The sequence below is a fragment of the Danio rerio genome, chromosome 23 (genome assembly GCF_052040795.2).
Source record: "Danio rerio strain M-AB ecotype USA chromosome 23, GRCz13ab, whole genome shotgun sequence".
Classification (NCBI taxonomy): domain Eukaryota; kingdom Metazoa; phylum Chordata; class Actinopteri; order Cypriniformes; family Danionidae; genus Danio; species Danio rerio.
The window spans coordinates 2,948,562-3,020,650 of record NC_141043.1 but is presented as its reverse complement, the minus strand read 5'-3'; the positions used below and the strand labels follow the sequence as shown (position 1 = coordinate 3,020,650).

The 72,089-nt window shown below is 38.7% G+C and overlaps 1 long non-coding RNA gene across 5 annotated transcripts; it reads left to right on the top strand.

The window, feature by feature from the left end:
- Nucleotides 1–26,606: 26,606 nt before the first annotated feature.
- Nucleotides 26,607–68,285, top strand: LOC141380616 (uncharacterized). Of its 5 annotated transcripts, none has more exons than XR_015523059.1 (5): nucleotides 26,629–27,097; nucleotides 29,639–29,786; nucleotides 46,394–46,532; nucleotides 58,662–58,902; nucleotides 59,593–59,762. It is a non-coding gene; the product is annotated as an uncharacterized LOC141380616 (long non-coding RNA). The 5 variants fall into 5 exon arrangements; XR_015523057.1 differs by lacking the exon at nucleotides 59,593–59,762 and adding an exon at nucleotides 66,812–68,285 and having other exon boundaries at nucleotides 26,986–27,097; XR_015523056.1 differs by lacking the exon at nucleotides 59,593–59,762 and having other exon boundaries at nucleotides 26,607–27,097; nucleotides 58,662–59,021.
- The last annotated feature ends 3,804 nt before the right edge of the window (nucleotides 68,286–72,089 follow it).

Genomic DNA, 72,089 nt, shown 5'->3' with positions numbered 1-72,089 from the left:
GGAGATTGGCGTCATGGATGTGCAGCCGACAAATCTGCAGCAACTGTGTGATGCTATCATGTCAATATGGAGCAACATCTCTGAGGAATATTTCCAGTACATTCTTGAATCAATGACACGAAGGATTAAGGCAGTTCTGAAGGCAAAAGGGGGTTCAACCCGATACCAGTAAGGTGTACCTAATAAAGTGGCCAGTAAGTGTAGCCTATAATGAATAGTTCTGAGTTGACGCTAATCCAGCATCACTCTTTATCGCAGTGTGGTTATTCATCATAAAGTGACTGTTGTCCATATTAGCGCTAGCGAGCTAAGCTAAGCACAGGTATGAGCTCGCATTAAAAAAAACTGGACAGATTATTTAGCAGATCTTCGCCATATGCCAGAGCAGCTTGGCCTCTTGTTTTCTGCACTCTTCTACAAGTTTGCCTGCTTTTTTTTCTGCATAATGAGGTACAAACAGAGACAAATCGCTGGCGTCCCGGTCGAGCTCAGATGTTTGTGAAGTTCCCACATCAGCGCGATGGTTCTGGTGCTGGTGTCCGGCTGCGGGACCCCTGCGGCTGCCCTGTCAGAGCTGCAGATCTGCCCGTCTGTTGAGCTGCCTGGCACACACACCACTTGTCTTTTGGACTTGTGTTGTTAACAGCATGTGCGTGTGTGTTTGCGCGGGCGTAGGCCATCACACACATCCACTTAATTGTGACTACTGGGCTTTGCTGGAGGCCCTTCTGCCTTTATCATCAGCTAATCTGCTGTGTGCGCTCTCATATGAGCTCTGTGTACTGGCAGGAGGAGCTTCAGCAAACGCATGCAGATATCAACACACACATTTAGATACAAACACACAGTCACGCACAATTCAAGTCATTGGCGTAGCGCTTTTCCCAATAATTATTGTTTCAAAGCTCGGGATGGCCATCCCCATGTGGATATAGAGAACAAAGAAAAATAATTAGCATAGCTGCTGTTTATAATGTTAGAAAGGTCTTTAATATAGTTTTGAGTTGAGAGTGAGAGTGTGTCTGAGCCTCAGACATTATCAGGAAGGCTATTCCAGAGTTTAGGAGCCATATATGAGAACAATCGACCTCCTTTAGTAGACTTTGCTATTCTAGGTACTACCAGAAGCCCTGCGTTTTGACATCTTAAAGAGAGAGTTGGTTTGTGGCGAGACAGAAGGTTGGTTAGATAAACACAGGCTAGATTATTTAAAGCTTTATAGGTAAGAAGCAATATTTTAAATTCAACATGAAACGTAACAGGCAGCCAGTGTAAGGAGGATAAGATTGGGGTGATATGATCATATTTTCTAGACCTGGTAAGAACTCTGGCAGCTGCATTTTGTACTAGCTGAAGCTTATTTATAGAGGATCCTGGGGTTTCCCAGAGATGGGTTGCAGCTGGAAGGGCATCCGCTGCGTAAAAACTTGCTGGATAAGTTGGCGGTTCATTCCGCTGTGGCGACCCCGGATTAATAAAGAGACTAAGCCGACAAGAAAATGAATGAAAGAGGATGCTGGGCAACCAGCGAACAGAGCATTGCAGTATGACAGACGCATTCAGATACAAACATACTCAAACACACACACACACACATTCAGAAACATACACACACAGTTACACACACACACACATACAGACAAATTCAGATACAAACAAGTTCTCTCTCTCACACACACATACTCATTCCAATATTAACACGAAGATACAAACACATACTTAAACACACATACACACATATTTAGAGACAAGCACACATATACACACTTACACACAAATTCAGATCCAAACAGATACAAACACACACACACATGCACATTCAGATACAAACACACATTCATATACACACAGATACAAACACACACTCACATACACACAGACACAAATGTACACAAACACACAAAAACATACTCACACACATATACTCACAGTCATGCATAAAGACATTCAAATACACATATACACTCACACTAAAACACACACATATACAAACACACAGACTCACGCATGCACATGTTCATATGCATGCACATAGTCCAACATAAACACACACATACACATTCAGATACAAACATATACAAATATTCAGATGTACACACAGACACACATATACAGACTTGCTCACACACACATAAAGACATGCATATACACTCAAATACACGTAAACACTCACACTGCAACACACAGACACACACACAAACGCAGACGCACACATACATGCACACAAGCACATTCACAGTCATGGATACTGATAAACACACAGACACTCACATATACACAAACACAGTTGCACACACACACAAACTCAAATACACACTCAAATACAGACAGTCAGATACACAAACACACACGCAGACGCACACATACATGCACAAAAGCACATTCACAGTCATACAATACATACACAAACACTGATAAACACACAGACACTCACATATACACAAACACAGTTGCACACACACACAAACTCAAATACAGACTCAAATACAGACGCAGACGCACACATACATGCACACAAACACATTCACAGTCATACAATACATACACAAACACTGATAAACACACACATATACACAAACACAGTTGCTCACACACAAACTCAAATACACACTCAAATACAGACGGTCAGATACAGATACACACACACACAGACGCACACATACATTCACATAAGCACATTAACAGTCATACAAAACATACACAAACACTGATAAACACACACATATACACAAATACAGTTGCACACACACACAAACTCAAATACACACTCAAATACAGACGGTCAGATACAGATACACACACACACAGACGCACACATACATTCACATAAGCACATTAACAGTCATACAATACATACACAAACACTGATAAACACACACATATACACAAATACAGTTGCACACACACACAAACTCAAATACACACTCATATACAGACAGTCAGATAAATACACACACACACACACACACACACAGAGTGCTGAGTCCAGCTCTGTGCTTCTCTCTACATCTGGGCTGGTGTGACGGGCGAGATTAATCCTTCACCCTCACCACGCTCCACACACACACACACACACACACACTTAAGCGCACTCATAACACTCCTCCAGCACAATGAATATTTGAGACGCAAACCCAGAAAATGAGCCCAATATCACACACACACACACACACACACATACGTGCTCATCATCTCTTCAATCTCGCACACAGGATCTCCACAAAAGTGTGTTTGTGCTGAGCTCGGCTGTTTCTGCAGGACCCAGGCTTTCTGTAACGGTAAAAGTGTGAGTGTGTGTGTGTGTCCTTGGAGAATCAAAGCTCTTCTCCCATCAGATCACATCACACACACACACACACAGGACTGTTATATAAGATTCAGGAGCTAAACGTAGCACTTTCTGGGGAGGTTCAGAAAACTTCGCACAGCATTCAGATGTCATTGTGTATTCATATTTAAAGTCCCCGTGAAATCAAAATAAACATTCTTAGCTGTTAGCATCAGTATGTTAGCCTTAAGGATATCTATAAGCTAGCATGCTCCAAAACAGTGACAAAATTTGCGTTCAGAAGATATAAACATCCAAAGTTTGCAGTTCGTCACTTCTGCCTAAATGGAGTAACAGAGTTTGTGACATCACAATCTGGGGACCAATCAAATGCTCTCAAGTATCTGACATGCCCAACCTCCTTCTCATTTGTTTTTCCATTTTTGCACTTGAGCTCAACCACTCCTGCTATTGGTTGTTTTTTATAAGGGGAGGAGCTACTTTGTCGTCATGTTTAATTTGAGATTACGCCGATTCGATTTCTTCGAATAAAACGCTCTATTTAAAGCATTTCAAGGGACTTTTGAAAAATGCTCTGCTGTATATGCACAGTATAGTACAATGAGAATTCAGAGACACCAAATATTTTCAAAATGACGGTATTTATATCTTCTTTTTCTTTTAATTGCAGTCAATTTAAAAAAAAAATATTATTAAGTGATCAAACTGTCATTCTATTTTTTGTTTGTGAACCTCGACTTCTTGGTCAAACGAATATTACAGAAATGTCCAAACAGATCACTCATAAAAATAATATATTATTATCGTTGTATTATTGTTGCTTTTAAAAAATTTAATTAACATTTAACATTACATTTTATGCAATGTAATGTAATTTTTTTTCACTGTCGCAGGTTCGAGCCTCGGCTCAGTTGGCGTTTCTGTGTGGAGTTTGCATGTTCTCCCTCCGTTCACATGGGTTTCCTCCGGGTGCTCCGAATTTATTTTTATTTTTTTATTATTTTGGTTATTTATTGGTCTTATTTAATTTTGTTTCTTGTTTTTTGTCTTATTTTATGTTGTTTATTTTTATTTTATATTTCTTGTTTTGTCTTATTTTGTTTATTTTGTTTTATTTTTGTTTTATCTCAATATTTATTGGTATATTTCTTTGTTTCGTTTTATTTATTTGTTTTTTGCTCTTAATTAGTTTATTTTGTTTTGTTATATTTCCTTTAGTTTTGTCTTATTTTATTTATATTTTATCTCTTTATTTTATTCATGACTTCATTTCTTTGTTTTGTTTCTAACAGTTCATTTGTGTGAAGTTTAATCTTTTATTTATTTTTGTTTTGTTTTATTTCATAAATTGTAACTTTTTGTATTTTCTATTTTATCTTTTTTATTTTTATTACCTATTTTTTTGTTTTGTTTCTGAGAGTTAATTTCTGAGAAGTGTAATGTTTTATTTCATTTTAGTTTTGCCTTATTTTGTTCATTTTATTTTGTCTTTTTTATTTTTATTTTTTTTATCTTATTTTATTTTAATTATGACTTTATTTATTTGCTTTTTTGTATCTTAGAGTTCATTAGTGTGCAGTGTTTTCAGCATGTGCTGTAATGTTGTGTGTGTGTGTGTGTGTATGTTTCCCTGACAGATGTCGTCTGGATGTGTCCTCATTTGCGCCGTGTGATGTGAATGTGAAGGTAAAGTGAAGTGTTTACTGTCACCTGCCGCCTCTGACTGACTGACACACACCTGACACACACACACACCTTCACACAGTGTGGAAGAAAACACTCTGCGCACGTGTGTTTATTCACACTCACGACACACAATAAACAACACATACCTGATAAAAATCACCACAAAAAATAATCATGTATTGCATAAATTAAGTCATTTTCTGGAAAATTGTGATCAAATGAAGTCAAAGTGCAAATTCACATATGCTGAAAAAATATATATCAATAATATAACATATACAGTTGAAGTCAGAATTATTAGCCCCCTTTGATTTTATTTTCTTTTTTAAATATTTCCCAAATTTTGTTTAATAGAGCAAGGAAATTTTCACAGTGTGTCTAATAATATTTTTTCTTCTGGAGAAAGTCTTATTTGTTTTATTTCGGCTAGAATAAAAGAAGTTTTACATTTTTTAAAAGCCATTTTAGGGACAAAATTATTAGCCCCTTTAAGCTAATTTTGTTTTCAATAGTCAACCACCGTCATACAATAACTTGCCTAATTACCCTAACCTGCCCAGTTAACCTAGTTAAGCTCTTAAATGTCACTTTAAGCTGTATAGAAGTGTCTTGAAGAATATCTAGTCTAATATTATTTACTGTCATCACGGCAAAGATAAAATAAATCAGTTATTAGAGATGAGTTATTAAAACTATTATGATTAGAAATGTGTTGAAACAATCTTTTCTACGTTAAACAGAAATTGGGGATCTGTATATAATAATAACAATATACTGTAATTTAAAAATAATACAAGAATTGTTTAAATGTAATATTATAATTTGAGACATAAAATTCATACAAACTTAGGTTGTCATTAAGTATATGAGTATTTTGTTTTGATTTGTCTTATTTATGCAAACACAGTTTATCAAATGAATGCTAGATTATGATTCACCAGAAGGATCCTGCAAAAGATTTTAACGATTATAAATACTGTTAAGAAAGACGGTGTTTTTGTGTGTGCATTTGCCCACCTATCTAAGACAGGCCTGTAGCCGGGGGTGGGTTTGAGTGGTTCGGAAGACCCACCCCTCACTGACAAAGGTCCAAAATTTCTCCCATAAATGAGCTCGTTTGTCCTATTTTGTCTGCTATGCCATCATTTATTGTAAAAATAACCTAACGAGAAGGCTTTAAGACCAAGCGGAATCCTGGTGTGACTTCAGCTAATTAGTTTTGACCAATGCAAGCAATTATTTTTCAAGAGTCCAACATCCAGCTGTGCGAGAAAACATCTGACATACTGCATCGCTACTGCATTGTTTTAAAATAGAGAAAACAAATCACTTTCATTCTAAATCCTGGACCTTCTTCTTGAAAGAAAGCATGACCAATAATAAAGTGTGAAGCACCAAAAGTGGCCCATATTACAATCTATTTAAATAGTAATTTGGCTATTGTTGTTATCCATGTATTTTAAATGTAAAGGCTAGAAAAATTGTGAAGCTCTAAATTATTATTATTATTAATATTATTATTATTTTATTATTATTCAAATGGCCAAATTCTAACTGAGGAAGGCTGAATGTGCTGGCCAGCTTGTTATTTGCCTAATAAATGACACTAGGCTACAGTTTTTAATTTAAAACCTTTTGTTTTCTGACGATATATGATGTAATAAATTTGTATTTTAAATGTAAACCTTTGTCATATTTCTTTATTCTAAATATTTAGGAAAATATTTGGCTTTGATGACCATCTGACAAGCTAATTCAGCTAAAAATAATGCTTTAAATGTCACCTAAATGCAGTATGTAAACCTCATAATTAAAAAGAAAATAAGGCGAATAACTAAAAAAGGTGCACTTTTGGAGAAAAAAAGAACCGCCCCATTCATCAGGATGGCTACAGGCCAGAGGGGACCTAGTTGTCATTAAACACCTACTAAAATGAAACGTGTATCTTAAGTGGGGATGTTTTTTAATTTGGACAGGCCCTGCATCATGTTAAAATCAAGTGAAAAGTCTCGGCTTATTTTGACCAAGTGGGGACCTCTGTGTGTGTATGTGTGTGTGTATGTGAGAGAGAGAGAGAGAGAGAGTGAAAGTGAAAGCTGAAGTACACAACACTTTCCCACATCAAACAAGGAAATATTCAAACTTAATTGGTCTTAATTCTTATATAAGTAGCCTTTTATTTCTGACCAACTGTGAGTGAAGAAAAAAATGAATTGGTTGATCAAATAAAACGTGAGTGAACACCTTTTATATATGCGTACACAAATGTGTAATTTGATTTCTAAAATTAATATTCTGATTTCTCAAAATGTTTTATCCAGTCAGATTAAAGGTCAGTAGCACTAAAGTAAACCACTGAAAGGCAAACATTGTCCAGCAAGCCTTTGCAGCTGTTCTTTCAGCATGAGTCCTGTGGGAGAAAATCCTGATGATGAAAAAACAGACAGGAAAACAGCCTTCTGCCGCCCCCTAGTGTAACAGCATCACAAAAAAACACCGTCATCTCATTTCTAACCCCTCATGTCCTACATTTATTTTCTGAATAGCTCAAAAAAATTTCAAATCTTCTTGCAGTTTTTTAGATACAAGGGCAGTTTAACCACAAACCCTAAATGCTAACTTCTGAAAAAATAAATAAAGGATGTATTCATTTCCACAATACTTTAGTTAATACTACCTCCCAATATGACACTGTCACTTTATCACAATTATCATGTCTACAAGTTCTTTTTGCACTATATTGTTTTTTATCTGCTCAACTCTGGTTTACTTTGCACTCATTTGCTATATGCCCTTAATGTCACTGTATTGTTTACAATTTTTATTACCTATGTATATTTTTAGACCACATTTATGTGCAATGTATATACTGTAAATTTTTTTTTTCTTAAACTCTACTATTTTATATATATATATATATATATATATATATATATATATATATATATATATATATATATATATATATATATATATATATATATATATATAATATTAATGTTAAGCACCTTGGGTCTGAGAGTAACGCAATTTCGATTCTCTTTATGTCTTGTACATGTGGCTGAATAGACAATAAAGCTGACTTTGACTTTGAGTTATCATTATTACTATTTAGTGGTGTATTAGCTGTCTATTAATATATCAATGTCAAATTTATTTATACAGCACTATTAAACACAACCAGAGTGACCAATGTGCTTCACAATACACATCACAAAGAGAAAGGTAGAAAATTATAGCTAAAACAAACAACTCTTACTGATTAAAATACCAAATCAAAGAGGTAAACTTCAACCTAGATTTAAAAACAGACAGAGATGAAACAGATTTAATACAGAGGGGCAGAGCATTCCACCACCTAGGACTAGCTACTGCGAAAGCTCGGTCACCCCTGCAATTCAGCCTCGACTTACGGGATATATCTCTGGTTTGATGACTGAAGAGACGGACCAGGCTGATGTTCAGTCAACATGCCTGACAGATTAGAAGAACTATTTAGAGGTTTAAAAACTAAGAGAAGAGTTTTATTGTGATATTGGCTGTTTATTAGTAATTGTAAAGCACATATTCTGGATCCCTAAATGTCAGGGTTAATGATGTGTTAATAGCGAGAATTGTACCTTAAAGTGTGACCAACATTTTGTATTTAAGTTGTCACTTTAGTTATGGAGCCTTCCCTGCTGAAAAATCCAGCTTAAACCATTTCCAGGCTGGTTTCCAGCCATTTCCAGCCTGGTCTTAGCTGGTCAGGCTGGAAAATGACCAGCCAAATCTAGCTAAAACCAGCTTGACCAGCCTGGTTTAAGCTGAATATAGCTGGTTTTGGCTGGACTCCCAGCTTGGCTTGGCTGGTCAAGCTGGTTTTAGCTGGTCATCTCCCAGCCTGACCAGACCAAGCTGGAAATGGCTGGAAACCAGCCTGGAAGTGGCCAAAACCCCTCTAAAACCAGCCTGGTCGACCAGCTAAAACCAGCCAACCAGCCTAGGCTGGTTTAAGCTGGATTTTTCAGCAGGGTTTAGCAACATGGAGATGAAAATGGAAACAGAAACATTCTTTCACAAAGCAAAGTGAATATAGACATACTGAATATACAAGAACCGCACATTTAATTTGGGAATCAAAATTATAGTTTCCACTTGAAACTCAGATTGTTCAAATTTCACCACAAAAGTTAGCAAACATGCTTTTTTTAAATGAGAATGCTAATGGTTTATTTAATTTTATTTTTTCAGAGAAAAACTAATTTCTTGAGGCATTGTGCAAGTCTTGAGAGCCAATTCAAAAATCGTGTGTGCAGTTTTTCAAAGGAACAGATGAGAACGATGAAGACTGATTAAAAGACATGTCTCTAAAAATGGAGGTGTGGCTATCCACAATCCCTCTCTGATTGGTCTTCTGGACTCTTTTGTTCCCTGATTTGTCAAGCCCTGATCAAATGACTATTATCCCATCGGTAGACAGAAAATACAGATGTCTGACAAATATGCGCATGCCAGTGAGGATAAATGCACAGTGTTGACGTAGGCTAAATAGTTTATCTGAGACGTGTTATGTGCTAGTGTAAACAGCACTATAGGGAGCAATGCAAAGGTTTTTGAGGAAATGCAATAAAAAAATTTGTAAATGAACAGTTTTGTTGTTTTCAGAATGCAAAATATCAGAGAAAAAAATTAAAGCATTAGTAGTAAACTAAACAAAAGTTTTCTGTGTGAACACAAATCAAGAGAACAGAAAATGCAAGTTTCTTGTGTGGTGGGGGCTGTCTTAGCAGTAATGGGGGTTTCTCAAGAAATGCAAATATTTTAGGGTGAACCGAACGCATTGTTTCTCAGAAAAGCACAATTATTTTGGGTGTGAATATAATGTTTATTGAGAGAAAATGTTTCTTGGTGGAACAAAAGTAAAGACAGAAGAATGATTTAAGAAAAAAAAATCATTTTGTTTTCATATTCGGTACAATAAATTATTAAATGAGGAATCTCCTTTAAATTCATCATGAAATGGAAGATTGTCAAGCTGATAGCCCCACCCTAAATGACCAAAAGCCCCGCCCTTAATGACCAATAAACCTGCCCTAAATGACTGATAGCCCCATTTTAAAGATTGATAGTTCCAGCCTAAATGACCAATAATCCCACCCTTAATAACCATTAGCCCCATCCTAAATGACCGATAATCCCGCATGGTTGATAGTTCTGCCCTAAATGACCAATAATATAGCTGTAAATGACCGATAGCCCCACCCTAAATGACCAAAAATCCCAGCCTAAAAGACCGATAGCCCTGCCCTAAACGATCAATAATCCTGCCCTAAATGACCAGTAGCTCAGGTCTAAATGACCAATAGCCCCACCAATGACCAATAATCCCACCTTAAATGACTGATAGCTCCGCCCTAAATGATCCATTATCCCGTCTTAATTATCGATAGCCCGGGTCTAAATGACCAATAGCCCCACCAATGACCAATAATCCCAACCTAAATGACTGATAGCTCAGTTTTAAACGACCAATAATCCCACCCTAAATTACTGATAGCTCCGCCCAAAATTACCAATAATCTCGGCGTAAATGACCAATAATCCCATCCTGAATGACTGATAGCCCAGCCCTAAATGACCAATAGCCCCACCAATGACCGATAATCCCACTGTAAATGACTGATAGCCACGGGCTAAATGACCAATAATCCTGCTCTGAATGACCGATAAAAATCCCGCGCAAAAAGACCAAAAGCCTAACCTATGGCCGATGATCCCACCCTAAATGACAGATAGCCCTGCCCTAAATTACCAATAGCCCATGTTTATGACCAATAATCCCGCCCCAAATGACTGATAGCCCTACCCTAAATGACCAACAATCCCCCAAAGTGACCAATAATCCCGCCCTAAATAACAAATAGCCCCGCCCTAAATAACCAATAACTCCACCCTAAATGACTAATAGTTCCAACATAACTGCACAATAGCTCCACCTTAAATTACCAAAAGCTCCACCTTAAATTACCAATAGCCCCATCTTAAATGACTGATAGCCCCGCCCTAAACAACCAATAAACCCGCCTTAAATGACCAATTGTTCCACCCTAATAGCAGACATTGTGCCAGGAGGTGAAGAGCAGTTGTTTTGAGGCGGGAGAGAAGATTATGGTATTTGTTTAATGATTATGAGGAAAAATTTTTAAGTAAAATCTTGAAGTGCTCAGATACTTTGTTTATAACACGCACTACCAAATAAGAAGAGTAAATTCTGATTTCATGCCGTCTTTAAACTCAGCCCAGTGCTTGAAGTTTGGCTGGTTTTGGTTCTGTTGTGAAACATGAATCAGAAGAGATTCTTTAAGAGCCGTGAATCCCCAAACGCAGCGCTCTGCTGAACGCACGCAGGAGAAGACGAGGCTCATCAAAGCCCGCCGGCGTGTGGGTTCACCGTTTGAAGCCACCAGAGAGATATTTGATGGTTTATCAGGAGTGGAGGTCTCTGAACCAGCTGAACAACAGCGCTCGGCCCTCCCCAGCTATTAACATCTCCATCACCTCTGAAATCAGTCCTAATTATCCCCGGCTATGATGAGCGCTGAAAAACGCTTTCTGCGAATCTTGCAGGCCCTAATTTGGAGTGGTGGGAGTTTAACGCACCTGCCATATTCCTGCTGACAGCGTGCTTTGAGCGAGGGGGTTGTTTTGTTGCGAACGCTCCAGAGAACTTTGAGACTTGCCAATACCGGCGCGGCCGCACCATGTGAAAATGTTGACTGCCGGATGATTGATGGTAGTTATTTGTGGCTTCCTAACCCTCATCCCTTCTCCAGCTCCTCTACCCATCCCTGGCTGCGGCGGGGAGGCAGGGAAAGGGTGATTAATAATGTGTAATGCCGTGTGAGCTGCTCTCCGTGACATTTGGAGAGGGTTTTCTCTGTCTGAACGCGGCCGATGGAGAGAGCGCTTCCCCAAAGCGCACCGCCGACACGCAGATCAGACTCTCATTACACACTCGGACTCTGACCACAACAACCTGCATCTCTATCATCCATGTTAATACCTTAAACTGTTGTATTTAAGCGCAATTAGGACTGCACAAAAATGTGGCTGTATTCCTCTATGAATCAAGTTGAATCAAATTAATTTAAGGCAAGGCACGTTTATTTATATAGCACATTTCATGCACAGTGGTAATTCAAAGTGCTTTACATAAACCAGAATTCAAGAGTTCACACTTAGCTGATGATTGATAATAAGGCTAGTTTGGCGTGCTGTCCCGGGAGAGAGCCCTGAGCTTATAAGATCCTCGAGCCCTGGGCTCCCTCCCGTTGCAAGGGGAGTTTGAGCTCAGGTAGATCTCGATAACTCCCCCTCTTGCTTGTTGTAGCTAAGTGTCAGATATGGATGCTGAAAAGTGTACTCAGAGTTTAGCTAAAGGATTTGGATTAATTGTTTAGAGTGCTTGTTTTTGAACTGTGGGAGGAAACCGGAGGACCCGGGAAAACACACACGACCACGGGGAGAACGAGCAAACTCCGCACAGAAATGCCGTCTGGTTTGGAAAGGAATTAAACCAGGGGCATTCTTGCTGTGAGGCAACAGCGCTAAACGCTGGCCACCGTGAAAGGAGGGAAAGTAGGGTTGGGTGGGGGGGTTTCTTCAAGACGAAGATATTGAGATGAGAAAAGTCTAGTGAGTTAAGGATTGTCTGATAGGATAATCAGTCGTTAGCTAAAGTTGGAACCGCTGTGAATAATCATAAGCACGTGATCCTCTCGAAATTTGTTTATGAATAAACTTCACTAAAAGAAACGTAAAAAACAAGTATAAGAAAATCAAAACAACAAAGAATAAATATGATTAAAAACGGATTAAAATGTGTTAAAAAGGGACGAAAAAGCAAAGAAATAAATAAAAGTGCGATCTATCAAACTTTTTTAAAATATTAAGATGAAATCTGTAGAACTTTAAAAAGTTGCAACCCGATTAACTTAAGAAAAGTTAAGTTAAAGTAATATAAAAACATGTGACTGCAAAATGATAGCCATTTTCTTAGTTTTTTTGTCTTGTTTCTTGTCCAAATATCTACATATTCTTAAATCGCCACAGTTTTATAACTGAATTCGGCAGGTTTCTACCCAGGATTTTTTGTTCATACACATTTTGGCTGATTATATACTGGTACAATACTTATTCTAGAATAGAAAAAATAACATGAATGGTCTTTATACCGCTCACATATCAAATAAACAAATAAAACAAGAATTTTGAACGTCATAAAGTGTTCAGATTTCTGTGCCATAAATGTATACAAATTAATCAATGAAATAATTAAATGAAGACTCATCTGCTTAATTAAACATAACATTATTGAAAACAATAAACTGACATTCTTAATGTAATAAATCGATTCTAGATCTATAGTGCGAGCAATATACAGTTGAAGTCAGAATTATTAGCCTTCCTGAATTATTAGCCCTCCTGTTTATTTTTCCCCAATTCCTGTTTAACAGAGAGAAGATTTCAGCACATTTCTAATCATAATAGTTTTAATAACTCATCTCTAATAACTGATTTATTTTATCTTTGCCATGTTTAAATAATGTTTTACTAGATAATTTGCAAGACACTTCTATACAGCTTAAATAGACATTTAAAGGCTTAACTAGGTTAATTAGGTTAATTAGGCAGGTTAGGGTAATTAGGCAAGTTATTGTATAACGATGGTTTGTTCTGTAGACAGTTGAGTAAAAATTATATGTTAAAGGTGAAAATAATTTTGACCTTAAAATGTTTTTTTATTATTATTAAAAACTGCTTTTATTCTAGCCGAAATACAACAAATAGGACTTTTTCAAAAAGATAAAATATTATCAAACATACTGTGAAAATTTCCTGAAAATTCAAAGGGGGGCTAATAATTCTGACTTCAACTCTGTGTGTGTGTGTGTGTGTATATGTGTGTGTGTGTGTGTGTGTGTGTGAGTGACACACACAGTTAAAGTCTTTGAATTTTTTTTTTCTTATTTAAATATTATAAAAAATTGTTTATTTATTTTTTTGGTAACATTTACAGCCTTTTTAATTTTTTTTTATTAAATAATCGAATGATTGAATGATACATGTACCCTACTGACTTCTATAATATTAGTTATGGAAGTCAATGGTTACAGGTTATCAGCTTTCTTCAAAATATCTTAAAGTCCCTTTACTAATCCAGGGTCGCCACAGCGGAATGAACCGCCAATTTATCCAGCACGTTTTATGAAGCGGATGCCCTTCTAGCCACAACCCATCTCTGGGAAACATCCAAACACACTCATTCTAATACACTATGGACAATTTAGCCCACCCAATTCACCTGTACCGCATGTCTTTGGACTGTGGGGGAAACCGGAGCACCCGAAGGAAACCCACACGAACGCAGGGAGAACATGCAAACTCCTTCGCGAACACGCAACCTTTTTGCTGTAAGGCGACAGCACTACCTACTGCTCGACCGTGTATGTGTGTATGCATATAAAATATTTTATAAATCTTTTTATATAGATTTTTCACCATCAGTGCATTGCTTTCCTTTAATATTAGTTAACATGAACTTATAGTGGGGAAAAAAATCTATATTTCTTTTATTAATTCATTAACATTTAATATTAATATTATTTAATAGACCTGAGTGTTTTTATTAACCATCAAAGATGAAGAAATATTGTAGCAAATATATTACTCATTTCAGTTCATGCTAAACTAATTATAGTGAGACCCTTTCATCAGATCATGTCATGTTTACACTCTTAATCAAAGAAAAAATAATAAATTAATAAATTATATCATGCATACAGTAAACAGAGTATGTTTTTTCCCCTTATGAGACATTATTCTCACGACGATTTATCTTTTTCTTCATTAATTAATATGTTTTAGTTCAACCCCACCCCCGCCCTATTGTCATTAATAACTGTAATCCGTCTCATTTGATTACTATTATGCTTTATAACATAATTCAACCCTAACTCAATACAATATAACAGTTACTACCACTGTATATGAATAATTAATAATAAAACACAATGATTTAGTGGCATAAAATATCCGGGATTAAATGACTATTTATATTATAATTTAATTTGAATTAAAAGCTTTTAAAAGTCATTAAATGTCTCTTATGTTGTCATTATTTTATGATGTAACATATTTTAAAGGGTTTATGAGCCTTTTTCTATGACTTTTCATTAGTAGTAAAAAAGGTTCAATTGTGCTATACATGTACAGGGTTCCACACAAATCCTTCATGCTGTCCCTACACAAATTGATTCAGTTAATTCATTGTTTTTCCAAATTTAAGAGCATTGAACATGAAACTATTAAGTTGACCCCAAAATAAACTTAAGAATTGTGTTGTTTTAACTAATTTGTAATAGTTTAAATAGCTGCATGAGTCATTTTTTGAGTGTATGTGTATATTATTATTATTATTATTATTATTATTAATATAATTCTTTCTATATTGTAAGATATAAAATATTACAACACATTGATTTCTGAATAATTTATCTTATTTCTTATTGAAATGAAATAATCAACCCGAAAAATAACATAGACTTCAGTTTAACATTTTGACTGATAAAACAACATGATAAAATATAATTGAATAAGAATGACTACATAAAACCCAACAGTCACATTTATTACCTGAGATGAGTGCAGTTAACTCAAACTGTACTGGAAATGAATTCTACTCTTTGGAAAAGAGTTTTGAACTCAGTGTTGATGTGTGAAGCTACGATTTTAGGAGACTGAACTTGTTTCATTTCTTTTAATGATGTGACTGAGGTTGCTGTGCTTTTATGTTTCTCTTCGGTAATTCTGCAGAAGGTGTTCATCATTAATGCTCAATCAAGACTTAGTTAATCACTTAAATATCGCTTTACTTCAATTGAAATGGATTAAGTTCACAGCACTCATATAGATCAGCTTTTGAACTTGAAGAGTGTGTAGCAATTGGTTTCCTCAAACGGTTTGAGTTGCCTTATGAGGTGTTATAGTACTTAATTAGTTTGAGTTCTCTCAATTTATTGAGTTTTAGTGCACTTAAATTGTTTAGTGTACTCAAATGGATTAAGTTCACAGTATTCATATAGATTAGTTTTTCAGCATAAATGGTTTGTAGCAAACAGTTTCTCAAACAGTTTGAGTTGCCTTAACTTATGGGGTTTTACAGTACTTATTTAGTTTGAGTTTTCTTAATTTGTTGGTTTTTACTGTGCTCAAATTGTTTCATATTCTTGAATTAAGTTCACAGTAATCAAATAGATTAGTTTCCACAAATGATTTGAGTTGCCTTAACTTATGTGGTTTTACAGTACTCAATTGCTTTGAGTTCTCCTAATTTATTTGGTCTTATTGTGCTCAAATTGTTTTATGTACTCAAATGGATTAAGTTCACAGTACTCACATAGATTAATTTTTGAACTTGAATGGTTTTTAGCAATCGGTTTCCTCAAACAGTTTGTGTTGCCCTAACTTATGGGATTTTACAGTAGTTAATTAGTTTGAGATTTCTTAATTTATTGAGTTTTAGTGCGCTTAAATTGTTTCATGCTCTCAAATAGATTAAGTTCACAGTACTCATATAGATTAGTTTTTCAGCGTAAATGGTTTGTAGCAATTGCTTTCCTCAAACGATTTGAGTTGTCTGAACTTATGGGGTTTTACAGTACTCAATTGCTTTAATTTTACTTAATTAGTTTAAGATTTCTTAATTTATTGGGTTTTACTGTGCTCAAATTGTTTCATGTACTCAAATAGATTAAGTTCACAGTACTCAAATAAATTAGTTTAACTTGAATGCTTTGTAGCAATCGGTTTCCGATTAACATTTTGAGTTGCTTTAACTTATGAGGTTTTACAGTTCTCAATTGGTTTGAGTTCTCTTAATTTATTGGGTTTTACTGTGCTCAAACTGTTTCATGTACTCAAATGGATTAAGTTCATCCATTTATTCATTTTCTTTTTCAGCTTAGACCCTTAGTCCCCCAGCTTAGTAGTATTAATCTGGGGTCGCCACAGCGGAATGAACCGCCAACTTATCCAGCATATGTTTTAGGCAGTGGATGGCCTTCCAGCTGCAACCCATCTCTGAAAAACATCCACACACTCATTCACACTCATACACTTCGGATGATTCAAATGATTTAAATGAGTTGCTTTAACCTATGGGGTATTACATTACTCGATTGGTTTGAGTTCTCTTCATTTATTGGGTTTTACTGTGTTTAAATAGTTTCATGTACTCAAATGGATCAAGTTCACAGTACTAAAAAAATGGATTTGTTTTTTTAACAATCAGTTTCCTCAATTGATTTGATTTACCGTGACTTATTGGGTTTTACAGTGTAAGACTGTCTCCACCCACACGACCTTGGTTACATCATCAGGCAAGGTAATTTGTTAATATGAGAGAGTTTATGAAATTTTTAATTCAGAAAAAGGTATGCACCAATTAGGCATAAACCATAAGACAAGAGATTTATGGTTTGTTCGTTAGAGAACTGAAATTGTTTTAAAAACATTAAGAAAAAAAAACATTCTAGCCGAAAGAAAACAAATAAGACTTTCTCCAGAAGAAAAAATATTATAGGGAATACTGTGAAAATTTCCTTGCTCTGTTAAACAATTTGGGAAATAAATGAAAAAAAAATGGATTCAGCTGTAGCTACAAACACAATGCATTTGAGAGTTCTCTAAATTAAGGGCAGATCTGCAATGAATGTACAGCATATATCAAAACGCAGAAGGACAAGACAGACAGAGCGTTTGAGATGTGGAGGGAGAGTGTGTTTCATTAAATGGTCAATATATCTTGTGTTTTCTGGATCATTTAAGCCACATTACAGTGCAGTGAAACTCTTTTAATTTCTAAAGTGCCTTTCAACGGCTTTACCTTCAGGCTGGAGGAGAAAACAGCAGCTGGAGCCAGAGAAGCGCACCGGACGTATTCACCTACACACTCACACATATATAACCACATCATACATGAACACAAAAACACAAAGACATTTCACAAAAATTATCTATAATTACCAAATAGTTAGGGTCGGGGGATGTTACTAACAACATTAGCCCTATCGTGGCTTTTCACTTTTGAACATAGTTGGATTTGTCTGGTTTGAATGGTAAATAGCATATGCATGTTGTATATAGTGCCAGGATGCCAAGGTATTGCTGGAGGCTCAAGGGATTGGTAAATGGTAAAATTCAGATAAAAATAGTCTGAACACAGTTTAATTTGTCTGGTTTGAATAATATATTGCTTATGAATGTTGTAGGTTTTTTGGTTTGAATAGTATATAGTGTATGCATGAATGTTGTATATAGTGCTGGGATACCAAGGTACAGCTGGAGGTTCAGGTGATGGGTAAAATTCCGATAAAATTAGTTTGATTTGTCTGGTTTGGATAGTATATAGCGTATGCATGTTGTATACAGTGTTGGGATGCCAAGGTACTTCTGGAGGTTCAGGTGAAAGATTAAACTCTGATAAAAATTAGTTTGATTTGTTTGGTTTGGATAGTATATTGAGTATACATGTTGTATACAGGTCGAGTTGGTAAGTACATTTTGAATAAAATTAGCCTTATTATGGATTTGAACATAGTTTATTTAGCATTTAGTGTATGCATGTTGTATATAGCACAGGAATGTGTAGGTACTGCTGGAGGACTTGATCATGTGTAAAATTTGGATAAAACTAGCCGTAACATGGCTTTTCGATACTGAACAGTTTTATTAGTCTGTTTTGAATAGTATATACTGCATGCATGTTGTATATAGTTTTGGGATGCCAGGGTACTGCTGGAGGTTTAGGTAATTGGGTAATATTCTAATGAAATTAGCCCTATATTGGCTTTTCAATACTGTCGATGCATGTTGTATATGGTGCTGGGATGCCAAGGTACTAAAGGGACGAAGCAGTGGCGCAGTAGGTAGTGCTGTCGCCTCACAGCAAGAAGGTCGCTGGGTCACTGGTTCAAACCTCTGCTCAGTTGGCATTTCTGTGAGGAGTTTGCATGTTCTCCCTGCGTTCGCATGGGTTCCCTCCGGGTGCTCCAAAGACATGCTGCAGGTGTATTGGGTAGGCTAAATTGTCCGTAGTGTATGAGTGTATGAGGGTGACAGGCCCAGACGACAGGCCAACTGGAATGTGTTATTATATGGACAAGTCTAAATGGAGAATTTGTTCCAAAGAGCCGACCCTGCAACCATCAAGACCAAGGCCAAAGAAGAAGAAGATGCCAAGGTACTATGAGAGGTTCAGGTAGTAGGTAAAATTTGGATAAAATTTGCTCTATTATGCATTTTCAATACTGAACATAGTTTGATTTATTTGGTTTGAATAGTATATAGTGTATGTATGCATGTTGTATATAGTGCTGGGATGCCAAAGTACTGCTGGAGGTTCAGGTGATGGGTACAATTTGGATAAAATTAGCCCTATTATGTATTTTCAATACTGAACATAGTTTGATTTGTCTGGTTTAAATGGTGTATATAGCAGGGGTCACCAATCTCGTTCCTGGAGGTCCAGTGCCCTGCAGGGTTTAGCTCCAACTCGCCTCAACACACCTGCCTGGGTGTTTCAAGTATACCTGGTATACCGAAACTTAACGCATGACCCTGCGTTTTCGGTCTGATGCATTAGCATGCGTATGAATGGAAGTCTATGGGGAGAAAAGTCAAGTGTGATCGCAGCTTAAGACCTTGATTAGCTTGTTCAGGTGTGTTTGATTAGGGTTGGAGCTAAAATCTGCAGGACACCAGACCTCCAGGAACAAGTTTGGTTATCCCTGGTATATAGCATAAGCATGTTGTATGTGATAAAATTAGACCTATTATGGATTTTCAATACTGAACATGGTTTGATTTATTTGATTTGAATAGTATATAGTGAATGCCTGTTGTATACTAAATTGGCCATACTGTATGAGTATGTATGGGTGTTTCCAATTACTGGGTTGCAGTATTAAGGATATTCGCTGTGTAAAACCTATGCTGGAATAGTTGGCGGTTCATTCTGCTGTGGTGACCTCTGAAATAGAGACTAAGTCGAAGGAAAATGATTGAATGAATAATTTGAATATCATATAGTGCATGCATGTTGTATATAGTTTTGGGATGCCAAAGTACTGCTGGAGGTCCAGATGATGGGTAAAACTTGGATAAAATTAGCCCTATTATTGATTTTCAATATTGAACATAGTTTGATTTATTTGGTTTAAATAGCAAATTAAGTGTGCATGTTGTATATAGTGTTGGGATGACAAGGTATTGCTGGAGGTTCAGGATATTGGTCAAATTTGGGAAAAACTAGCCATAACATGCACTTTCAATAATTAACACAGTTTTATTTATCTATTTTGATTAATAAACTGCATATGAATGTTTTATATTACGCTGGGATGCCAAGTTACTGGTGGAGGTTTAGGTGATGGATAAAATTTTAATGAATTTAGCCGTATCATAGTCTTTTAATACAGATCATAGTTTGATTTGTCTGGTTTCAATGGTAAATTGTGCATGCATGTTGGATATAGTGCTGGGATGCCAAGGTAATTCAGGAGGTTTAGGTGAAGGGTAAAATTCTGCTGAAATTAGCCCCATTGTGGTCTTTCAATATTGATCATAGTTTGATTTGTCTGGTTTGAATAGTATAAAGTGTATGCATGTTGTATATAGTGCTGGGATGCCAAGGTATAGCTGGAGGTTTAGGCAATGAGGACAATTCTAATAGGGCACAGGAGTAAAGAGATTTTTAAAGAGGGTTGCACTCAATCTAGAATGAAAAGGTTTAAGAAATCAGCAAATGACAAGTGAGCTTGTACAGAAAAGGGACAGATGGGGTGTGTCTTTGATGGGTAATACATAAAAAAATGAAGCTTTTTCTGAGACATTTAGTTCAGAGTGTGAGCACTGCAGGAAATTTAATACATCAGTGTTTCATGTGACAGAATAAAAGAAACAGGGCCCATAAGCCCTTTAATATCTCAGCTGTTTCTCCTGTATAAAACTGATCGTTAATGGTTTTGAAGGCTCTGGCTTCTCCCGGAAAAAAAGAAGACTCGAGTAATCTCACATGAATCTTAAGAAACATCTCAAGTATTTTTCATCAAATTCTTCAAACACCGAAGGATCTGAGCTGCTATCCTTATTGATTTTACAGCTCAACTATCAGTACGTCAACTGCTTGTGCCTTTCTTTGCAACTTAAGTAGCACACACACAGAGTTTAAACCCACATGAAGTCTTGATCTTTGAAAGAGCAACACCTGCGGAATAAAATGTAAAATATGTAAGATAGAAATCTTTTATTTTAAGACATCTAAAACTTTAAGGTTATAAACATACATTTTTCATCAAACTATATTATATATAGAATATTAATTAATTTAATTTTATTCCATGGTCTGTTGAAATTCTACATTCTGATTGGCAGGGAGGTATGCAATAAAATAATTCAATGAACCAGGAACCAATAGAAATGATCCAACTCACAAATATGCTCAAAAATATTTGCGAAGGTGTAGCCAACACGTTACTATGAGCTGTTAGATATGCCCGAGTCATTAAATGATCTCTTTCTCACGTGTGTTTTTTTAACACTGCCTGTGACCGATTCAAAGTTGGTATACGAATATCGTAACTGTTGAACTGATGAAGCTCAACTCGCTCTTGATTTGTAGTAACAGTTCGTTCCACATCATTCTCAATGTCTAGTGACAAGACACTTCACTTCTATTCATGCATTTGCATTGACTTTGTATGTAATCTACTTAGGCTACTCGCATCTGGTGCGAATCCAGCATGACATGTTACTTTTTGCAGTAACTATACAAGTAACTAACAACCCATAAAATAGGTTATCATGTTTTTTTTTTTGTTCCCTAAACGACTACCGAGGTTGCAGAATTTGCATACAATGATGTCAAGAATAATAAGAACATTAATATCGTTACTACAGAAAGAAGTAACAAAGGCTCATTATTGATATGTAGCCCTACATACAGTTAGGTCTATAAATACTGGGACATTGACACAATTCTAAAAATGTTAGAATTGTGGGTCCCACTTTATATTAAGTGCACTTAACTACAATGTACTTACATCAAAAAATAAATACAATGTACTTACTGTGTTTATAATGCATTTGTGAAAACTTGTGGTGCTTTTGAGTTGGGATAGAGGTTGGGTTATGGACAGGTTTGGTGGCATGGGTAGGTTTAAAGGTGGGTTAAGGTGTAAGGGATGGTCAACAGTGTATTTACAAATGTAATTACAAAAGTTAATTACAGATGTAATTACATACATGTATTTAATCAAGCTTAAGTACACAGTAAATACATGTATTTACACAGAAAGTACATTGTAACAAACTATTAGTTCCTGTGTAAGTACATATTAGTTAAGGCCACTTAATATAAAGTGGGACCGAATTGTGTTGGAGGTGAAGTGCATGGGTGGAGGGGAGGGGGAGGTTAGTAGTGCAGGTAGTGCAGGTCTATGGTGTGGCGGACATAAGTGATTAGGGGGATTGGTTGGAGTCACGGACGAAAGTTAAGAGGAGGGGGGTTGTGGGGTGTCACGGACGAAAGTGAAGCAGGGAGAGGAGGGTTTGGGGGGTGTCGCAGACGAAAGTGAAGCAGGGGGAGGGGGGTTTGGGGGGTGTCGCAGACGAAAGTGAAGCAGGGGGAGGGGGGTTTGGGGGGTGTCGCAGACGAAAGTGAAGCAGGGGGAGGGGGGTTTGGGGGGAGTCGCAGACGAAAGTGAAGCAGGGGGAGGGGGGTTTGGGGGGTGTCGCAGACGAAAGTGAAGCAGGGGGAGGGGGGTTTGGGGGGAGTCGCAGACGAAAGTGAAGCAGGGGGAGGGGGGTTTGGGGGGTGTCGCAGACGAAAGTGAAGCAGGGGGAGGGGGGTTTGGGGGGTGTCGCAGATGAAAGTGAAGCAGGGGGAGGGGGTTTGGGGGAGATGCAGACTAAAGTGAAGTTACAATATCATACAATATCGTTACAAAGTTCACGCACACATACAGCAGACACACAGTGTGGGGGTTCCTCTTATAATATCTTTGGGGGCCCCCTAAATGCGTGGGCCCTTAGAATCGTCTAATCGAACTAACCCCTACAAACACACACTCCCACAGCCAATTTAGCTTATCCAATTCCCCTATAGTGCATGTGTTTGGACTGTGGGGGAAACCGGAGCACCCGGAGGAAACCCACAATAACACAGGGAGAACATGCAAACTCCACACAGACAGGGCCGGGGGAAAGCTTAACTGACGTTCTAGGCAAAGGACGGTCACGCCACCCTCAACCCTAAAGTTAGGGAGGGGGGGGGGTATAACTGAGGGCGCGGGAAGTTAGGGTAGAGTCTGGGATGCCGCCCTAGGTGGCCGCCTAGGTCGCCTCTATGGACGCGCCAGCCCTGCACACAGAAACGCCAACTGACCCAGCTAAGGCTCGAACCGAAGGCAACAGCGCTACTCACTGTGCAAACGACACATTAATTAAATGGCAAAAAATGATCAAGTATTTAATTATAGTAACTTTATTGCGCTTCAATTAGTGATAAATTAATATTTCACATCTTACATATTTATCAGGCAAAACTGCATAATAAAAAACAATTTTAAAATAGCAGCTTCCCCAAACTACCAGCGCTTTTCATTGCTTTATGCAAAGCATTTTCAGTGTCCATGAATGCTAATGCTTTGTTCAGATATTTCCCTCTCAAAACACCAATTTGGGCTGCAACTTATTGGGTAAAGAATAGAGAAAAGCAAAATCATCCATCATGATGCATAAAAACAGCCTGCAGCGCAGAAACTGCAGCCAGGCAGAGGGAAATATTTGCACAGGCCCGCTGGGCCTCCTCGCATGTAACAAGCAAAAAAACATAAATGTTTCAAAAATGTTCCCTTTTTATTAGATGAATTGCACCATTAAATAACATTATACAATGTGAAAATGCACCATTAATTTCCCCCAAAACAGACATAAATATGAGGCGGCGGCTGGTATCTGGTGTCTCAATCTTCAGCGAGTCCCACAGGGCCACATTTCAGAGCCATTCTATCCCATTATGCAAATGGACACAATTGAGGAGAGGAAGATCTATAAAGGCGTGTTTGGGGCTCATCACTTTGAAATGTGAAAATAAATGACTTTCTAATTGTTTGGCCTGAAACAGAGAAACGGACTAATCGAGCAAGCAGCCCAGCGGTGGCCATCACCGAATATTCGCTGGCCAGAACATTAGAGGAGAAAAATAACGTGCGATAATCAATTACAGGCCATCGGAGCACGACGAGGGATGCAACGTCTATGAGCTTTACTAAAACGCGACTTGTTAAAGGGATAGTTCACCAAAAAATGACAATTGTCTCACTCGTAAGTCAAGTGGTTACAGCAGGGTTCCCACTCTAAGCCAAACGTGAAATTCTCTGACTAAAATAATTAACTATAAAAAACAAAATGGCAGGTTTTCACATATTCCATCATATTGTCCCAACACAAACCTATTAAGTTATCCTAATCGTTTTTAAAAATTAAGTTGAATGACCACCAGTGATGGGTTGCAGCTGGAAGGACATCTGCTATGATGGATAAGTTGGCGGTTCATTCCACTGTGGCAACCCCAGATTAATAAAGGGACTACGCTGAAAATAAAATAAATGAATGCAGTTGAATGACCATAAAACAATTAAGTTGTTCCCCAAAAAAACTAATAATTGTGTTGTTTCAACTCATTTTAATTAAATAGTTTGAACAAGCAGCAAAAAGTTGAGTGTGAACACACAAAAAAATATTGGGTTCCACACAATCGGTTTGCGTTGGAACAACATGAAGAAATTAAGTGAATTTATTAGTTTTTATAAGTTTAAGTCCATTAAACATAAAACTATTAAGTTGCCCCCCCCCCCCCCCAAAAAAAAATCAAGGATTGTATTACTTTAGCTTCTTTTTTAATAAACAGTTTGAACAAGCAGCAAATATAATTTCTTATATATAATAATCACTGAGCAGAAAAAAGAGACAGTTTAGGACAAAGCTGGACTGAAAGTTAGATCACATTGCCTTATGTAATTCAAGCAGTTTGTTAATCTTTTTGATTAGATTATAATATTAATAAAACTATTAAAAATATCTAGCTTAAGGGGGCTATTAATTTTGACTTGAAATGGTTCTTAAATTTTTTTTAAACTGCTTTTATTTTAGCCAAAATAAAGCAAATAAGACTTTCTCCAGAAGAACAATATTATCAGACATACTGTGAAAATGTTCTTGCTCTGTTAAACATCATTTTGGAAATATTTGAAAAAAATGCAAAAATTCAGGGGGGGATAATTTTGACCTCAACTATATATCTATAATATCTATATATATAAAAACAGAAAAATATTATATAACAGAAATTGTTACACTTTTTCTTGAGCAGTAAAAACTATTTTTGCTATTTGTTCATACTACTTATTAAAAATGAGTTTAAACAACTCAATTCTGGAGGCTTTTGGGGGAAAGCTTGTTTTTTATGTTCAGTTATTTAAATTTGTTAGGTTAACTTAATCGATCTGTGTTGGGACATTATGAATAAATTGTGGTGAACCCAGCATTTTTCCATTTCAAATGAAATTGGATTGGATGATTCACCAAACCAAAACACTGAATAAAAAAAAAGATGTTTTGGATTTATTCCTTTTTTTCATGGTTTCTACAGATTTCATCAAGTCAAATTAAAGACTTTTAAAAACCTTTTTTAAAACCATTTCCAATGAAATTTCAGACTTACACAAGGCTAAACGCTAAGGATTTTTTTCTAATGGCCCAGTTAAAACATCGAAAAGACATTAAAAACAAATGCTATTGTAAGGCAGATAAATAAACCATATGATTATAAATAGAAGTAAGAGTTAATTAATAAACTTTTGTTAAAACGTTTATTGAGAAGGAATGTTAGTGATTGGATGGGTGTTGGTCCAAGTAGGTAGCCTTACGTTGACATAGGCAAAATGAGACCTGTTTAAATAATTTAAAACCTACAACACAATATCTCAGTGAATTGAAGACTTTTTAAGACCAACAGTTTTGATTTTAAAACTTAAGACATTTTAAGACCCCGCAGAAACCCTGATTTTAAGATAAGTGGTTGCAAACAATGTATATGGCCTGAATTTAAACAAACAAAATGTAGTAATGTTCAGCTTAATTTATTTGTTTAAATTCAGCCCATATAAACTGTTTGCAACCACTGACCTTAAAATAATTTAGTTAATTCAATGAATATTTTTTCAGTGTAATTACTAAAAGAAAGAAAGAAAGAAAGAGAGAAAGAAAGAAAGAAAGAAAGAAAGAAAGAAAGAAAGAAAGAGAGAAAGAAAGAAAGAAAGAAAGAAAGAAAGAAAGAAAGAAAGAAAGAAAGAAAGAAAGAGAGAAAGAAAGAAAGAAAGAAAGAAAGAAAGTCAAACTGGTTCGGAAGAATAAAGAATTTAAAACATCATTTTCATTTTAAGGTGAACTATCCCTTTATTCTGTAAAACTGATTGAAGCAAAAATCTGATTTGTAAATAAGGGTTGGCACTTTAACAGACCTACCGTAAAAACAACAACAAGAATCCTCCTTTCCAATCTGCGTCCCAAGGCAACCCCTAACCTTTCCACAGGCCGCATGACGAATGAATCCGAAAGGTTTACCAATTCATCAATGCAGATCTGTTTCTGAATTTCATTTCTCTTTCACTGGCGGCGCGCGAACGGCTAATTAATCCACGTTCTTGTGTCGTGTTTGTTGTTTATTTTTACTACTGAACGGAGAAGGAGCCGGGCCCTCTTTCTTTCTTTTTTTCTCCTTCACTCCACGGCAACAGCAGGGGAAGGTGATTAATTTTAATACAGTGGGAGGAGATTTTGACCCTAAACAGGAAAGTCTTGTTGAGCTTCTGATTTATTTTTGGAAGGTGACAATGGCATTAATTACGCCGCCGCAGGTGTAGGCCCTAATTTTTCTTCCCCAGCCCAGCCTCCGCGTTCAGGACGTGACAACAGCGAGCAACAACAGCAGCGGGACGCTAACATTTCGGCGGTGGGGTAAGTCAGACCCTCTGCAGATTTCTGGGTGGCTGTAGAGATTCCTGTCAGCAAAAGATTAGACTTCAGCTGGGCGTACGACAGGTCAGATTGTCTTGTTGCGATTGACTGCTAAAGCTTTTACCATTATGTAGGCTATTATATACAATTGCAGTCAGAATTATTTGCCCGCCTTTTATTGTTTATTTTCCCCCCAATTTCTTTTTAACGGAGAGAAGGTTTTTCAGCACATTTCTAAACATAATAGTTTTAATAACTCATCTCTAATAACTGAATTATTTTATCTTTGTCATGATGACAGCACATGATATTTGGTTAGATATTTTTCAGGATACTAGTATTCAGCTTAAAGTGACATTTAAAGGCTTAACTAGGTTAATTAGGGTAAAGTTAGGGTAATTAGGCAAGTCATTGTATAACAGTGGTTTGTTCTGGAGACCAGTGGTTCCCAATCGTTTTTTGTTTGAGACCCCCTTTCCTCCCTTTTATTGTAATGACGCCCTTCACATTGTTTGCAGTAAAAATGACAAAAATGTTGTTTATTACTATATCTAGATATGTTTATGCACAAATAATTGTCATTTTTAATAATAGTCATAGTCATCAGTACTGAAAAACATAAGCCTTTGGCCTTTTAATTGGCCCAATTTGAAATTCAATAACAATATCAGTATTTACACTGGTGTGAAGGAGAAACAAATATAGGCTTTTACAATGTATTACTTGCATTTTTATGCTTTATGAATCAGTGTCAGAATCGCTGCTGGCAGTGAGTAATAATTTGGTCCATACGTGGAAAGATCTTTGACAGGGCAAGACGCATATAAAAGTTTCTTGTCAACAGCTGTGACGTCCCTAATCTCATTTTAGATGTGTCAAATCTTTTGCCTTGCGCACAAAAAATGCCCCGATACGATATAAATTACGGGATTTTACCAGGAGAAACAACAAAACGGGAAGGTGGCAGGGGATGGGTGTGAAATTTGGAAGACTAAATAAAAGAGTTGTATTAGTGATTACTTAATTTTAAAAAGTGAGTAAACCAGTAGCCTTAAAAGCGTCAAGTTGACTTCTCTTAAATAAGTGAGTAAACCCATTTTAACTTGGAACTGTTAAGTTGACATCATTTTTTTAACTATGCGCACAGTTCGTTTACTTATACTATAAAAAATGCTGGGTTCCACAAAATCAGTTTGTGTTGGAGCTACATGAAGGAATTAAGTTAATGTGTTAGCTTTAACTTAACATAAAGCAAATTATTCCCAAAATAAACTTAAGAATTGTGTTGATTTAGCTCATTTTAGATAAGTAGTTTGCGCAAACAGCAAAGGTCAGTTTTTGGAGTATATAAACTTGAAGGCAATGTGTTAACTCACTTTTTTTAAGTAAAGGCAACTCATCATTTTAAAAGCAACAGGTTTACTCACTTATTTTAAATACAGTCAGCTAATCATTTGTTACAGTGCAGTTTTCATTGTGACTTTAGTGAAATGTATTAATGGTGCCTTATTGCACATTGTTAATCAAAAATATTGCTTTAAATAGTCAGAGAAGTTTCATCAACGTTTTATCAGATTAGCGTGAAAATGTTCATGCTAATAACCAAATAATACTCCAATTAGGCGCTGCTATGAAAACCACTGCAAATACAATCAAAATATTCATAAAAACATTATTCAAGAAAAAAGTTTCAATAATTATTATTAACTTTAATGCCCATGATATCAATATTGGGCGACACGGTGGCGCAGTAGGCAGTGCTGTCGCCTCAAAGCAAAAAGGTCGCTTGTTCGAGCCTTGGCTGGGTCAGTTGAAGTTTCTGTGTGGAGTTTGCATGTTCTCCCTGCGTTCGCGTGGGATTCCCCCGGGTGCTCCGGTTTCCCTCACAGACCAAACACATGCGGTACAGGTGAATTGGGTAGGCTAAATTGTCCGTATGTATGTGTGTGAATGAGTGTGTATGGATGTTTCTAAGAGATAAGTTGCAGCTGGAAGGGCATCCGCTGCGTAAAACATATGCTGGAGAAGTTGGCGGTTCATTCCGCTGTGGCAACCCCTGATTATAAAGGGACTAAGCCGAAAAGAAAATGAATGAATGATATCAATATTGCACATTTGTTTTCACAATGTATTGAATTATTGAATATCGTCATATGTCTTCAACTTTAAATAGCAGCTGTTCACTAGTTAACATCTAATCTTTAGCAGTTTATCTAGATGTGTGTTTCCACACAAACAAGAGCAAGCTAAAAATGACGCTCGGAGGTCTCTCGGGAAGACTTGCGGAGTGACTCATGTGAATAAGCAAATCTATTTTTGGACAAGTTCATCAAAAGCGATCCTCCATTTGTTACAGCCAAGCGATCAGATTTTGCCTGGTTTGCACGGCCCAGATAGCTGCGCTGGTACATGCCATAACTAACCTATTTCTGGCTGCGTGAAGCATCTTTCTTCTTTGACAGGCATTCAGTAGTAGGTCTTTTTTAGAAAGCGCTCTCTTTTTTTTGTTTTGCTTTACGTCACGTCTTGTGATTTTTCCAGGAGGTCCTGCGTCAGCCGAGCGTTCAGATGAATAGCCGCTCTCCAACACCGCTCAATTATCTAGATTAATTGAATCACGAAAAGAACCGAGACGTTCACAAATGAAGCCGTTCTGTGGAAAATATGCTTTCAGCAAACACCCGTTCAGGTAAGACAGAGTTCAGGTGCCAGCAGTGCTGTGAGGTAACCAATTACAAATACTCTGATTACTGTAATCAGTGGTGGAAAGAGTCCTGAAAGATCCAACGCAATCTCACGACAATTCGTAACTTTTTGATTTAGTGGCTAATTCTTATGAACTCGTACGATCTAATTCGTACAATTTATTATGATTTGCTCATCACCCAATGACAATTGGGTTTAGGGGTGGAGTTAGGTGCCACGCCTCCTTTTTAAAATCGTACAATTTTGTACGACTGAACTCATACAAATTCCTACGAATTAGCCACTAAACTGACGAAACGTAAAATACTTACGTTTCCTCATGAGATCAGGCTGGAAAAATCCTACTCAAGTAAAAGTACCATTACTTACCCCAAAAATGTAGTGCAAGTAGAGTGGAAGTATCTGTTGTAAGTAAAAAAAATAACCCTTTTCAAAGTACTCAAGACTAGTGAGTAGTGAGTATCACACTGTGAAAAGCTGATGCATTTACATGAAGTTTGTGCAGGGATGTGTAAACGTAACATTCTGTAGTGCATTTAGTGATTTTCATATATTCGTTCGTTCCTTCCATTGTTTGTTTGTTCTGTCCTTAACTCATTCATTTGTTTCTTCGTTCCTCCCTTCACTCATTCATTCCTTCCATCATTCTATAGTTCCTTCCTTCATGTGGTTCTTTATTCATTTAGTTATTCGTTATTTAGTTATTCGTTATTAGTTATTTTAGTTAGTCATTCCTTCGTTACTTAGTTTGTTTAGTCTTTCCATCAATCTTTCCTTCATTCATTTGGTCCTTTCCATTGCTTGTTTGGTCCTTCCTTCATTCAGCCCTTCCTTCCATTCTTCATTCGTTCCATTTAGTGATTGTTTAAGGTTATTTCAGTCATCATACAGTCGACATCATTCATTTTCTCATCAGTGACATTGAGATTAAATATTTTGGACATTTTCTTGGACATTTTAATGAAGTTAATATTTAACTAATTTTGAGAGGAACACATGCTCATGACTGACCCAGCTGGCCCACATTAGCTGATCACTATCCTCCAATCAAAGGATCCCAAGTCACTATATACCGTTGAAACCAGAAGGTTACATACACAGTATAAAAATATATATACATATATATAATATATATACATATATATATATATATATATATATATATATATATATATATATATATATATATATATATATATATATATATATAAATATATATGGCACATAACCATTTTGAAAAAAAGTCAGATGTCAATGGCACTAAACTTTTTTTCTTTTAGGTAAGTTAGAATTATCGCATTAGTTTCTGTTCTGCTTAATAGCAGAATAATGAGGGATATTTTTTGAGAAACTTATAACTTTTCTAGAAAGTCAAGTTTACATAAAATAAGATTATTCTGCCTCTGAAAAAGCTCAGGTGATGATGTCAAGCTTTTGGAGGTTTCTGATTGGCTAATTGACAACATTTGAGTTAATTGGAGGCACAACTGTACAATAGAAATTAAGGAAAACCTCAAACACACTGTTTACTTGTGTGGCAACATGGGAAAATCAACAAAGCCAGATTACAATTAGCTAAATTACACTGGGAAAAAGACTAATTTCTGGAGACATGTCCTGTGCTCTGATGGAACTAAGATTGAACTGTTTGGCCATAATGACCAGTGTTACATTTGGAGGACAAAGAGGAAAGCTTACAAGCCTAGTAACACCATCCCAACTGTGAAGTATGGGGGCGGCAGTATCGTGTTGTGGAGCTGTTTTGCTGCAGGATGGACTGGTCCACTTCACAGCATAGATGGCATCATGAAGAAAGAACATTATGGAGAAACACTGAAGCCACATCTCAAGACATCAGCCAGGAAATTAAACTTGACCACAAATGGGTCTTCCAAACAGACCATGACCCTAAGCATACTGCCAAATTAGTTAAAATGTGCTTTAAGGACAACAGAGTGAATGTTTTGGAGTGGCCATCACAAAGCCCTGAGCTCAATCCTGTAGAAAATTTGTGGACAGAGTTGAAAAGGCTTGTGCGAGCAAGACAGCCATCAAATCTGACTCAGCAACACCAATTCTGTCAGGAGGAATGGGCCAAAATTCCTACTGATTGTGAGAAGCTTGTGGAAGGATACCCAAAACATTTGACCAAAGTTATACAGTTTAAAAGCAAAGCTAAAAAAATACCAAGGAAATGTGTGTAAACTTTTGACTGTCTAGAAATTAATTAAAAATTCTCAAAAAAATTCTCTCATTATTCTGGCATTTAGCAAATGTAAATCATTTAGGTAATCCTAACGAACCTAAATTAGTAAACATTAGTATGATCTACATCAGACAGTTTTTAAAAATGAAAAAGTTAAAAATAATCTAAAAATAATCTAAAATAATAATAATAATAATCTAAAAGTTCCATTTTTTTAGAGTGTATGTAAACTTCTGGTTTCAACTTTATATCAATGTTCTCACATGAAATTATTCTCACATTTTAAATGGCAAATCATTTACCTTAGACTTAGGAACATCCTTAAAAGAAAATGCCACTGACCTAAGCTACATTTTTACTCTAGTAATGCTCACTACTGTTGATTACTTCTCGAAGAGCTATACTTCTACTTTTAACACCCGTACTTTGAGTAGTATTTACAACATACTTCTTTTTTGTTTGAGTGCATCCAAGTCTGACTGAACTTTGCATCCCACACTGAAGTTGTTGATGTTTCGTACACTATGCAGTAAAGTAAGCGCTGCCGCTTTTATGTTGAAGCATTGTTTAAAAGAGTTTGTTTGTTTTCTACAAGTGAAACATTTATCTGAGGGCAGGGAATTGAATCTTGTGTCTGACAGACAGGCAGACGAGAGGAAAACAGGCCGTGTCAAGGGTAGACGGAGAACAGCCTTGACTGAGGAAACCAGAGCACATTTATCCTGCTATGATTGAGCTAAGACTGCGTGACGCCAACATTCGCCTCGTACAGTAAATCATTTACACTCCGACAGTGTCATCTCTATGAACTCATGGCACAAAAGTGAAGATCTGAGTCTACGAAACAGCCGTTCAGAGGAAGAAACGCAGCCACTTGTAGGAGTAGTTCGGTTTTTCCATTACATTACATCTACACACTCTGATGTCCTACTCTGTAAAAAACGTATGACAAGAAAATCAAGACAACAAATATTTTTAGGTTGCTTTAACTTGTTTTAATAAGTCACTCAGGTTTTACTAATGTTTTTGTTTAAGTTATACAAAGTGTAGATGGCACAGTGGCTTAATGGTTAGCATTAAGCGCCTCACAGCAAGAAGGTTGCTGGTTCGAGCCTCCAGCCTGATCTCACTAGAAAACGTAAGTATTTTTGTTTTGTTTTGTCAGTTTAGTGGCTAATTCGTACAACTTCGTACGAGTTAAGTCTGACCCAGCCGAGGCTTGAACCAGCAACCTTCTTGCTGTGAGGTGACAGCACTACCTACTGCGCCACTGCGTCGCCCTGTGCTGATTTAGCTCACTTTAAATAAGTATTTGAACAAGAAGCAAAAGTTGGGTTTTTTTATCTACAGGATCCACCACTTATGCTGCGTTCACATCAGACGCGTCAAGCGCGAGTGATTTACATGTTAGGTCAATGCAAACACGCGAATAGACATCCTGCGGCGCGATACGCGCGAATGGCGCGGCGCGAATGACGCAGATTGCGCGAATGGCGCGGTGCGAATTGAGCGTTTTGTGCGTTTGACGCGCTTAACGAGCGTTTCGTGCGAATCTCTCGATTTCGAAAATCTGAACTTCACCGTACATTCGCGCCGCGTTAACCAATCAGGAGCTTGCACTTGTGGGGGCGTGATTGTGATGTAGAACCTGTTGTCGGTGTTCCGAGGGAAATCCTCCAGCCTTCACCGACAACAGTTCATCAAACGCGGCTTGGCTCAGTCAGAAGCACCGCTGAAAGCCTCCGTCATCCAGGTTCAGTTTTTGGGGGAGTTTATGAGTTCACAGAGCTGGATGCACCTCTGAAAGAATGTAGTGTACTCAGACACGACCATAAACGTGTTGACGCTGTTTTTCATCCTTCATAAAGCACCAGGGGCGGACTGGGACTAAAAATCCGCCCTGGCATTGTAGCCACACCAGCCCACATTACCACGCCAACACAGCCCCATCCAAGGACACGCACATTCACTACTTAAATTTGTGTACACATGGTAAAATTATATAAGCAGTTCCTATTTAAGAGATATTTAAACATTTAATGTATGTGACTGAAACAAAAACAACCCATTTATATATGCAATTATGTCATTCATTTTCTTTTCGCCTTAGTCCATTTATTAATCTGGAAATCGCTAACGTATCCTGCATATGTTTTATACAGTGGATGCCCTCAAAGCTGCAACCCATTACTGGGTTATACCTAATTCCCAGTTGGCCTACCCAATTCACCTATAGCATGTGTTTGGACTTGTGAAGGAAACCAGAAGGAAATCCACGCGAACATGCAAACTCCACACAGAAACACCAACTGACCCAGATGAGGCTCAAACCAGCGACTTTCTTGCTGTGAGGTGACAGCACTACCTACTGCGCCACTGCACTGCCCCCTTTCGAGACTAGTTCAGTTAATTTTATGTAAATGGCAATGTCTGACTTGAACGCCTTTCCCTTTTTATGGTCCATCTCTGACAATTAGCTTGTGTTGCACTCACTGTTTGTTTGACATTCTTGCAAAATTTGTATTATGTCTGCGTAACCTCAGATTGGGTCGGCCCATCTCAAAACCAGCCGGTTGTTGCTAAATGGGCCAATTCTTAACATTTACTATAATTCTTACTATTACCACCATCATCATCATAATATTCACATCTCGCACAAGATAAAAACTGCCTACATTTAAAAAACAATACATATGAAAAAATAAATAAAAAATAGCTGACTGGCCCACATTTAAAAAATGGTCTGGCCCTTCTGGCATTTGCCAGAATTGCCAGATGGCCAGTCCGCCCCTGTAAAGCACATAAACACTGTTATTTTCTTCATAAAATCCATGTTAGCCATTTAGCTATGAAGCTAGAGTCTTCGGGCAGACAGAAGCCCTGCCCATCGCGCGAATCCGTGTTTGTTCTGAAGTGAATTTGACACGCAAATGAAGCGGGGTTTGACGCGCGAATGAAGCGAGTAAGCTCAAATGTTCACGCGGCTATTTACGCTTGAATAGCGCAATTTATCTGCGCGTTCCGCGTCTGGTGTGAACACAGCATTAGACACCACAGAAATGTTTTTATATCAGCATAGATGTTTCCACGGGAAACTTTTAAGAAACTTTAACATATAAATAACTTTACACTGCATATTTTATTTATTTGAGGGGAAAAAAACATTCAGATTATTAAAATGTTTTTCACACGCCCACAAAAAAATTATTTTATGAACTGTAAAGCTTCTTCTGTGGCTTCAAATGTAACTTCAAGTGCACAAAGACGGCTAATAAGGTAATTACAAAACAAATGCCTCCCAGGATATCAATTCTAGGGGGCAAAATATAAGCCCATGACAGAACAAAAGTTATCTTCTTACTCTTTAGTAAACATTTATAAGGAAGCGCAACAGAGTATTAAAATTCCCAGCATCGGTTGATGAAGTCTAAGTGTTTTTCTGTGGAAAACTGTGTGAAGAGACCTGACTCTGACAGCACTTACCAAGGGATTTAAGTGTGACAGCTCTTGTTCACAGACACTGCTAATAAATTATCACCTCCGGCTCCCGTATAAGCGTTTGACAGTGACAGACTGGCAACTCACACTTCAAGCAGCTCTATCAATGCAAACCTAATGATTTTTATATTTTTCAAAGAATTTTAAAAGTCTCTATAGAGTTTATGAAGTTTTAGAAATGATATGCAACAATACAGCCTTTATATTAAATACACAGATTCACACATTTTTCAGTCACACTTTTGTTTAATAAGGGCGTAGTTGGGTTAGGTGTAGGATTAGGGATGTGAAATAAGATCATACTTTATAAGTGCTAATAAACAGTTTGTATCGTAATAATAGGCAGGTAGTAAGCGAATAGTAAACGGTGTGAATTGTTACTCAAACTAAAGTGATACCTCATATTTGTATTATATTTTAAAGAAAGTAAACCCCTAACACTTTATTTTAAGGTGTCAGTGTGCACGTTCTGTGTACTTACTATAATAATGACAATTACCTATGATAATTACATGCTAACTAAGTAACTCAAACTCTGATTTGAAGCTTAACCATATAGTAAGTACATGCAAGGAATTAATGAATGTCACTCAGCATCTAAATGAAAAGTTACACAGTAACGAGGACGCTGTAAAATAAAGTGTGATTGTAAAAATTATCAGACATTTCTCATTTATATTTGGTAATTCCTTCATGTTGTCCCGACACAAACCGATTAAGCTAGCTTCATTGTTTTTACACATTAAAGTGGATTGAACCTGAAACAGTTAAACAATCTGTAAAACCTAGTTGTGTTGTTTCAACTCATTTTAAATAAGTAGTTTGGAAAAGTAGTAATTTGAGTGTGTAAAAAATACTGTATATGTTTTATTTTAAAAAAAATTAGGTCACTTAGATCAGCTTGAGTTTTTCAAACTCATTTTATTATAGTTTGTCCTATTAGTGGTTGCATGTTCTCAAACACTTTCAAGTAACATCAACTCAATTTTATCTGTTCTCAACTTGTAGTTTCAAGTTCATTAAACCTGTTTTTTAACCTGCTTATTTATTCTAGTAATACACGCAGTATTTTAAGTTACCATTGTTCAGTAAACTTGTGCTTTTAAGTAATACTAACATAATTTAGTTATTTTGGTAAGTTTGTTAAATCCTTCAAAATCAGACATTTAAAATTTTGTACAAACATTAATCTTTATTCTTCTACAAGTACCAAACAATAAACATTCAAATGTATTATTCAATTGAAAAACTCTTTTTACAGTATTACAGAATTAAGTTAACAATACATTTGTTATTGTGATTACACAAAAAAATTAAAATTCAAAGATGATTCCTTGGATTTATTCCATTTTTTTAAGGTACGTTTTTGTAAATAATTTATTTGGGTTTCATTTAAACAAACAAATTATGTTAAACAATACTAAATTATATTTGTCTGTTCAGATTCAACACATAAATAGTTTGCAACAGTTTTGCAGAAATCATTTTTTTCAGTGTGGGAAGAAGACAATGATGTTCATTATCTTCCGGTCCTCCATGGTTGACACTGACCCGGGGATATTTGTATGTAAATCTGTTATCTGTTATGCTGTTTGTGATTCACTAATATTTCTTTACACTCAAAAAAATGTCTGCTTCTTGTTTAAACTACTTATTTATAATGAGCTGAATCAACACTAGTCTTGAGATTTTTGGGGGAATTAATTATTTTATATTCAATCAACTTAAATTTGTAAACACAATAAAGCTAACTTAATCGATTTGTGTTTGTACAACATTATTGAATTGTGTAAAACCCAGAATTTTATTTTTTCATTCATTCATTCATTCATTTTCTTTTCAGCTTAGTCCCTTTATTAATCTGGGCTCGCCACAGCGGAATGAACCACCAACTTATCCAGCACATGTTTAACGCAGCGGATGCCCTTTAAGCCGCAACCCATCACTGGGAAACCCAGCATTTTTTTCAATGTATAAACACAAACTTACATGAAACTGGGCAACTAGAAGAAAAAGCCAAGTTCTATGTAAATGCTTTACCTGTTATGCTGATTATTTACTTTTTATTTATTAACTCTATGATGCCTCTTCTGAAATACATTGTAAAGTAATGCTGGTTTCAACACAATTCCTTCATGACGCCCAAACACAAATCAATTCAGTAAACTTGATCGTTTTTAATAACAATACAGTTCATTATTATTATTACTATTATTATTATAGTTTTTAACACTTTACAAGGGGCGACACGGTGGCACAGTGGGTAGCACTGTCGCCTCACAGCAAGAAGGTTGCTGGTTCGAGCCTCGGCTGGGTCAGTTGGCATTTCTGTGTGGAGTTCTGGGTTTTCCCCTGTGTTTGTGTGGGTTTCCTCCGAGTGCTCCGGTTTCCCCCACAGTCCAAACACATGCGCTATAAATGAATTGGGTAAGCTAAAATTGTCCGTATATGTGTGTGAGTGAGTGTGATTCCCAGCTGGAAGGGCATCCGCTGCGTAAAAACATATGCTGGATAAGTTGGCAGTTCATTCCGCTGTGGTGACCCCAGATTATTAAAGGGACTAAGCCGAAAAGAACACTTTACAAATAAAGATGGCAACAAACCAGTAAAACAGGGTTATTTGATCAAGTTAAAGAAGTTTTACTTTGCTTTCCTTTACTGAAAAAAAATAACTAAGTGGATTTACTAAAATTATTATAAGCTGAGTAGTTGCAAACAACTGAATATGAGCTGAATTTAAACAAACATATTCAATTATGTTTAACTTCATGTGTATGTTTGAATTCAGCCCACATAAACTGTTTGCAATCACTTACCTTAAAATAATAAAGCAAATTTATTGAACAATTGTTTTTGTAGTGGTCCTCCAAGCTTCCAGGTGAGATTATTGCAAATGTATACCCTCTAACAAAACTAATAGTTTATTATTATTATTACTATTATTATTATTATAGTTTTAACACTTTACAAATAAAGATGGCAATAAACCAGTTAAACAGGGTGATTTGACCAAGTTTGATTTGATTTTTTTAAGATAAGTGGTTGCGAACAATTTATATGGACTGAATTAAACCAAACATAAATTGTAGTAATGTTCATCTTAGCTTGTTTGTTTAAATTCAGCCCATATAAATAGTTTGCAACCACTTACCTTAAAATAATTTAGTAATTATTAATTAATCATTTTCTTTTTTAGTGTTCTTCAGCTTCCAGGTGGGATTTTTGCAAATGTATACCCCCTAACAAAACCAATACAGTTTATTATTATTTTTGTTATTATTATTATTATCATAGTTTTAACTCTTTACAAATCAAAAGGGCAACAAACAGAGATATTTGACCAAGTTAAAGATGTTTTACTTTGCTTTCCTTCACTGAAAATTGATTAATTAGTTTTACTAAATTATTGTAAGCTAAGCGGTAAAAAATCCATACAGTTTATTATTATTATTATTAGTAGTAGTATTATTACTATTATAGTCTTAACACTTTATAAATCAAGATGGCAAAATACCAAAAAAGGGTTATTTGGCCAATTTAAAGATGTTTTATTTTGCTTTCCTTCACTGAAAAGAAGATTTACTAAATAATTTTAAGGTAAGTGGTTGCGAACTATTTATATGGGCTGAATTTAAATAAACATATTCAATTATGTTTAACTTCATGTGCATGTTTAAATTCAGCCCACATAAATTGAATCTGGCGAAGCAGTGGCGCAGTAGGTAGTGTTGTCGCCTCACAGCAAGAAGGTCACTGGTTCAAGCCTCGGCTGGTTCAGTTAGTGTTTCTGTGTGGAGTTTGCATGTTCTCCCTGCGTTCGTGTGGGTTTCCTCCGGGTGCTCCGGTTTCCCCCACAGTCCAAAGACATGCGGTACAGGTGAATTGGGTAGGATAAAATTGTCCATAATATATGAGTGTGTATGGATGTTTTCCAGAGGTGGGTTGCGGCTGGAAGGGCTGGATAAGTTGGCGGTTCATTCCTCTGTGGTGACCCCGGATTAATAAAGCGACTAAGCCAACAAGAAAATGAATGAAAAAATTGAATCTTTTTGTCAGTGAATTGGGATGCGTGTGTGAACGTTCCTCTGCGTGTCTCCACACACACACACACACAGCGATTCTGACAGGGAGTCTCATTATGGGCTGAATTAGCGGCCCATGTAGCCCTGATTACCCCCCCGGTGAGCGGACACACAGCGCGGCGCCCGGACCGTCCCCGTCCACCGTCCCGGGGCTCCTCTCCCCGGTGTTGTCTCTTCATTCCTCTGACAGCTCCCTCATTTCTCCATTACAAATTGCCGGCGGCTTCCCTCGGCATGCATCACGGCGTGAGGAGCCAGCCTCAATACCGCCGCTCGGGCCGGTTCATTTATTACCGAGTTTGTTTGCACTCTTATCTGCGGCCTTGCCTGGCCGGACCATCCATCACACACACACAGACACACACACACACACATCTGCCTGCTGCCCGTCCCACCCCCAAAGCCCAGCGCCGGCAATATCTCTGTCTCTCTCACTTACACAGCCATCTGTCTGCTCCACCTCCTGTTTTTTGTTTCCAGCCTTTTCTGAGGTCTGATGTGCTCGTTTTTTTCATTATAAGCTCGTATCGCTCGCATGTCGCTCTTATTTGCACTTTTATTCATTTACACGTGGACTTTTGCTCAATTGAAATGCTAGAAGTTCTAGTTCGGGATCCAACAAAGAGCATGCTGACATACACACAAATACTGACTATTAGCTTGCAAAAATATAACTTATGGCCCGTTTCCACTGACTGGTACAGTATGGAACGATACGAGTCACCTTAAGCCTGGTTTATACTTCTGCGTCAAGTGACCGGCGTAACTCACGGCGCATGCAACGCCCGTAGCTGTGCATTTATACTTCTGCGCGCTGTCTCTGTTGGTCTGCATTAACACTTCCGAAACGCTAGTGGGCAGTGAGGTGTAAATGTTCCTCTGTGTCGAGTTTCTTCTCTGCTGTTTTGCTTTTCCTGAACACTTCCTGGATGTACAAGTGACTCAAACTCGCTCATTTTGAGGCAGGAACCGGGGGACGTGCAACAACTTTAACTATGAGGTAAACACAAAACAAAACTTTCCATCCGGAGCTCCTTCACGGGACTCCACACTTGTAAACAATCGCTCCATCAGGCTCACGCCATTCGCGCGGGTCTCGGTCCCGCCCAGACTCATCAGCGTTACCAAGCCGACCAATCACAGAGCTTGCGCTACGCGTCTTTGCGACGTGTAGTTAAATTTTTTAAGAGGTGCACGTCAGCGACGGCCACGGCAAAGGGCTATGCGTCAGCGCCGTAGCATACGCCGGTGTTTGACGCAGAAGTATAAATCAGCCTTAAATCAGGCTTGCGTTTCCACTGCATTAAGGGTACCAACGGTGGACTTGGTGTACGACAGAAAGTTTCATATGACGTCATTCTCGCACGAGGAAATCTCGCTCAAAGTAAAGCTGTACGGGTCGTTCACATATCATATGAGAAGCACTTCTCACAAAACAGATGCTTCACACACATAAATACTTGTGTATAAATATTCATTACTAACCTCTCTATGAACAAGATTTGATTATTACTGCAGATCAATGCTACTGTAACGTCTGCAATTATATAAAATAAATAAATAAATGAACATATATGAACACATACATACTCTTACATACTGTCTCTAATATGATACCAATTACAGAAAAAACTAGACACAGCAGACATTTAGTCCTTATTTGGGTTCAAAAACAACACACAACATATAGCCCAGTCAGTGCATACCTCTCATCTGTGTCTGTAATCTTCACCTGTAGCCTCTGTTAGAAAGTAATTCTGTCATTCAGAGTTCAGAATAGTCCAAAAGGCGATGATGAACATGGCAGTTTGTTCATGCTTTAGGTTGGTGAAAGAATCATTCGCTTCTTTGTTTTTTTCGGCTTCTCCTTTGTTTTTTCGCACTTCACTCTCGCGTTTGTCTCTTTCTGAAAGGATCGGATGTCAGAAGTGATGATATAATCATGCGCACGTTATTATCATCGGCTCAAGAAGTCCGTAATTTCAAATATAGACGCGAACGATCGCGAGCTCTGTGAAACCGCTCGCACTTTTTGACGGGCTCGTTAAACAAAACCAGGACACGGCAGATTTTGTTCTTCTTGGCTTTGTGGCTGTACATCAGAACCGGGGCCGGATTAACCAATGGGCATTATAGGCCCATAAAGTGCGAACACCTGAACACGTTCTTCTTTTTTTCTCCCACTACATATCAGCTGATTTTGGAGTGTCTGTTTAGGCTAAGTGCAAACAGCGCACCTCGTTGAAATAAGCTAATTAGGTGATTCACGCCCATCACCGTTTGATTGACAAAGACAACATAACTAAAGAGCGCTGCAGACAGCAGTGTGAGTGGTGTAGCTTGTAAAACGCATGGCGTCATGTTTTGACGCCATCTATCATGAACCCGGTTTCGAATCACACCTGCCAACACTCCCGTTTTTCCTAGGAGTCTCCTGTATTTCAAACCCATCTCCCGCCCTTCTCCCGTATTGTTCTGTCTCCCGGTAATCTCCCCCCATCCGCTCCTCAGCTTTTTGGTACAGTCCGGCTAGCTTTTTGGGTCAGTCCCCACGCGCACCGAACCCAGCATGCAACCATCATCATACCCGCCCCCCGCTCTTCAGTTCGCGTGCACCTTCAACACCCCCCTGGCTGTGCGCAACCCCCCCTCCCCCGCTCTTCACTTCGCACGCACCTCCGGATTTAATGATCCAGTTGCTGGCAGGTATGTTTCGAATCCAGCATCTGATGAACACGTTCTTCTTTTATTCCCCCACTACATATCAGATTTTACCTACTCTTCATCACGAGGAACACAAGTAGGAATCATTAATAAGTGTGTGCATCATGGAGGACTCAGATTCTCAAAACTATACGAGGGACTTGTGTTGTGTAATCTATAGTCTTTGCCCTAATAGACCCTTTTCACATTTGCAGGTTTCTCAGCAGAAGTCGTTAAGTGTTGGTAAACTCAGAGCGTCGTAAATGGGAGAGTACAACAAATGATTTATTTACAATCCTATTTGCTGAAATAATAAAAAAAACTCAGAGATTGTGTTATCAAGACTTTCAGAAGAAAGAAAAAATATAGACAATGCATTACAAACACCTCACATAAGTAGTAGGTAGTAATTTGATGCAAAAATGAAAAAAATACATACACAAATACATACAAATCATTCATCAGTTTTTGAAAATCTAAATATTAAAACTTTTAAGGATTTAAGATTATTATCACATAAAACGTGTCATAACAGTCTTGTGTAAAAGGGGCCAACTAGGTATCACAGCTGTAATGGATTTATTTGTTTAGCAGCTAGTTCCTCACATGAGCCTTAAATTAAGTTAAATGAACTGTCCGCAAATGTGGACACCGGGACTTTAGAAACACTGGTCTAGAGAGACCGAAGACCTTTATTTAGCTGGTTCAGGTGTGGTTAATTAAGGTTAATTTAATCTCTGCAGGACAGTTGCTCTGCAGAACAGCTTTGGACTACATAACCTGATTTTAGGTTACTGTTAGAAGGGGATACAGCTGTGGCCGAAAGTAAAGGAGAAGTATTTACAGTTGAAACCAGAAGGTTAAATACACTGTATAAAAAGGCAAATAACCATTTAAAAAAAGTCAGATGTTAAATGTTTTCTCTTTTAGGTAAGTTAGGGTTATCACATTTGTTTCTGTTATGCTTAATAGCAGAATAATGAGAAAGATATATTTTTGAGAAATTGTTATAACTTTTCTTGAAAGTCAAGTTTACACACAATAGGATTATTCTGCCTCTGAGAAAGCTCAGATGATGGTGTCAAGGTTTTGGAAGTTTCTGATTGGCTAATTGACAACATTTGAGTTAATTGGAGGTACAACTGTAGAATAGTATTCAAGGAAAACCTCAAACACACTGTTTACTTGTGTGACAACATGGGAAAATCATCAAGCCAGAATCAACAACAAAGCCAGATTACAATTTGCTAAATTACACTGGGAAAAAGAATAATTGTTGGAGACATGTCCTGTGCTCTGATGGAACTAAGATTGAACTGTTTGGCCGTAATGGCCAGTTTTACATTTGGAGGACAAAGTGAAAAGCTTACAAGCCTAGAAACACCATCCAAACTGTGAAGTATGGGGGCGGCAGCATCATGTTGTGGGGCTGTTTTGCTGCGGGAGGGACTGGTCCACTTCACAGCATAGATGGCATCATGAAGAAAGAACATTATGTAGAAATACTGAAGCAACATCTCAAGACATCAGCCAGGAAATTAAAACTTGGCCACAAATGGGTCTTCCGAACAGACCATGACCCTAAGCATACTGCCAAATTAGTTAAAATGTGCTTTAAGGACAACAGAGTGAATGTTTTGGAGTGGCCATCACAAAGCCCTGAACTCAATCCTGTAGAAAATTTGTGGGCAGAGTTGAAAAAGCTTGTGCGAGCAAGACAGCCAACAAATCTGACTCAGCAACACCATTTCTGTCACGAGGAATGGGCCAAAATTCCTTCTAATTGTGAGAAGCTTGGGGAAGGATATCCAAAACATTTGACCAAAGTTATAGAGTTTAAAAGCAAAGCTAAAAAAAAATACCAAGGAAATGTGTGTAAACTTTTGACTGTCTAGAAATTAATAAAAAAATTCTCAAAAAAATTCTCTCATTATTCTGGCATTTAGCAAATGTAAATCATTTAGGTAATCCTAAACGGACCTAAAGTAGTAAATTTTTAGTATGATTTACCATCAGACATTTTTTTTTTAAATGGTTATGTTCCTTTTTTTAGAGCGTATGTAAACTTCTGGTTTCAACTGTATATTATTTATTAAATAACCAATTAATTGTATTTCATTAATGTCTAACCCAACCCTCAAAGTAATACATAAACAGTAAATATAACGAGAATGATTTATATTATTAATTAAATGACCTATCAATTGTATTTTATTGACATCTACCCCAACCTTGACACTCACAGTTATGTAAAAACAGTAGTTATAGTGAGAATTATTCATGTTAAGTTACCCATTAAATTGTATTTTATTAAAAGGCCTTGATATATATATATATATATATATATATATATATATATATATATATATATATATATATATATATATATATATTTGTTTTCGCAAGCCTCGGAGACATAACGTAAATTTCGCTTTCATCATGAGCCACGGATGGCATACATTTTTTTACAGTGCACTGCAAAGGGAACATAATTGTCAATATGAAGATAACTAAAACTGAACTGCAAAAATACTTTGAAAGCAAATTACACCTAAGAATGATGACTTTAATGCTTTTTTTCTTTTTAATCATTCCAAGTTTAAATATAAGAACATTCTGAAGGAATACGGCATAAGCTCCAGAGCTGTAGTTACAAATGTACAATTTGCAACGCAGTTTGCAAATGTTTGTTGGAATGATGGATTTGGGGAACACCAAATCAACAAACTATGCTTGTAACGACGGAACTTGTGACCCTAGTTGGCTATTGGTGGTTTTCAGAAACGCACCCCTGATTTGACTGGGTCCTGGTGTAACGGAGGCCAGCTAGTGTGTGCAGTGCAGGTAAACCTCACTTCTCTGACCTCTAAAGGTGCTCTAGCGACATACGCTAGAGGCCATGGTCTTTTGCCTCCTTGTTAGAGCAACCGACTCCCATGCGGAGGGTCGCTGGTTCGATCCTGGCTCGGAGCGGGTTGGGTGGTGTAGAACCGGCGGGGTTACACTGGCATCCCATATTTTACCTAGTGTATCTTTACCTTTACTCAAGTTGGTTTGTGTACTCTTTCCACCTCTGGTTGTAATTAAAGAGTATTCAAGGTTTAAATAGCCGGGGGGTTATTAATGGTGTAATCTGATTCAAAGATAAGCCAAACTAAGGCCCCATTTACACTAGTGCGTTTTAGTTTTATAACGGCGTTTTAGATCAAAAACGATCCGCATCCACACTAGCGTTTCACCTAGCGTCTCTGAACATATCTCCATCCACACTACGCCACCAAAAACATATATCACGTGACCATTTGCGCACTCTGGGCATGCGCGTTCTAGTATAAACAGGAAGCATGCGTCTCGCTCGCAATTTGGTTATTGTTAGTCAACAAACGCCGGTTGTACATTAAACGCGATGGCAAAGAAAGTAAGAGAGGTATTTGTGGACAGACGACGAGGTCGAGTTGTTACTAAACGTAACAAATGAATAACTGCACAATGGCGCCTAAAACAGACAACAGAGCAAACAACGCTCCCATTTCTGTGTCCATGATGTTGTTTACAGTACTGTCTTCCGCTAGCGTTAGCCATGTGTTATAGTCATGTGATAGAGGCTTGACGTATAAGGGAAGGACACGTAATGACACAAAAGCCCCAATCAGGTAGCGAATGTCTGCTGTCCCGCCTCCGTTTTCAGATGTCTCCGTTTTTCGTCATCCACACTGAAACGGAGCAGCAGCGTTTTAGAATGAAAACAGCCTCTCCAGCGTTTTCAAAACGCTCCGTTTTCGGCGCTTGAGAACTCCGGCGTAGTGTGGACGGATGGCGTAACCGTAGCTAAACTTATGCGTTTTAAAACAAAAACACGTTAGTGTAAACAGGGCCTAAGAAAAAAGTGCTCCTATTACACCTTGAGCTCAGCTGAATGCATTCAAAATGGGTAAAAATTGACTGTTTAAATGTAGGGGACTTGTAAAATAAGCCTATTTCCAAAAAAAATAAAAGTCTTACTTTAAGATGTTAATGCTATGTGGTTTGAAATCAGTTTCTAAAACATACTTCCTCTCCAACACACAGCATAATATGGGTGCTGTGCATTTGGTTTTCCAGACGCTCCTGCTGATCTGCTCTGTCCGGGGCCCGGCTGACATCCCGCTCCACCATTTGAGGGCCAGTTGCCAACCGATGAAGGATCTTCCTTCCAATTCACTTGTTATTGTGCTGTCCAGGTGACAAGTATACCTATAGAGTGAGTATTTATTTCGGGAATGTTTTCTTCCATTTTTCTGTCATGATGAATGTTTCTTTTATAAATCCATCGGCAAGGCTTTTAAACCATAAACAATATTTCTTGGGGCCAAAGATTCCTTGTGCAGCACTCTTGAGGAACCTTGAGATTTCCTGGCCGTGATTTAATGGCTCATAACTCTTGAAAGGCAATCCTTCTTCCTCTTCCTCTTTCGCCTTCTCCTCTTTCAGCCACCGCGCTCCCTTTAGCCCACTGGATGGCCAGCGAACCGAGGACAGAGGGCTGAAATATTACCCACAGTTCCTAGCTTCACGTCAGCCCACAGATAGGCTTCATACAGCTGCTCTTATTAATGGTGTTTGTCACAAAGGGTTCACTTTCACATGCTTTGTACTCTACAGTTGAAGTCAAAGTTATTCGCCCTCCTGTCAAATTGTAATATTTCCCAAATTTTTGCCAACTAAGTTTTTTTTTTTTATTATTTCTAATGACTGATTTCTTTTGTCTTTGCCATGACAGCACATAATGTATTACTATTTGCAAGCAGTGGTGTAAAGTAACTAATTACAAATACTCAAATTACTGTAATTGCAACACAATCTCAAGGCAATTCGTAACTTTTTGATTTAGTGGCTAATTCGTATGAATTCGTATATTCTAATTCATACAATTAAGGTAGATTTGCTCATCACCCAATGACGGTTTGGGTTAGTGGTGTGGTTGGGTGCCACGCTTGATTTTTAAAATCGTGCATTTTTGTACGACTGAACTCGTACGAATTCATACAAGTTAGCCACTAAACTGACAAAACGTAAAATAATTGCGTTTCTTCATGAGATCAGGCTGGTAATTGGCTGGTAATACCTGATCGTCGTTTTAATAATTTAATTCTTTGTTTTAGGCATGATAGGTAACCGTCAGGGCCGGGGCGAACTAAACTGGAGCTCTAGGCAAAGATGACAGCAAGGACCGGGGCGGTGGGGGGATTGTTAAGGATTCTGCCGCCCTAGGCGGCCGCCTCTATGGATGCGTGGATATTACCAGCAGATTCAGTGAGCTTTAATCTGCGCATCTCTGATAGTAAAATAATACGATAATCGTAAACGTTTTTAAATGAACATTTATTTATAAAAACAAAGGTTTGTCTTTAGACAACATTTTCTTCATTTTCAAATAGATACAGAAAGTAAAAATAAGACATTTTAGCTTTTACAGATACAGGAACAAGATAACAAAAACGGTGCCACTTCAGCCTACACGGCAGCTATTTTATGTTTACTTGGCCTTTTTCTTCGCACAGTGCAAAAACAGAATAGCATCTACTGTGCCGATTCCACCTCGACTCCGAATCGCGGCCAGCTGTACTGAATGAGAATTCGCTTTCACCGCTTGTTAAAGGAATGAACAAGATTCTCCTCGCTAGGCGCTGCAGTTATGGAAATGTGCGATCTTGTTTTTCCCAGAACGATTGCAGATTTTCCTCTGATAACTCCTTTAACTGAAACTTTGAACAGTAGGCTACTCTTCATCCATTATTTTAGGCGTCTCATCTTCCCATTCTGCAAAGCCCACTCTCTGCTTTTTCGCTGGTCTACTGCCATGTCCCGTTACATTCACACGCAACCCACCGGCAATTAATTACAATGTATTTTTTTATTACCTGGCCCGCGGATTAGCACTGGCGGATATAACCGCCATCCGCGCATTACTAATGTGCAGGGCTTTACATTAACACCCGCCAACCTGCCAAATGCGGGTGGATTTCAGCTTTGTCGGGTTGGACAGCCGCTCCCACTAGCCACTTTGGCAGGTTGGAAATAATTTTTACATTGTAGTTTTCTTAAATCAGGGTTCGACAATAAGGATGGCACAATATGCGTGCAAATGTGATCTTAGAATCGAGAAACAGCACGACTGAAAACAATAACTGTGTTCGCGCGAGACAAAGCAGGTGAATACCGAATGAGAGGATGATTACTCGCGCGCTTTTAAAGCATGCACGCTACCGTTTACTTGCGCTTTTTTTTCCGTTCTCTTGCGATCAGTTCTCTGTGAAAGACTAGACAAAAAAACGATGCTCGTGTACTCACAGTCCTGCTGCTTTTAAGAGCTCAAAATTGAAAAATATATATATTTGTAAGCAGGGCCGGAGCAAGCTGAACTGCCGCTCTAGGCAGAGGACGATCACGCCGCCCTCAACCCCAAAGTGAAAACGAAAGTGACCGATTATGAAAATGAAGTGAGGTGTCGCGGACCTCTATTCCAGCGCACTATGCGCGGATATAACTGAGGACATGCAGGTGCTGAGGGAGGGGGGAGGGAGGGAGGGGGGTGTCCATCCCTCAGCACCCTGATAGATGTCTATTCTGCCGCCCTATGCGCAGATATAACTGAGGACACGCGGGTGCTGATGGAGGTGTCGCTGACGCCGCCCTCTCTATTCTGTCGTCTATGCGCAAATACATCTGAGGACGCGGGTGGTGAGGGAGGTGTCGCGGACATAACTGAGGACGCGGGTGGTAAGGGAGGTGTCGCAGATGCCGACCTCTCTATACTGCCGCCCTAGGCGGCCACCTAGGTCGCCTCTATGGACGCGCCGGCCCTGTTTGTAAGCAACAGCAGCAGTCACTGCTTTCGTTTTAATTATTCTCAGGCACGTGATCATCCTTTCATTATCACTCGTGGTATGTTTACCTGCTTTCTTTTGCTTACAGTTATTTTTGTTAATATAGTTTAATTATCATCCCTTACAATAACATTTCTTTAATATGAGATTAACCGACCATTTGTGTGTATTAACTGCTGATCTGGGACAACACAACATCTAAATCAAGTCATTTTAGCATGTCAAAGTCACATTTATTTAGATAAAATTGTGGCTAGTGAAAATGGCGAGTGGCAAGTAATGTTGGTAATCTACTAGACACAGAGGCTGGTGATCAAAAAAGTTAATGTAAAGCCCTGCTAATGTGCTCCTGTTGCACAGTGGCTCCCACATGATGAAAAACGAGAAAAAATTAAACATGCTAGACTTTCTGCAATGGTGTCAAGAGAATCGCAGGCATGGTATCGGTTGTCATGAACTATGCCACATTACACAAGAAAATAACAATTGAATCTTATGTCACGATGCCCATTTGTCATTTACGAATTCCCACGACACCCTACGTCAAGGATATTCTGCCGAAATCATGACAAATTCATGGGATCTGACTGGGGCTTTAACATGAAAATCACTACGCTTAACGCTTCATCCACATGTGGTGTGAACACCATAAATGATTCAAACATTGTAGGATGGCCACATGTGAGCTAAAACACACACCACACGCACAAACACACACACACACACATGGCAGTAGGCCAAAGCAAGCCCATTCTAGCCTTAGTCCAGACTGACAATAAACAGTGCGCTCAGTGACATGTAAAAATCATTAGGCTGATATCACTAATTGTGTTTTCCCTTCTCTTTCTGCATAATCCTAAGCCTCTCATTGCAGTCTTCATTAATAATGCACGGATTAATTAAAGCTTTCATAGGATTTCTGCACAATGAACCGGCGAGATAAAAAGCATCCTATTTCTCATTGCTGGCCCATGTCTAGACCTCTTTTTCCCGCCTCTTAATTGTATGGGTTCGCATGTTTTGTCGATAGCAGGATTAATTTCACAATAGATCAAGCTTATTGATCCCCGCCATCGATGTTATTTAATTTTTTTAAGGTGCTAATTACCTCCAGCAGATTGCATTGTAACTTGTCTGGAGCTTCTCCAATGAAAAGCGCCTCAAGAGGAAACATAAACACTAAATCGTTAGTTAGAGGTTGAGTATTAAAGATTTCACATTAAAGACCACGCCAAATCAAAACTGTTAGTTGTTGGCACAGCTATGCTCGTCAGAGATGGCAAACGTACACACATCCTTTACTCAAGTAGGAGTACAGATACTGTTGTGAATTTGCCGGACTCAACTGTTGTTTGCCGGACTCAAACCCCATAGTCACCGTCAACTCCACTCTGTGTCTCTAATCCTCCAACGTATGCGGCGAGCCACTGGACAAACTGGTAAGAGCAGAAAAGCCGTCAATATGGAGGTAAGCAGTCAGCTAGTAGCACGAAAACGAACTGCATCATACCGGCCCGTAGAGTTTATAGCCAGAGACATCCAGAGTTGTCCAGAGGTAACAGGTCTTCCCTCTACCTTTGCGAAGATGAGAGAGGGGACGATAAAACTGGAGTTCTTCGTCTGAGTTTATAACTGGTACCAACCAGGGGTCCATTCCTTGTACCTCGCTTAAATGATCTAAGATGATTTGGCAGATCCTGGATCTTTTCATCTCGATAACTGATCTCTAATTTGGTTTTTCAAACAAGTTCGCGAATCAGATTAGAATGTCTGGATAAACTGATCTGAGATCGATGCGTGTGTTGTGAAGGACAGATCTATCGATCCTCGAAATCATGATCAGCAATGCAACGATTGGCTGACGGCACAGCAGCGTTATGACATCATCTGATTAATATTCAATTATCCATGTGAGCAAAATTACATCAAATTACCAGTAAACGGCTTGTTAAATATGACACGCAATAACCTTCCACATTTGTTATGAGCTGCAGGCTTTACGCTTTCATGTGTCAAGAGTATTCATCATGTATTTCAGTGCATATCAGTGTATTTAGTTCCACATTTAGAAAAGATTTTCTTTATTATAGTCGCCGTTTTTAAATCGCTGTATGGAATAACTGGATGTTTACAAAAGCATTTTGATATTGGTAAAGACGTCTGCAACTTTTGTGAAGCATCAAATCTTCGGCATATTAACTGTCAAAACATCTTCATGACTGCATAAATGTATTATTGTTTTTTTTTTAAAGTTACATATTCTGCATTTCTATTATACTACACAAATTGTACTAAAGCGATTTAAAAAAGTTCATACCAATAAGTTTTCTCTTTGCACCAGCAGGTGGCAGTCTTTGTACTTTCATTTCGGGGGTGCAGATTGCATAAGTTTTATTAATAAATATAACTTCATTTGTTTTATTAATGATTATAAATTTATATATATAGTTAAAAAATATTTACTATTTTCCCAAGTGTATATAACTACTACTGTAAGAAAATATCAGAATTCAGAACATACTTTCTCTATTATATTTGCTTGAACTAAGCCGATCTAATCCTGTTTATATGAATTGAACCTGCTCCCGATCAGGTTTGAGCTAGCAGAACTGTTGCTATGACAACAACTCTCGGATCAGCTTTGAAGAATGAAACGATCCTGGATCGTGTCAAATCGCCTATAACCAAATCCAGCTAACCGAGTAATCCACGTACGAAGAACGGACCCCAGGTAAATGCAGGATCCAAAGAGCATTGACAAACAAATCGACTGTGTTCCATTATGGTACTCCGCCAGTAGTCCACAAACATCCGCGCTGGGAAAATTTGCCAAACGTGACTTCAGTCTAACCAGCAGGCCACCAAGCTCTTCCTGATACCTCTGGCGGTTTCTTTTCCCACAGTGCCACAGAGTCCGGCGAAGGAAAGCAGGTACTTGTGGTGAAAACCGAGGGGGAGTTTTTTTGTTCACCCCAGCTGTTGATCACTCTATTTTCCAAGGCATTTTTAATATTAAAAAGGGATTGGCGATTGTAAACCAACAGAGAGTAGTGATGGGTTGTTCATGAATGATTCGTTCATTTTAAACGAATCTTTAATATGACTCGGGAACTACAAGTCCTCTCAGGGAGTGATCCGCTCATCCGCCCGTGCGCACATTTGTGCAGGTATCGTTAATTTCAAGTCTTCATCACATTGGCAGAAGCCAATCATATGCGTTTAGAGCAGGAAAAAGTTTTGATCCGTTCATCGCTCGAGTCCTCTATCGGGTCTGAGTCACTCGTTCATCACGGGCCAATCATACGCGTTTAGAGCCGGAAAAAGAATTGAACCTTTCATCTCTCGAGTCCTCAGGTTTGAGTCATTCTGTCACGTGATGAACAAACGATCATGGCTCCTATCGGCTCAGACTGTGCATTGATTAAGATTATATGTGACTGTCAGTGTAACGTGAATGAACCCCTGACATTTGAAGACATGAAGAGGTGAGCTGAGCAAACAGACAACAATACCTTCATAGACAAAAGAGCAGGTAAACATTGAATTATTATTCTCTCCTTCTTATATTGTATTTATGACTTATTTGTCGTGTGATCAACCTTTTGGGCTAGTTGTAGATGTGTTTGGAAGCAATTTGTAACATTTTAATAATATTTTGGCAAATTGAACGAAATGACTCGAAAAAACATTCAAAGATCCGAGTCAGTAAAATGATCCGAACTTCCCATCACTAACAGAGAGTCAGCATTAATTAAAATGACAAATATAAACAGCATAAATAGGCAGAAATCTGCTTGAAGGAAATCCCACGGCCAGATTTAATGCTACCGTATAGAATCGAATTCACAGTGGCAGACGCTTTGAAAAGGCTATCATTGCTTACAGTCCTGTTAGGGGAGAAAACATATTTAAAACATTTTCTTTCTCATCTGGCACACAGAGAGCCATAACCACAGTGACAATGAAGATGAAGTTGTGTGTGTGTGTGTGCGACCCAGCACTCGCGGTGCCGTAACCCTGCGTGTTAAACACTCGTCTCTCACCTTCCTCTCTCTGTTTCTCCCCGATCAACCCCTCTAATGAACTGAAAGGTCAAAGCGCTAATAAAACTATTAGCGGAAATGAAACTCCCCAATGTGTTAATGCACTTTTAATTCCTGTTAGCAAATTTCATCCCCCAGCAGTTTGCCTCACGCTAATGAGAAATAAAATAGCGTGTGCGCAGGGAGCGGGATTTGGAGGCGGCGCGAGCAAGGGGACAGTCCGATAACTCGACACGCACGTTATTCATGGGCTGAGGCCTGGTTCCAGCCTCCTGATTCTGTCGGGTTAATTAAAGAGCACATCTCCATCTGTTCCCATTCAAACGGGCCATCTCTCTTTCTCAGACAGCAGCCGAGATCTGCTCCTCCTGCGTATCGCTTCAGCTGCAGACCGCCTTTCAATGCCACGCCAATATCTTAGAGCAGGGATGGGCAAAGTTGGTTCTGAAGGGCCACAGATCTGCAGAGTTTAGCTCCGACCACCTCCAACTCACACCTGCTTGATAGTCTCTAGTGCAGGGGTGGGCAAACTCGGTCCTGGAGGGCCGGTGTCCTGCACAGTTTAGCTCCAACACTAATCAAACACACCTGAACATGCTAATCAGTGTCTTCAAGATCACCAGAAATCTATAAGCAGGTGTGTTTGATTAGAGTTGGAGCTAAACTGTGCAGGACACCGGCCCTCCAGGACCGAGTTTGCCCACCCCTGCTCTAGTGTCTTAAACACCTTGATTAGTTGGTTCAGCTGTGTTTGATTAGAGTCGTGGCCTTCCAGGAATCAGGTTTGAGACCTGTACCCTTAAGCTGTGCTCACACTAGAGTTTGACCGTGCGAAATTCTGTGGTATGGGGCTGCGAAAAGGGGTGGGATTAAATAAGATGATTAGCCATCAAAAAAGCAAGCCATTGGTTCATGTATTAAATTTCTGTCCAGAGAGGTCATGTTTTGATCCTCGATTGGTCTCATGCTGATAAGTGATGCAATTTCCAGTTCAGAGTTCACCAAGCTTGAACTTTGCAACACAGTGAACAACGAAACTTGACGCTTTTGTCTGCCCGGTGACTAGCTTTGTTGCTAAATGGCTAACATGGATTTTATTGAGAGAATAACTGTGTTTATGTGTTTTTGAGCCATGTTTGAGTCAACTAGAACCTTTCAGAGGTTCACCCAGCTCTGTGAGCATATAAACTCATCCAGAAACTTAACCTGGATGATGGAAGCTTTCAGCGGATTTCCCCCTGGGACACAAACAGGCACTACATCATAATCACGCCCCTACAAGAGAAAGCTTCTGATTGGTTAACGTGGTGCGAATGTTCACTGAAGTTCAGATTCTCAAATTTGCGCCGCCTCATTTGCGCGTATCGCGCCACAGAATATCTATTTGCGCCTTTGTATTGACTTAACATGTAAATCACTCACGCTTGATGCTTCTTCCGCTTCTGGTGAGAACGCAGCATTAAAGCAGCCGCTTCAGTTTCCCCTCTCCTGCAACAAAGTGTGCAACTTAAGCAAAACTGATACTGAAATTGTTTTACATTAGGTTTTGTAGTTCGGGCCAAAATAAATGTAAAATCGTATCACAACGTGCTGATCACTGGACCACAATAGCGCTGTTATGCTGGTGTCTGAAACAAAAAATAAGTAACGCACTGTCACCTGCAAGACTTTTTTTCCTCCCCTTTTTTGGATTTCTGATCAAGTTATGTCAGATTTTTTAATGTAGTTTTTATGAAGCAGGTGTAATATTCATTAATATTAGTTATTTGAATTGTTATATTCACTAAGGTGCTGCTGTTTGGAGTCGAATGACCTGCAGGGCTGCTTTTTGCTCACGTGGCTGAAAATTAAAATAATGAAAAAAAGAGTGAGGCTATGGTCAAATAAATAAATAAATGAAAAAAGTGCGACTGCTGAAAGTGCAAGCAGCCCTCGCGGCCAAAAAAAACGGACCGGTCCACGGTGAATTCTCCCGGTGCTCCTGATTAGCCAATCCGGGCCTGGCACTGTTGCTTCAGCGACGCACTGAGGTGCTGCTTCTGCATAAAGTATAATGCTGCGTTCACACCAGACGCGGAACGCGCATCAAGCGCGAGTGATTTACATGTTAAGTCAATGCAAATGCGCGAACAGACATCTTGCGGTGCGATACGCGCGAATGGCGCGGCAAATTGAGCGTTTTGCGCGTTTGACGCGCATTTCGCGCGAATCCCTCAAGTTCGAAAATCTGAACTTCAGCGGACATTCGCGCCGCATTAACCAATCAGAAGCTTGCTCTTGTGGGGGCGTGATTGTAACGTAAAACCTGTTGATGGTGTCCAGGGGGAAATCCTCCTGGCGACACCGACAACAAGTCATCAAACTGGGCTTGGCTCAGTCAGAAGCACCGCTGAAAGCCTCCGTCATCCAGGTTCAGTTTCTGGAGGTGTTGATGAACTCACACAGCTGGATGCACCTCTGAAAGTATGTAGTGGACTCAGACATGGCCCTAAACATATCGACGCTGTTTTTCAGTCTTCATAAAGCACATAAACACTGTTATTTTCTTCATAAAAATAGTCACCGGGCAGACAGAAGCCCTGCTCATCACGCGAATTCGTGTCTGTTCTGAAGTGAGCCAAATTAATGAATGAAGTCTAGGCCTGCATTCAACTCAATTAAGTGCACTTTTACCAATAAGGCCGAATGTGATGTAAGAAAAAAATAACTTTACAAGAGATTGATTAAAACAAATACAAATCTAAACAGCGATTTTTCCAAGTTAAGTTTATCTCAAGTCCTACAAAGATGTGTTTTTCAGCTTTATTGTTGGAAATATGGCACCCAGTATACTGTACTACAAAAAAACACCTCCTTCAAGAGGATATAAAACCAATTAGGCGAACAGACTATGGAGAAAAAAACATGCAGCAGTAATAAAAACACAAGATCCTGAAGGAGGGGCAGACTCGCTCTATTACCAAACTGTGCCTTTTAATCAATAAAAAGATAAAATATATTTTAATCAAAGGCATATTTTCTTGTTTGTGTAATGCCTTCCCAGCGCACACGTAATCTTTAAGCAAGTGAGAGTGATGCATAATGCACTCCCAGAGAGCCACTCATCCGTGGAAATTGCCAAAGCAGATAGTCAGCAGAAACATACACTCGGCAAGTGCTCGGAGCTAAAGCGCGCGCCTGCCGCTAAATTAGATTAGGACATTTATATTAAAGAAAATTGCATCCTGTAAACTCAAATAATATCCCCCCTCTTCCACACACACATGAGTAGGAAAGTGCGCATTACTTAAATAACACACACACAGACACATCACCACCACTGGCTATTAGGGCAAATAGTGCAGGCTATTTGTCCAACACGCTAACATCCGCTGGCTTTGATGTTAGCGGCGAAATAACATTAGCCGGGTAACTGGAGCCACACTCTTGCAGACCAATTCACCGCGTTTCAGGTTAATGAGCTGGAGGCCCGGGGTGGATCGGGTTCCAGTCTAGCGGGTTAAACGGCTGTTGACATGGGCCGAGGAGACATTCGCCAGCCCCGGAGACTAGCCTAGCGCCACTCACCTGACCGCCGCGAGCTGCGTTGCGGTGAGTCTGATTGTTTTGCTGGGTTTAAATGCGTGCATTAAGTGAAATTCATCTCCCATCTAGTCGCTGAGCTGCGCCGCTTGGCATCTAAAGGACGTAGCAGGTGTTTTGGAAAAAAAAACATATCAGATTAGCAACAAGGCTGATGAAACCTTGTTGAAATTACATTGAGGTCTACATAAAAAGCAAGGCCATCGCAAAAATAGGCTGCAGCCACTGACCTGTTTAAAAGCATTGTTTCCTCTCACTGAAGACATCATTTATTTAATCGTATTTTTATCTAGTTATTTGTCCATAACAAGTTCTCCATCCTGAATTTGACTCAATCGCTTGACTAACAATAAAGATGGCGCCTCTGCAGGCTGCTCGAAGGTTCGTGCTTTTCTTTATCAGAGATTAATTTGGGCAAGGGCAAGGCAGTGGTGCAGTAGGTAGTGCTGTCGCCTCACAGCAAGAAGGTCGCTGGGTCGTTGGTTCGAACCTCGTCTCAGTTGGCGTTTCTGTGTGGAGTTTGCATGTTCTCCCTCCCTTTGCGTGGGTTTCCTCCGGGTGCTCCGGTTTCCCCCACAGTCCAAAGACATGCGGTACAGGTGAATTGGGTAGGCTAAATTGTCTGTAGTGTATGAGTGTGTGTGTGTGGATGTTTCCCAGAGATGGGTTGCAGCTGGAAGGGCATCTGCTGCGTAAAAAACTTGCTGGATAAGTTGGCGGTTCATTCCACTGTGGCGACCCAGGATTAATAAAGGGACTAAGCCGACAAGAAAATGAATGAATGATTAATTTGGGCAACACAGGCTCATTCTGAAAACGTAGCCCTATATACATTTCTGAAGATCGTTTGGCTGCATTTCATCTCTAAAGGGGTGGTCCAAAGTGTATTTTTAAGGCTTGGTTGTGTTATTAATATGCAAATAATATGTGCTCATGCTTCATTTGTAGAAAATCATATTGTTTTCATATATCTTACTTTAGTCATATACAGCTACTCTGCTAACATTAAAACAACTGTCATATTTCTTAGTTCCTCTAAAAGGCCCGCCATCAAGAGGCTCTGATTGGTCAACTTACTTAATGTCCTGTGATTCGAGGATTGGCTCCACTTCAACACGTCATGCCTCTACAAGCATGAGCTTTTGCTGTGTTTACAACGGTTTGAATGATAAACATGAATTTGTAGCTAAAATGTTAGCGGTGCCAAACAGCATTTCCCAATGATTACGTTCTTGTTTACATCTTTGCCACAACATTGTGTTAACACTAGAAACTGTGCATGTAATAAATCAGTTTTAACAAATAAAAATCCTTACAGGTTGTGGCTCGCAATCCACAGCTTTGTCAGTTGGAGCGTCAAGTGAGCAACACAGTTTTCTAAAGCTAAAGGACTCTTTTTCCATTATGTAGTTAATAACGAAAGATATATTACATGACCTCACGTTGTTTTCATGTCATTTCTTGCGTTTGAACGTTTGGACAAAGTTGTCTGTGATTCTTCCTATTTTAAAGTCATGCAGTTGTAACCCCGCCGGTCCTACCCCACCCAATCTGCTCCGAGCTGGTCTCAAACCGTCAACCTTCCGCATGGGAGTCGGTTGCTCTAACAAGGATGCTAAAGACCATGGCCTCTAGCATCTGTCACTAGAGCACCTTTAGAGGTCAGAGGAGTGAGGATTACCTGCACAGCACTTCCTAACTGGCTTCAGTTAGACTCATGCCCCTAAACCTTACTCCCATCCAGGTCACAGCACCAATGCTTACTCAGAGTATTGTCTTGATCATAGTAAAATCAGAGAATTGGTATCTATGTAAAAGTACTGATTGTTAGTATTAAAGTGAATGATTAATCTGTTTAAGTTAATCTCTGGAACGCAGGTCCTTCTCCGAGTCGGACGGACTGGGTGTAATATGTTTAGTCACGTCCCTCCAGCCATTAGTGTACTGCCAGTGAAAGATGAGGAGTGCTAAAGAAAAGCCACACCCCCTACTCAATATTCCATTTCAGCTGGAAATCATCATCATACTGGAATAAAAGTCTAAAGCAACTTCTGGTCCTGCAGACTTTAACATCTCCTTAAACGCAACAGGTCACACAGGTTCCACAGGATATTAATGGGTAGGTAAACAACTGACCGTTTCTATACTTATGGTGAGTTCAAGTAAAGTATTTAGGAGTTGAATGAATTGTATATGAATTGTTTTTATTGTTTACATTTGTTTTGCTAAGCCCACACTGTAAAATATTCTATAATCCCTGCTGAACAATCCAGCTTAAACCAGCCTAGGCTGGTTGGCTGTTTTTAGCTGGTTAACCAGGCTGGTTTTAGAGGGGTTTTGGCCATTTCCAATGACCAAAAAAATGACCAGCTAAATAAGCTTGACCAGCCTGGTTTAAGCTGGATATAGCTGGTTTTGGCTGGGCTCCCAGCCTGGCTAGGCTGGTCAAGCTGGTTTTAGCTGGTCATCTCCCAGCCTGACCAGCTAAGACCAGGCTGGAAATGGCTGGAAACCAGCCTGGAGATGGCCAAAACCCCTCTAAAACCAGCCTGGTCGACCAGCTAAAACCAGCCAACCAGCCTAGGCTGGATTAAGCTGGATTTTTCAGCAGGGATCAATTAGTCATGACAGTATGTTTTTAATTCATTGTTCTAACTTAATCTTAATCTTAATTAATCTTGTTCTAACTTAATTTTATAAGTTAATCCAGCTGTTTTAAGTCAGTTTAACATAATATAAGTTCAATGGACTCATACGGTTAATTTGATTCAGCTTAAAATTTTAAGGCAACCAGGATTTTTTTTTACAGTGCAGAGATTCCAAGTAGAGGACTTCAATGAGAAACCTAGTGCAATCAATGAATGTAACGTCCGTTGATGATGGTGTTATTTTTGAAAATGATAGTTAAGCTTTCCTATAAACCTACTGTAAATTCATCAAGTTCTTGTTATGCAGCAAGTTAATAAAAATGCTATCATGTGGTGTATTTCCTTGTAATTTATCCAAAAGAAGGCACACCACAATCTCGTTTATTTATAAACTAATTTCGAGAGGATCACGTGCTTATGAGTCAGTTTTGATTCTCAATATGGGCAGATTTCTTAACAAGAAAAGCAAAGCAGGACTTGATTTCATCCACTGGGAATTAACTGAATTGTAAAAAACATGGTGTTACATGCCAGAATGGAGCTTCAAGAGAGATTGTTGAGCAAAGCCAAAAAGAAAAATCACTTCAGATAGGGGATGATGCATGGATGAAAGGTGAATCCTTGTTTCTTTTTTTAAAATAAGACCAAAAATGTGTATTTAATAAGATAAATAGGGTCAATCCAAATGACCGTTTTGAATTATCCGTTTACACAAGGGTATTTTGAAGTCTTGCTGTAAATGTAGCGTTTCACTCGCATGGGGCAAATGGAGGGAATTGGGTGGGAAACGCAGCCACTCTAATAGTGATTCATGGTTTTCGTCAGCCCATTTGACAGCTCAGGTTCGATCCCCTGCTCACTGCGCTGTAACGCGATCACCGCCAACATTATCATAACAGCATGTTGGTGGTGTTTGGGTACTGACATATTGATCTCCCTGCCACTGAGGAGACATGATAGATTGGGCTTCCACAGCCAAACGCTAAAAAACAAGTGCTCCAAAAAGCGGGAATCCAGGAAAGCTGTTAATGTAGGAAGAGCGGTAAGAGTTGCCCGCAAGACATGAGGCTGGCAGACTACCTGTTTTGATTACATTTTAAGGAAAAGACGAAAAAATAGATTAAGACCAAGGTTGTTTCTCAATTCCAAGAACACTGAGAATGAACTTGTACTTGAGAGAGCAAAATACATCCCAAGAGCTATGTTTTTTTGCAGTTTTTGCAAATGTGCCAGAGGCCGCTATTATCTCAAATATCTCTTACAAGTGTCATTTACGCCTGCTCTTCTAACGTAAATCCACCAGAGGCTACTGTTGACTAACTCACTGACTGACTGACCAACCAACCCTTCCCTAAACCCAACCAATAGTGTTATGAAAAGCACAGAGTGACCCGCTCACCCACTTCCCTGAATCCAAATGCAATGTTTTGAAAAGCAATGCAGAAAAAGAAAAGCCCCCTGATTTTTACCACGTTCTCAGATTTTAACACATTCTCACCCTGTTATTTACTTGTTTATTATTATTATTTTTTGGCTTCTGTTTTTCTCTTACCTGCCTTCTGGAACCGTTTTTCACTGGACTCGAACCCCGTCATCGGTTCTACATTTTAAGTTCTCGGAAGTCCTCCCGGTAAGCGATTAGCTGGTTAGTGAGAAAAGTATGCTCTGTAGCGTTTGTTTTAAAGACAAAATGCAGCCATACAGTACGTATTATTGCACAATACAATTAAATATATTTTAATATGAATTTCAGCAAATGAACCCTCTTAAAGTGTTTGTGCTTTTATTATGACCATCCAACGCAATCTCACGGCAATTGGTAACTTTTTGATTTAGTGGCTAATACGTATGAATTCGTATACGATCTAATTCGTACAATTTAGTATGATTTGCTCATCCCCCAATGATAGTTGGGGTTAGGGGTGGGGTTGAGTGCCACGCTTCGTTTTTAAAATCGTACATTTTCGTACTGAACTCATACGTATTCATTGGCAAAAGCTGACAAAACGTAAAATACTTATGTTTCCTCATGAGATCAGGCTGGATCATTATTTTAATGTTTACTTTTACTCAGGGAAACTCCTGACGTAAAAAAGTAGTAAGTAAAAGGTACACATATTAAGCTTTCTTTAGAAACATCTCATATTTCTTTGTTAAGTATTTGCTAAATTTCAGTTCATTTTAATGACGTGTTTTTCCTGAGTCTATATCTTGCGCACGTCTCATGCAGGCTATTTGTAATATCAAAGCCCCGTGGGCTTGGTAGCATTAACTCTAATGAGCTCAGACTGAGAAACTAGACATAGCGTTGGTTTCATACCGATTACTTTATCAAACAATATTTGTTTTCAACATGCACTCACTGCATTTAAAAGTAAACACTTCAAGCTATTTCTAAAGATATGTGTCTCATCTCTGGGTGTTTTGTTTTCGTGGAGTTTCAGCGCATTTTACTGACACATTTCTAAAAACAGTTCACAGAGAGAGAAAAGACAGATTGCCTACACTGTTTATTATTCTTGTTTTGCAAAAGCACATATGTTTGTTGGCTTTGTGAGTGTACACATTGTAAACTAGACACCTAACAGATTCGATTGATGTATTGATCTTATCTGTACGATCAAAACTGAAAGTATAATTTAAGTTAATTTCAGCGTTATGAGGTAAAAACTTGTCAGACCGCGTATATGCTTTGACCCCGGGGGGGGTTAATCCAGTGTGTTTGCGTATTAGCCTTGTTGTAAGCTCGGAACTTTAAACTAGCACACAGTTGGCATAACTTTGTTTAGTTGTTGTTTTGTTCCATGCAACAGAAACGCGGCATTGAGAAGTCTTTTCGATTAATTAACCGTAATGAATTTAAGTGAGGTTAATAGTGAAATCGGCTAACCATTGCATCCCTATTAACGATATCAGTGCATTGTACAAAAGGCCTCTTCTTCAAACCTATCCAAATGTTTTCGGCTCCCACGCTACTCACTCGCTTAATGTCAGGTGACTCACGCTCTGCACAGCCTCAATCTGCAGCTCATGCTGTATTGAACAGACGTACATCACTTCATAACTATACCGTTTTTCGACTGAACTGAGTTTCTTTTTGATGTCTTGGTCACACTATTCTAAGGGCCAGAACAAATTGCCTCTGGGGCAGGGTTCTGTCCTAGGGTCGCCAACGGAATAGCTTTGGTCCAGAGTTTTGGATCTGAACTTTGGAGGTTGATGATGATGTTGCACAGGAACACAAGGACATATTAAGAAACAGACTTTATCTTGTTGAAGATGTCAACAAAAGGCCTCTCATGTATTCATACATGTAGCCGAACAATGATGAATCTTGGAAAACTTGGTTAGTCTCTAGTCATCCTCTTCGGATTGCTCTGGAATACTCCCCGCCCAAAATCCTGTCCTGGAAGGCATCCCGAGAGGCAGCGTTCAGGGCATACAGCCAGCACGGGCCGCGCACTCTGCATTAACAACAGAGGAAGCGGCAGCCGGCGGAGGTGATGGGGCTGCATTGTTCCCAAAGCCAGCTGACGGCACGTGATTTAGCACCAGAGTGGCTCAGGGATTCGGGGTCAGAAGAGGAGTGCCACGGGCTGAGCCTCCAGCTCTCCACCCATAAGATGGTAGTATGAATCATTTCTGACCCAGACCTGACCCGTTCCTACTAGCCCCTATATCCCCTTCCACGGACATGCACATGACAAATCTGGTGTTTATTTACTCGCAAAAAAAAAGGGTAAGGAGCAGCAGGGCGGAGGAAGAAAAAGTCCTGAAAATCAATACAGGAGTTACGGAGACATGGCCTCTGATCAGAGTTTTTCCACCGGCTTTAAGGGAGAGTCTTCTAGTGTCTAGTCCTTTATACAGATACAAGGCTTTCTTGAGATGCTCAAGAACAACCTGCAGGATGGACAGATGAAGCCTTCAGAAACATTATGTTTGTTGGTGTGAGTTTCCTCCAGGTGCTCCGGTTTCCCCCACAGTCCAAACACATGTGAATTGAATGAACTAAATTGGCCGTAGTGTTTGAGTGTGTATGGATGTTTCTCAGTACTGGGTTGCAGCTGGAAGGGCATCCGCTACGTAAAACATATGCTGGATAAGTTGGTGGTTCATTTTGCTGTGGCAACCCCTGATGAATAAAGGGACTAAGCCAAAGGAAAATGAATGAATGAATGAACTGATGCATGGTTAGTTAGGGTAGGAGTTAAGTTAGGGTTTGAAATATTTTGATTTAGTGGTTTAAGACATTCATTCATTTTCTTTTCTTTTTTGTTTTGTTTTATTTTTTGGCTTCTGTTGTTGTTTTACTTTTCTGGAACCGTTCTTCACCGGACTCGAACTTTGTCATCGTGGTCAACTTCTCTCTGCGTCTTAAGTCCACCATCCTACATGCCAAGCTATTGAGCAAACTGCTAACAGCGGGAAAGCTTTCCACATGGAGTTTAAGCAGTTAGCTGGTAAGCGCGAAAAGGAATGGCGTCATACCACCCCGTATCGCATGTTTTAAAGACATAATGCAGCCATACATACTACTTGTAACACCTGTTGCAGTGCCCTAGTTATGACACTTGAGGGCACTAGTTTGTTTTGTACTTTCACTTCATTTCCCATAATCCTTTGTATTACTGATTGTGTTATGTTACAGCTGTTTCGTGTTTGTTAATTTAGTCCTGTCTTTATAAACCCTCTTGTTTACCCAACATACACACATAATTAATAATAATAACATATAAGGATGTCGATCTTGGTGGGGTTTTTTTTTTCAAACACAACTAATTTCGTCTTAAATGAGCGTAAAATGTAAGGAAAGCAGTCGAATGCTTTCATTATAACGTTAAATGTGTGCATTTTTAACCTGTTATTTAATGTAATAAAATATCTTAATAAATGAGAGACATTCGTTGCTCTTTAATCAGAATGTATAAGTTATACAGTGGAGAAACGGCTAATGAGATTTGATAGCTTGATTCTATGTCATTATAATAGCTATTGATTTTAATAGGCTGAACTCTTTGCTAATGTATTTGCTGCTAATCTATATATTTATTTTTCTTTTGGTAATAATAATTTTAAAACATTACTGACTATTTTACTGTTTATTTACAATGAAGCAGCTCCAAATAAACATATTTAGTAATTTGGGGATTTTTGGGGGGGGTTGGGGGGGGTTGGGGGGGGGGTGCTTATTATGGTGGGCATATCCCTTATTTTCACATCCCAATGTTGACAGGTATGTTGTGTGGATGTTTCCTAGTGATGGGTTGCAGCTGGAAGGGCCTCCATTGCGGAAAAAATATGCTGGATAAGTTGACTGTTCATTCCGCTGTGGTGACCCCAGATTAATAAAGGGACTAAGCCGAAAAGAAAATGAATGAATATTCATGACTGTTTAAAAAAATATTTAAAAACATTATACACAAATAACAAACCTGACATTCAACAAACCACCTCTGAGCATTGAAATACTCCTGCAATACGAATCACCTGTAAATTATGTAGGAATCTTTATATATATATATAAAATAATGTTTTTTTAAAGGGCACCTATGGTTAAAAATCTACTTTTTAAGCTGAGTGGACAGATCTGTGTGTTGGTGTAGTGTATAGACCGTCATACTGGGGTGATATGAACACACTCAGTCCTTTTTTTTTTCAATTTAACTACAAAAAAAAGGGTCGGCCAATTGGAGCTGTTTTCAAATCGATCGCACCATTACGTAGGTGTGCGATCCCCCCGCCCACCGAATTGATTGACAGCTGCACGCATTAACATGTTCCGGTAGTCACATGTATATGTCAACAAAACCAGACAGACATACGCAAAGCAACCGGGAATAAAAGCTCTGTTCTGTTCGCTAGGATCAGCAATCATCATCAAATGTGATTAAGAGTGAGTTTCACATGTTTAAAGTGTTTTAAAACAGAGTATGTGTGTAATTAATTACAGCGTTTTACTTCAGCTTTACTTCATCAGCACAGCCGTTAACTTCGTAACGATATTGTGTGTGACTCATCAATGCAACTTCACAATACTGATTAGTAAAGGTTAGTTCTTACTGTAGTATCTCACAAACGCTACGTGAGACCTTCTTCCTTTAAGTCTGTCTGTTGTCTGACGCAGCTGAGGGAGGAGGCATGTAGAAATAGTAGGCGGGCAGAACTCGGCTTAAAGGCGCAGTACGACAAAACCACCCCCTGCTGGAAATCAGTATAAAACAGCATCTTGTAAAAGGTATAATGAAAAATCTGATGGGTATTTTGATCTGAAACTTTATATACACATTCTAGAGACGCAAAAGACTTATATTGAATCTGAAAAAAGGGGTAACCTAGGTGCCCTTTAAAGGTCAAATAAACATGCTATTAAAAATAAATTCACTTAACGTCCTCCGTGAACACGAGGGGCAGCGTGACGGGCTGGTATTATTGATTTCTCTCCTCTCAGACAGACATCTGTGAAAAAATAAATAAAACACACACACAGAGACGGACATCCAGTCATGCGCCCTCCACCCCAAATCAACAGATCAACACATCAGCGACTGACAAAGACAAAAACAGGGTGGAGGAAAAAGAGAGCCGCCGTCATATTTCACATCTCCCCGCCGTCGCAACAGTGGCGGAGGGGAGTGTAAAGTGGCGTAAAATGGGAAGTAATCTTCCAGTATTTTCTGCTCAGGAGCGCCCGCTGCACGCACCCCTCACCCCGGCCCGCGCTCTTCTCTGCCTCCCCCGGACTCAACAAGACAAATGGGCCGAGCGGATGACAGAGCGCCGGCCCGTCCAGCGCTCCCCCCTGCCGGCCCGCTCCATTACTCATCAGCATGCAGGAGCTGCAGCCGCTGCCGTAATTAGACAAGGACAAATAGCCGGCCGCGGACACCACGGCTCCGTCCACTAAAACAGAGGCCCTTTCCTTGCAGGGCCGCTGGAGCCAGGTTTTCAGGGATCAAGGACGGGGAGGCTGAGCGGCCGTGACTGTTTCGGTGTGCAGGTCGTGCCCTGAACATGCTCTGCAGCAGGACCTCCTGATCCTGATCTGAGATCTGAGTCTGATCCGGTCAGGATGAGGCTGAAATGACGGAGCCGGAGGTCAGATCACACAGGACACCTGCTACACTGTAAAATCGATTTGTGTTGGGACAACGTGAAGGAATGAAGTTCACTTATTCATTTCCCTTCAGCTTAGTTTCTTTATTCAAAGTGTAATAAACCGCCAGCTTATCCAGCATAAGTTTTACACAGCGGACGCCCTTCCAGCTGCAACTCAGTACTGGGAAACACCCAAATACACTCATTCACTCACACACACTAATACACTAGGGCTATTTTAGTTCATCTAATTCACCTATGCCACATGTGTTTGGACTGCAGGAGAAACCGTAGCACCCGGAGGTAACCAACGCCAACATGGGGAGAACATGCAAACTCCACACAGAAATGCTAACTGCATTTAGGATTTTGCGACCTTCTTGCTGTGAGGTGACAGCGCTAACCACTGAGCCAACATGACACGGTATACTGAGAATGATCTGAGTTACAAATATTGTTTTAAGGTGAAGTGAAGAGTTGTACCCTTGAAATTGGGCCAGAAAGTCCCCAGTGGCATGTTGTGTTTATGATTTCATTAAACAGTAATTATAACTAATGGCATTGTTTTAATATGTGCATTTCAAACATCGCCATTATTCATCATGACCTACAGCTTCAGTTCAGTCTTCGTCTGTGATTCAGTTTTATATTTTCATCTGATCTCCCTTTCACCACTTAACCACGAATAACTCTCACAATATGCCTGAATAATAAAACGTAAAAATGCTTTAAACACCTTATTAATTCATTCTAAACGATCATATAATGTAAAGACAAAATTACTGGCTTGTTAATAATCTAAAACTTGATTTAGAAATATTCAGTGTGAGAATACAATTAAGCACAATATATTAGATTTTACTGTAAGTCAAACTTACAAGAGGCTACTTACAGCTGAATTAATAGGCTGATTACTCATGTTTATTAAAGAAGTCAATCGTTCATTCATTTTCTTTTCGGCTAAGTCCCTTTATTAATCAGGGGTCCCACAGCACAATGAACCGCCAACTTATCCAGCACGTTTTTACGCAGCAGATGCCTTTCCAGCTGCAACCCATCTCTGGGAAACATCCACACACACTTATTTACCCTCATACACTACTGACAATTGAGCCAACCCAATTCACCTGTACCGCATGTCTTTGGACTGTGGGGGAAACCAGAGCACCTGGAGGAAACCCACGCGAATGCAGGAAGAACATGCAAACTCCACACAAAAACGCTAACTGACCTAGCCGAGGCTCAAACCAGTCACCTTCTTGCTGTGAGGCGACAGCACTACCTACTGCGCCACTTCCACTTCATACATATACATACAATATAATAATCATTACATCTATAGAAAGTCCTCTCAAAGATAGCAATACAAGTGTGTGTGCCTCAGAGGCTCTGAGAGTCTGACCTGATCTCCAGCAGGGCCCTGCACACCCACACACTGAAATAGACAAAGAGCTGTCTATTTTTTCATAAATCTCAGAAAAACTTAAAGCACAACGACTGCATTCGGAAAATAACAGGACCACTTTTAAAAGATGTTTTGTTTTAAAGTGTTGGATATTTTAATCAATATATCTGTACTCTCGACTTGTTTACATGGGTTTATAACTGTTCATAATTGAAGATGAATAAAATTCAGGATGGTAGTGATTTCAGAAACGAATTATTCGGTGATTTGTACATTTTTAACATAGTTCTGCTGATTGACTGTGATTATGCTAACAAAGCAAAAATTTTATTAAATAAAACAGTCGACACTGAAAACATTTTAACTTCGTGTATTCCTCTGTTAAATAATAAATAAATAAATAAATAAACACAATTTCTGCGTGCAAAATTGGTGTAAAGGTATGAAAAACAAACTATTGGTAAATTATAAATACAATGCAGATCTGCAATATAAAATGGTCCAACATAAAACTGAAATAAACTGAGATAAACGTCGTAATTAAGAGATTTTTTTTGTCTTCTCACTGATATTTTGCCATAATTTAATTTTATTCCCTAATCCAAGACTTCATCCAGTTTGTTTTTCATCAGATTTTTTTTTTATTTGAAATGTATGTATTTATTTATTCATTTTTAATATTTTAAATGTTTAATTTCATGATGTTTTATTTATTTATTCCAGCTTTAAATATCATCGCATAATTATGATTTCTCTCTGTATGAGACAGAAATGCTCTTTAATGTGAACATACTCACACACACACAGCTGTTTTACTGTACTTTACTCCCTTTTATACACTAAAGAAAAAGACTTTTGCTGCTTGTTCAAACTACTTATTTAAAATGAGTTTAAATAACAACTCGATGTGTTTTTGGAAGAACTTAATAGTTTAATGTTCAATCAACCTAAATTTCTAAAAACACTTAAGTTAACTTCATCGATTTGTGTAGGAATTGTGGAACGAAAATGCTGGGTTCCACACAATCGATTTGTGTCGGGACAACATGAAGAAATTAAGTTCACTTATTAGATTGAGCATAAAACAACACAGTTGTCCCCAAATAAACTCAACAATTGTGTTGGCTTAACTCATTTAAACTAAGTAGTTTGAACAAGCAGCAAACGTCATTTGCTGAGCGTAGTGTCCATTAAACAAAATAAGACCGGCTAAAATAGGTCTATAAAATAAGATATTTCACTGCAACAAAGCATCAGAATTAGCTAAACTGCAGCGGGCTGTGAGAGCAGCCTTGGGAAACAGTCCTGAGTCGAGCCGTCAAACAAATATATTGCTATATCTATGAAAAAAACCTGCATTTAAATCCACAGAGGAGGTTTGCTCAGATTGCTCCGAGCGGCCCAACTCAATATGTGACACCTGGCGCGAGGGTCCCGGGACTGACCAGCACACACACGCCATCGATCCCGGTGTAATTTCCTAATTATTTTCCTATTGGATTTCTGGTTTCATAATCGTCATCAGGACACATAACCACAAACCCAAAACCCAAGCAGGATTTTTTCTGCCACGGTAAACATTTTGAGAAAAAGTAAAAAAATAAAAATAAAAAAACTGTATATTCAATTTCTGTGGCCAGCTGGCGCATTCGACCCCCTCGCGCCTCCCACCCGTCCGCACGTCGCTTTCTGCAAACACAGAGCTCTTGGAAAGCAGATCCTGCACAACAGTTGTGCTTAAGGAAATGTAAAAAAGCTGTTTCTTGTGCTGACGGCTTCGCTAATGTAGATGTTTAGCATTGCACATTTTCTGCTTGATCTGATCCTGTGTGGGATTATCGCAACACTCTGTTTGCTGCGTTTTCGGGAACTTTTGGAGGGAAAACTCAGCGTGTGGCGCTTGAGGAAAAGCTGGTCATCCATCTCCCGAGCTCTTGTCTGAACAGAACAGATAAAAAACACAGAAACACGATTTCACCAAGGTCAACATCACAGACAACCAGTCAATTCTGGCGTTCTACAAATCAGTAACTTCTCCTTAAAGGGGTGGTTCACCAAAAGATCAACATTTACTTATTATTTGAAGAGTTCAGATGCAAAACCCTCTAAATCAGTGGTTCTCAAACTTTTTTCGCCAAGTACCACTTCAGAAAAAAATTGTCTAAGTACCACCATAATGAGCAGTATTGATATACAGTAGCGTAGTAGGCCTAATTAAGCAGCTAAAGCTCTGCACAGTTCAAAAATCAGACTGATTAATTACTATTATTATGAATATTTATTATTGTCAGCCACTTTAACCATTTAAATAGGTTGAACATTAACACTGTACTGTGCTTACAGGTAAAAAAAAATAAAATAAAACATCAACATTTAAATTAAAATGTGCTTTAAAAGGTTAATTAAAAAAACTGTACGTAAATGTAAAGTATTATCATAAAGTAGTATTCAAAACCTGGAAATGTTCCTTGGACCTCATAAATATAGGCTATGACATCATATTCATATATAAACTCATTTATTCATTCATTTTCGGCTTAGTTCCTTTATTAATCCGGGGTCGCCACAGTGGAATGAACCGCCAACTTATCCAGCAGGTTTTTACGCAGCGGATGCCCTAATTCTCCTGTACTGCATGTCTTTGGACTGTGGAGGAAACTGGAGCACCCGGAGGAAACCCACGCGAACGCAGGGAGAATATGCAAACTCCTCACAGAAACGCCATCTGAGGCGAGGTTCGAACCAGCGACCTTCTTGCTGTGAGGCGACAGCAGTATACTGCGCCACTATGTCGCCTTATAGTATATATAAACTCTTTATGATAAATTTTGAAATATAAGTTGCAGTTAGTTAAGGAAACGTAAAAGGAGTAAAAAGTGAAAGTAAAGAGAAAGTAAAGAGGCCGAATGGAGGAGGCTTGTTCTTTATCCTTGCGCTGCAAATGATCTGTTTATCTGTTTGTTTTCTCTCTAGTGAAATGTTCAGTTTTTCCTCTTACAAAGTCCACCATGTAAATAGCAAATGCGCCATGGCGCGACGCAACTGACTCTTAAAGGGAATGTGAGATGAGACTGATTGGTTTAATGCATGTTATGCTCAAAACACACTATTTAGTCTCCACTTTTCTTCCTAATCTACATTTGCCTCTTTCTCCACCGCTAACTGTACCAAAAAATAATAATAATAAACTTGCAATACTAATGTTTTGCTTCTTACACTTTACACACCTGAAACTTGCCTACATCACTTATTCATTGTTGCTCTTATAGTTGTGTAAATTGTTTCCTTGTCCTTATTTGTAAGTCGCTTTGGATAGAGATGTCTGCTGAATAACTAAATGTAAATGTCAATAACTTATTAAGAGGATACTCACAACCCTGTTAGACCATGCGCCGGGGCGCAGAGCGTATTTTTCTGTCCTTAAAATAGTGGATTCGGACACAACCTTAATGCTTTCGCATCATTCACTTTAGACTTTGTGCCTAGATCATTAAAACAGAGCCCATTGGGTTTACTCACTTTTTCAAATAATCACTTTTGAATGTCGGAATCACAGCTGGGGGACTGCAGGAGTCAGTTTGGTCTTGGGGTAAATGACAGCAAACAGTTTAAGCTTCACGTGTCAGCTTTGTTTGTTTTTTGAGCAAAAGATCAAGAGGTTAAACTATGAAGATCACAGTATTCTTTGCTCATTTTCATCATTATCAGTGATGGGCACTGTACTGTACGTTGACCCAGAAACCCTGCAAACTCGTACCAGTGGGACACGAACACAATGACGCTTCTTCCTCTTAAACTCTCTTCCTGATTGTGTTCTCGTACAAAAATCGTCACCAGTTTTCAACACTTGTTTGACTGCTGCTCATTTCCCAGCACTGCTGTCAAGAAAGATGTGTTTGGCAGCTGCTCTGCGCTTCACTCATGAATGCGAACATCATGATGAAACCGATGAAAGCTCCCGGCGTGAGGACTTTCCTCTGACGGCCTGAAGAAACACCTGCAGGATGTGTTCATTTCCATCCACCAGCTCGAGGAAATTCCGATGACCCTACAGAGGAATTCTGGGAAGTGTTGTTAAGCCTTGTTCAGTCCTGACAGGCCTCTTAGGGGGTTTACAGATTGGAATCGCTCCAGGAGAAGAAATGAATTCATTAA